The following is a 63,592-nucleotide window of genomic DNA, read 5'->3' as shown; positions in this document are numbered from 1 at the left end:
CATTAGTAAATACAGTGAGTACTATCTAATAAAACAGGGACATTGATCTGATTAACACCAGTAAATACAGTGAGTACTATCTAATAAAACAGGGACATTGATCTGATTAACACCAGTAAATACAGTGAGTACTATCTAATAAAACAGGGACATTGATCTGATTAACACCAGTAAATACAGTGAGTACTATCTAATAAAACAGGGACATTGATCTGATTAACACCAGTAAATACAGTGAGTACTATCTAATAAAACAGGGACACAAACTCTGCAGATGTTGAACTAATGTGTGATTTTTAAAAGGGCATTCTACACTCATATGTTTTTGTACTGTATGAATTGTTCACTTTTCCTGTTGAAAAGTGATATAAATACAGTAAAGTATAAACACACTAATGGGAAACAAATAAATGTTTTGAGCAAAATAGTGCTTTTTTAACAACTGCAAACTAGAAGGAGTGAGTGATGTCATAGTAAGGCCTTCAAGGAGTTGGCTTGATGGGAAGTCGTGATGTCATCCAATAGGAGACTGATCTTCATGTGAATATTCATTATTCTTTTTAAAATCCTTCATGTTCTGTCAAGTTGGTTGTTGATCATTGCTAGAAAGCCATTTTCAAGTCTTGCTATAGATTTTAAAGACGATTTAAGTCCAAACTGTAACTAGGCCACTCAGGAACATTCAATGTCATCTTGGTAAGCTCCTCCAGTGTAGATTTGGCCTTGTGGTTTAGGTTATTGTCCTGTTAGGACAGTTTTTTGTATTCAGATCTCTGAAATGCTCTCTACCTACGTAACATTTAGTGTCTCCTTATGTTACGCTGGGAAAACAGTTTTCATGGGCACAGAAATCCTAAATCATTTCAGAGTTTGCAAATCCAATGGTTCTAACCGAGTGTCACCTTAACTTTATTGACACCCAAATGGATACTGTCATTAACGCGGTTCTTCAATAATTACACATAATACTGTAGCTGTTTAGTTACAGTTACATGTTCAACTATCATCAGCTGATCCAGGAAATCATTTTCTGAATGACAGTCACATGACAAACATCACGACATGCAACAACAACCAAAGTGCTTCTTCATTCATTACTCTGGTAAAGACAGTTATGCCGTTCTCCACGTTGGATCCAACATCCCTAACAAATTCATGTTTATAATGTGCTATTGTCTGGTCGATGTACTGTAGGGTCTCGTTAGTCTGTCTGGACACAGAGATACTTAGCTCATAATGTGTAGAGAACTGTTCCTTGATGGATAGGCTACTGTACAACACACAGAGCTATTTTCCTATATTCAGGACATTTAGAATGACAACACATTACAGAGTAGCCTAGTGGGATTATTCACAAAATTATCTGGTGATCAGGTTATGAAATGTCATGACAAAGACATTTTAGTTTCCATGTTTCACCTGAAATATTGAATGATTTATAGTCCTACGTCTATGTTGTTGTTAGATAAAGTTATGGGTCCTACAGTAGGTCTATGTTATTGTTACGTGAAGTTATGGGTCCTACAGTAGGTCTATGTTGTTGTTAGGTGAAGTTATGGGTCCTACAGTAGGTCTATGTTATTGTTAGGTGAAGTTATGGGTCCTACAGTAGGTCTATGTTGTTGTTAGAAGTTATGGGTCCTACAGTAGGTCTATGTTATTGTTGTGTGAAGTTATGGGTCCTACAGTAGGTCTGTGTTGTTGTTAGGTGATGTTATGGGTCCTACAGTAGGTCTATGTTGTTGTTAGGTGAAGTTATGGGTCCTACAGTAGGTCTATGTTGTTGTTAGAAGTTATGGGTCCTACAGTAGGTCTATGTTGTTGTTAGGTGAAGTAATGGGTCCTACAGTAGGTCTATGTTGTTGTTAGGTGAAGTTATGGGTCCTACAGTAGGTCTATGTTATTGTTAGGTGAAGTTATGGGTCCTACAGTTATAATCCAAAGTAGTGTGAAATGCATTCATAAGCAACCTGGAAATGGAGGCTATATTTGCTGTCAACCTATGAGAACTCCCCTGAGTTTTCCCCCACGGTGGTGAATTAGTGAATAGACACAGAGCTTAATGTGAGTTTCCTTGAGTAGCACTCCTGATCTTGTCCTGACATTGAGCTGTAATATTCAGAAAACGTTGTGGAAAACTTAAATCTTCGCTCACCATTTTTGGTCCATGCAGATATACTACATCCATAACTAGTGGTTTCCTCATTACCAGATATACTACATCCATAACTAGTGGTTTCCTCATTAGCAGATATACTACATCCATAACTAGTGGTTTCCTCATTACCAGATATACTATATCCATAACTAGTGGTTTCCTCATTACCAGATATACTACATCCATAACTAGTGGTTTCCTCTTTACCAGATATACTACATCCATAACTAGTGGTTTCCTCATTACCAGATATACTACATCCATAACTAGTGGTTTCCTCATTACCAGATATACTACATCCATAACTAGTGGTTTCCTCATTACCAGATATACTACATCCATAACTAGTGGTTTCCTCATTAGCAGATATACTACATCCATGACTAGTGGTTTCCTCATTACCAGATATACTACATCCATAACTAGTGGTTTCCTCATTAGAATGGAGGAGTTTCTACAACCAAATTGCGTGTGCATCACTGCAATTTTAGCAAACACAGAAAGGGGCCTATATTGGAGGCCAAAGGTCATCTGGCACACTGCTTAGGTCTTGACTGTCTTGTCAAATGTTGTACAACTTCATGGGTACTCTCTGGTCATCCCTTTTTACCTCAAATAAACAGTGGATTTCTGCTGTTGTGGGCATTTAACCATCTGTATGACTTTGTTGTTCACACAGGAGAGATATGGGACTATCGTGGATCCTCTGGGGAGCCTCAACAACCTCATGATGCTGAAGAGGCAGAGAAGAGTCTCTCCACATTAGAACACCTCAATAAACACCTGCAGAGATCCACAAGGAAGAAAACTCACTGCTGCTCTGACTGTGGGAAGAGATTCACCTCATCAGGCATTAAAATTCATCAGAGAACACACACAGGAGAGAAACCTTATTGCTGTGGTGAATGTGGGAAGAGTTTTGGTCGATCTAGCCATCTGACTCAACACAAGAGAATACACACAGGAGAGAAATCTTATAGCTGTGGTCAATGTGGGAAGAGTTTTGCTACATCTAGCGCTCTGACTCTACACCAGAGAATACACACAGGAGAGAAACCTTATAGGTGCGGTCAATGTGGGAAGAGTTTTGGTCGATCTTGCCATCTGGTATCACACCAGAGAACACACACAGGAGAGAAACCTTATAGCTGTGGTCAATGTGGAACAGGTTTTGCTACATCTAAAGCTCTGACTCTACACCAGAGAACACACACAGGAGAGAAACCTTATAGCTGTGGTCAATGTGGGAAGAGGTTTACTGCATCTAGCACTCTGACTCAACACCAGAGAATACACACAGGAGAGAAATCTTATAGCTGTGATCAATGTGGGAAGAGTTTTGGTCGATCTGGAGCGCTGATAGTGCACCAGAGAATACACACAGGAGAAAAATCTTATAGCTGTGGTCAATGTGGGAAGAATTTTGCTGCATCTAGAACTCTGACACTACACCAGAGAACACACACAGGAGAGAAACCTTATAGCTGTGATCAATGTGGGAAGAGTTTTACTACATCTTGGTATCTGACTATACACCTACGAACACACACAGGAGAGAAACCTTATAGCTGTAATCAATGTGGGAAGAGTTTTACTACATCTGGCTCTCTGACTTCACACCAGAGAATACACACAGGAGAGAAACCTTATATCTGTGGTCAATGTGGGAAGAGTTTTGTTTCATCTAGCGGTCTGACAGTACACAAGAGAACACACACAGGAGAGAAATCTTATAGCTGTGACCAGAGATAATCTGATAAAAGACTTCTGATCAAATATCAGAAAATACATACATGAAGGAGTTGTTTCATGATATCAATGAATTAATGTCACAATGTAGAATGTTTAAACATTGTAGAAGGAGTATTTTAATGATGTCACAATGTAGAATGTTTTAACATTGTAGTAGGAGTATTTTAATGATGTCACAATGTAGAACCCTAAACGTTTGTCCCCTGTTCTATTGATTTCAACATGATATGGATATTAGCCTCAGGGGGAAAATCCAGGCTCTGAAATGGAAGAGTTACTATTTATGTGATTTAACAAAAAGTGATTAACAAAAAAAGAGTTGTGTTACACTTACCATGTTGGTGACCCACTGGAATCAAAATGCAACAGGCTGTTTTCTACAAATTGTCCTCTAACCAGGGATGTACACATTATTCCCAGATTCCGTGTGGTTTTTGAGCTGTTAGTTTTAACAGGACGTGCAACCTCATCTCCCTCCTCTCACACAATTGATTTCAACATGATATTAATGAGTGATGACAAATAAGTGTTGTGTTCCTTTGTTTAGCGACCCCTACATTTAAATGTATCACTCCAAAATGTAGTTGACTGTCTTCTGCAGGTTGTCCTCTAATCAGCGAGGTAAAATATATCTCCATTTCCATGTGTTTTTTAGTTGTGTTAGTTTCAACAGCATGTACAACCTGATTTCCCGCCTAATCAATATCATTGATTTATTGCTACTTGTCAAAACAACAGTGTTTTTGATTGTTGTGTCCATGACGAGGACAATTTGGTTTGTAACTGTCTCAAGATTGGGTAGTCAAAAAGTTTTGCGTTTAGCCAGTGAGTTGCCATGGATCTTTTTTTGACTGCACGTTTTTCCTTATTGGAGATGATTTTTGTTTGGGCTCGTTCCAAGGGGACGAGAGTTCTAGAAGCTAGTGGGGAAAAAAATACGTGTTTTTTCTTGTTTTTAATTGTTGACAGCCAGTAGACACCATGTTTATATTGGTGAAGGTGAAGCATTGTAGTTGATTATAATGAGAAATGGAAGTTGTTTTCTGTTGGTGGTAAGCATTCTCTTAAGGTGTTACAGTCTTTGGTTTTTCCATTTATGTTTTGAGGTTTGGATTTTTGCACGTCTAGCTCGTTAGCACGTCTAGCTCGTTAGCACGTCTAGCCTCTTACATCTAGACGTTCCGCTAGCGGAACACCTGCTCCAATATCCAATGATGGGCGTGGCGCGAAATACAAAGTCCTCGAAAATCCGAAAACTTCCATTTTTTCCATTTTTCAAACATATGACTATTTTACAGCATTTTAAAGACAAGACTCTCCTTTATCTAACTACACTGTCAGATTTCAAAAAGGCTTTACAACAAAGCAAAACATTAGATTATGTCAGGAGATTACCCAGCCAGAAATAATCAGACACCCACTTTTCAAGCTAGCATATAATGTCACAAAAACCAAAACCACAGCTAAATGCAGCACTAACCTTTGATGATCTTCATCAGATGACACTCCTAGGACATTATGTTATACAATACATGCATGTTTTGTTCAATCAAGTTCATATTTATATCAAAAACCAGCTTTTTACATTAGCATGTGACGTTCAGAACTAGCATTCCCACCGAACACTTCCGGTGAATTTACTAAATTACTCACGATAAACGTTCACAAAAAACATAACAATTATTTTAAGAATTATAGATACAGAACTCCTTTATGCAATCGCGGTGTCCGACTTTAAAATAGCTTTTCGGTGAAAGCACATTTTGCAATATTCTGAGTAGATAGCCCGGCCATCATGGCTAGCTATTTTGACAGCCACCAAGTTTGGCACTCACCAAACTCAGATTTACTATAAGAAAAATTGGATTACCTTTGCTGTTCTTCGTCAGAATGCACTCCCGGGACTTCTACTTCAATAACAAATGTTGGTTTGGTTCCAAATAATCCATAGTTATATCCAAATAACGGCGTTTTGTTTGTGCGTTCAAGACACTATCCGAAGTGCTTCTTTCACATGCTTTGCTTGCTGTTTGGGGTTTTAGGCTGGGTTTCTGTACAGCACTTTGAGAATATCAGCTGATGTACGAAGGGCTATATAAAAATAAATTTGATTTGATTTAAAGAAGGGTGACGCGCCCGGCGTGTTTCGTGACAAAAAATTTCAAAATATTCCATTACCGTACTTCAAAGCATGTCAAACACTGTTTAAAATAAATTTTTATGCAATTTTTTCTCGTAAAAAAGCGATAATATTCCGACTGGGAAAGACGAAAAAATTAAAACATGGTGTCGGCTCGTGCATCGCCCCAGTCTCATTGTTTTCAGATCGACCACTATCCAAATGCGCTACTGTTTTTCAGCCATGGCCTGCAAAGTTCAAAGTTCTGGCGCCTTCTGAGAGCCTATGGGAGCGTTAGAAAATGTCACGTTACAGCAGAGATCCCCTGTTTTGGATAGAGATGATCAAGATAGAAGGCCAAGAAATAGTCAGAGGGGGCGCTTCCTGTTTGGAATCTTCTCAGGTTTTGGCCTGCCAAATGAGTTCTGTTATACTCACAGACACCATTCAAACAGTTTTAGAAACTTTGGAGTGTTTTCTATCCAAAGCTAATAATTATATGCATATTCTAGTTTCTGGGCAGGAGTAATAATCAGATTAAATCGGGTACGTTTTTTATCCGGCCGTGAAAATACTGCCCCCTATCCATAACAAGCTAGCTCGTTAGCACGTAGGACGCACTGATTGGTGTCACCTCGTTAGTCAGTATGTGTTACACCTGTGCTGGCTTGTCCATCTCGTTAGTGGGAAGGTGTTTCACCTGAGCTGGTCCAGGTTCTATTTAAGAGTGTCTGGCCCAGTGCTCCAGTTATCTTGATACATGTGGAGAGTCAACACCTTTAGTTGCTCCACCTTTTTGGTTTGCTTCCTGTCTTTAAGTTTGGTGTGGGTTTTTCTTTTGTTTTCCTCTTCTTGGGCACATTTAGTGGGTCTCATGGTGGGTGTCTTTTAGGTCCCAGTTCTTGTTACTAGTCAACTTTCAGTGGACACTGAGAGAGCAAAACTGCAACTTTGTTATAATACTTTTATTGCATCAAATGGTTGTTTTATGCAACAGAATAGAGGGTTCTTAGAACTATTGTGTCTGTGTTCTACTGAGGATGGGCCTCTGGGAGAAAACACTGACAGGAGATTTACAATGTCTTTTGGGTGATAAAACCTAAAGAGACCGCATTCCAGAACATGAGTTAATGTTTCTGTTCTATATGGTACCAGGGAGAGATGACCTCAGGGCCAGACCCTGGTCTCTACACAAAGAGTACTGTTTTTACAGCAGATACTCTCTGCTGAGAATTATAAGTATCTTTCATACAAATCTTAACCTTGTGACCCGTTCTATACATCTGTTGTTGGTCATGTAGGTTGAAAGGGGTGTATCTTGGCTGTAAAAGACCTTTGTACTTTTGTCTCATGGCTCTCAACGAATCATCTGGGGGTGATTCATCTCTCAACGAATCATCTGGGGGTGATTCGTCGACCAGCCATCATTATCGTAGAGCACTCAATTGATTCACCCTATATTTGCGTGTTGTATTGACTTGCTCCCTTATTAATAAGTGAATAAAGATTTAGTTTAAGATTAACTCTGACTTGTGTGATAATTTTGTCTCTCCTCATTTGATATTAAAGAAATTAACCACCACATTTGGGGATGTGAATCTTCTCTTGGTGACCGCTCCTGGTGACCTGGGTAAATGGTGGTCCAGGGATCCCTCTAACTTGGGATCTCAGGGAGACCACACTTCAGGAACGGAGCAGATGGTCCCACCTTTGATCTGAGAGGCAGCGAGCCAAGTATAGCTAACCATGAGATAGAAATGTGAAAATATTCCTGCAGGTTAAAATATTGTTGGAAAAACAACTACTTGATTAGGTACGTTTGGGAATAGCATTGTGTGACTGAGTCTTAATCTGATGTTTGGATAGTAACAGATCTGTAGTTCCTCATATAGAAATATGCTTAATCAGATGACTGACATGTGGATACATTTTAGTCATTTAGCAGATGTTATTATCCAGAGTGACTTACAGTAGTGAATGCATACATTTCATACATTTTTTTTTTTTGTACCACCCCTCCGTGGGAATCGAACCCACAACCCTGGCGTTGCACACACCATGCTGGCGTTGCAAACACCATGCTCTACCAACTAACGTTATCTTGGGGTTCCGTTCCTTCACTGCCAACATAGAATATCACGGGGTGGTATTGAGAGGGGAATGATATTTTAGAAAGCAGAGGAAGGTCTATAGTTCCTGGGAGGCTTGATTTTGCCGTGGTCTCTGGGAGGTTAGAGAACCGTTGAGGATCCCATGGTCATTGTCTGGGAAACAAAAGTTTATTTTTGGTTCCGCTGGGAGGATGTTTGGAGAGATGCTTCGTAGCTATGGAGAGTCCCTGAAAAAGCAAATGGAATGGTTGTCGTGACTACCTGAGAATTTCTTACGTTTTATATGGGTTCTGTGAATATATGAAAATATGATGAATTGTATGTGTGTATAATCGATTACTAGAGATTTGATGAAGTAATACTGGGAATATAATTAGATACAATTTAAACAACCCATATGTAGACGAACGTAGGTTTTGAGTTGGTATCTTTAATGGATCATTTGATAAAGATGAGGTTTAAGCATTATTAAACAGTCTACAAAGTCTGGGCAATTGTCTCAGAAACTGATGGGAGTGTGTCCACTTTAGGGTAAGTTGCCCTAAGGATGAAACTATAAAACGTCCGGGTACCTTAATTGAAATAAACTGCCCTTAAGGCGTAGGGTTCTTCCCAGTATGAGAGGAGTTGCTAGATTTATTGAATAAACCTTTTTCCATAAAGTTAGAGTGAACCAAGGTGTCTGACTAGCTGTTGATGTTGAAGAAGCGTCCCGTAAAGGTTCCTGGAGTTTAGGGGTTCTTCAAATTGAACATTGAAACTGTGGGGGAACCCCTATAAGTTCCTCAAAGAACATTTTGGGGTTCATTATTTTAACTCTCGGTCCACCCTCCCTGCATTATAAAAAACATATTTTAATAACAACAATATTGACAATATTGATTTAAATAATTCATTGTTTATTTAGTGGCACCACAAATGTGAATTCATATTTACAAAACACATAAAAAAACATTTCTGCAGACGTCAGACCCTAATAAATAATACATTTACTTTGTATAGTGCTGTTCGTGACATTTAAAATATATAAATAATGATGTACAATAAAAATAACATTAAAAATGAATCATAGGTAAACTAACAATATTGTAGACTTGATGCTAAAAACAGATTTTTCAGCTTTAGTGTGTATATCGTATCCACTTAGTTATGTTAGGAAGTTTTCCATCTTTATGACCGGCCCTGGTAACTTCACCCCAACTTCTCTTATCCCCAGAACACAGTAACTTAACAACATAAGTGTTCTTCTGACATTTTGGGGAAATTTAAGGGAAAATAAAAATACGTCCTCGAGGGCCTGGATGTTCTCCCCATCAAAGGCCAACGGGATTTCACTCTCATGGTGAAATGGATTTCCGCCGATGTGCAGTAAAGGAGTGAAGAGCGGTGAAATCTGTGTCAACAAAAGTAAGAAAAGATTAATACACAAACAATTAACAAAGAACATAACAAATGTTCAGCTGTAGTTTTATATAAGCATGCACACCTATGTTTATGAAGAAACAGATGATTGGTGCATAGGCATACCTTGTCACGGACATAAAGGCCACTCGGGTCCTCATTGAAGAGGTAGGGCAAGAGCAGAATCACTGCTGTGGTCTCCAGTCCTAGTAAAGTAAAGCAATGATCTTACTACACTTGATAATTTTATTACAAAATACATTAGAGAAAGGGAAGGAATAAGAGCAAATCCCTCTTCTGTATTGTCCTTCAGGGACTGTCAAAATAGCAGGATGATGTCCTCACCCCTGCCTCGCCTCTCTACCTCTGATAGTCCTTGAATTATCTTTTTGTCTATATCCATTCCATGGACGTAATTAATTTCTGAGAAGATCTGAAAAGATCATTTGCACACATTTGTATGCTAATAGATTTCAGTTTGTATTGACTGCTATGTAGGTTAAATGTACACTTCAAATGCAGCTGTCCTACAACATATCTGTACCTTCTTCTTGATCCCAATTGCATTGTGTCCATGTTCTGTCCTATAAGAGTTTCAAAGGAAGAGAAAATGTGTCAAAGAATAGTCTTTAAAAAAACAAATATATATATTAAGTAAATATTGAAAGATAAATGACATCGACATACAATGTAATGTAAAATAGAAGAACATATTGGAGAAAGCACTAGCCAATACAGTACTGCCATACAGTAACAGTACTGCCATACAGGCATAATATCACATTTCAAGATATCTTTGTACACAAATTGTTCAATATTTTATCAGGCTGACTTGAAAGATTATACACAACATTTTACTGCGTGGCAATACTGTGTTTGGATTCTGAAGGGCATTTATACCAAAGAGGTAGTCTAGACACTGTATTAATACCATTATGCATTTGAATCCCATCTACAGCTACCATCAAGATATTAATTTCCCTCCACAAGGGGGCGGACATGTAACGTTTCCAAAATGGGATAGTATTGTACATGTAACGTTTCCCAAATGGGATAGTATTGTACATGTAACGTTTCCAAAATGGGGTAGTATTGGACATGTAACGTTTTCAAAATGGGATAGTATTGTACATGTAACGTTTCCAAAATAGGATAGTATTGTACATGTAACGTTTCCAAAATGGGATAGTATTGTCCATGTAACGTTTCCAAAATGGTATAGTATTGTACATGTAACGTTTCCAAAATGGGATAGTATTGTACATGTAACGTTTCCAAAATGGTATAGTATTGTACATGTAACGTTTCCAAAATGGGATAGTATTGTACATGTAACGTTTCCAAAATGGGATAGTATTGTACATGTAACGTTTCCAAAATGGGATAGTGTTGTACATGTAACGTTTCCAAAATGGGATAGTATTGTACATGTAACGTTTCCAAAATGGGATAGTATTGTCCATGTAACGTTTCCAAAATGGTATAGTATTGTACATGTAACGTTTCAAAAATGGGATAGTATTGTACATGTAATGTTTCCAAAATGGGATAGTATTGTACATGTAACGTTTCCAAAATGGGATAGTATTGTACATGTAATGTTTCCAAAATGGGATATTATTGTACATGTAACATTTCCAAAATGGGATAGTATTGTACATGTAACGTTTCCAAAATGGTATAGTATTGTACATGTAACGTTTCCAAAATGGGATAGTATTATCCATGTAACGTTTCCAAAATGGGATAGTATTGTACATGTAACGTTATGCCCCCTTGTGAGTTAATAGTATTGCATGCTGTAGCAGGCTATATAAAGAGGAAGACCTCCATTGACGATTCAGTTCGTTGTAACATCTCGTCTGGACAGGTCACCGTCCTTAGTTAGTTAGTTAACGAAGCTAACGTTAGTAGAAGCTGCTGCAGCTCCAATACAGTATGAGGTGAGACGGTGAACTGATGTTGAATTACACCTCTGTTGCTAGGCAGAACTTTAGTCACATGAGTTCTTCCTCACTTGACCTGACCTGACCTCAGCCTAAATTCCTCACTCCTCCCCACCTCACGGCTGTCCTGATGACTTGTTCCAGACTGTGGCCCTTCTCCTCCCCACCTCACGGCTGTCCTGTTGACTTGTTCCAGACTGTGGTCCTTCTCCTCCCCACCTCACGGCTGTCCTGTTGACTTGTTCCAGACTGTGGTCCTTCTCCTCCCCACCTCACGGCTGTCCTGTTGACTTGTTCCAGACTGTGGTCCTTCTCCTCCCCACCTCACGGCTGTCCTGTTGACTTGTTCCAGACTGTGGCCCTTCTCCTCCCCACCTCACGGCTGTCCTGTTGACTTGTTCCAGACTGTGGTCCTTCTCCTCCCCACCACCTCACGGCTGTCCTGTTGACTTGTTCCAGACTGTGGTCCTTCTCCTCCCCACCTCACGGCTGTCCTGTTGACTTGTTCCAGACTGTGGTCCTTCTCCTCCCCACCTCACGGCTGTCCTGATGACTTGTTCCAGACTGTGGTCCTTCTCCTCCCCACCTCACGGCTGTCCTGTTGACTTGTTCCAGACTGTGGCCCTTCTCCTCCCCACCTCACGGCTGTCCTGTTGACTTGTTCCAGACTGTGGTCCTTCTCCTCCCCACCTCACGGCTGTCCTGTTGACTTGTTCCAGACTGTGGCCCTTCTCCTCCCCACCTCACGGCTGTCCTGTTGACTTGTTCCAGACTGTGGTCCTTCTCCTTCCATAGGATCCCTGACGTCTAACAATAACACATTCTGACAGAATGTAAACGTTCTACATCCCCTTCTCTCAAACAGTGACATGAATAAGGATATTTCATATTTTCAAGTTCAGAACCCATCACCTGCTATGTAAAAGAGACAGAAGAATGCACAATGGTCAATGCTATCTGGGATCCTTGGGACATCCCTACCCTAAACCCTAACCTTAACCCCTACCTTAACCATTTAAAATGTCAACTTCAACGGGCTAGGGACGTCCCAAGGATGTATCTCTACCTGGAAATACATGGTCTAAGTGATTGATAGTTGGTATTCAGCAGTCATAAAGCCTTATTTACTTTAACGAACTACTAAAATAGTGATTTTGTCAGACAGCATAGACAGCAGCTCTACACATTATTGACTGACTGATCCATTCATCCTTCCATCCCTCCTCAGCCTTCCTCTCCTCTGAAGACCCAGTGAGGGTGGAGCTCAGTCAGAGAGCTGTTGAGGGACTGGTTAGGAAGAACACTTCTACAGCCAGAGAGGTGAGAGGTCACACATGGTTTAGATGGTAAATATTTATGTCCCCTTAGTGGTTCATCACGTCAGCAAAAGGGAATATGTTCCATCTATGTTCATTTACATTAGTGCAAATTGTCCACTGATATTGGTGTAATTTCTCACTCCTTTTGGCTGTATGAAAGTTAATTTCCCCTCAGACACACACATTTGTTCTTTGATATTATGAAGGTCATTTGTGTCAAATGTACTTTTCCCCTCATTCACCCCATCTCTTTACATTGCTTATGTATATTCAGTGGCCTGACTGTGTCAAAGGCCCATCCCGGTAGATCTGAACCTAATGCAGCTTGGAGTGATCGGATGACAGAAGTCACATGTAGGTGCCAGGTGTAACTGAGGCCATAGATGCTCCATATCCATTACTTTGAGTGTTTTATATAATATAACTAAATGTGTTTCTGTGTTGCAGGGACAGTCAAGAAATGGAACAGCAAGGCCACAGAACATGACATAAGCAGAGCTGTGGGAGACCACCTCAAGCCCCTGGTAGAGCCGGGGGTGGTGTTTACCACTCCACCACGCCTTCAGCAGGCTGGAAAAGTGGGATTGATCTGGTTGATCCATTTGTTTGTTTCAATGTTTAATAGTTGAATCCTTTGTTGATTTCAACACTATTTTTGATATACATCATTTATACTGTTTTTCATACTAAGATGGACCAAGATATATATTTTTTGTTTAAAAAAATTACATGTATTTAACTAGGCAAGAACAAATTCTTATTTACAATGACGGCCTACCGGGGAACAGTGAGTTAACTGCCTTGTTCAGGGGCATAACAGATTTTTACCTTGTCAGCTTGGGGATTCAATCAAGCAAATTTTCAGTTACTGGCCCTACGCTCTAACCACTAGGCTACCTGCTGCCCAAAATATGTGTTGCTTTTGCAAGAGTCTGTTGATTGGTCGGTCATTGGGTTGATTCATTTCGCAATATATTCAAATCAAGCTTTATTTATATAGCAAATTTCAGACATGGCTTCACGGAAAGAAAAAAATGAATAAAAACTCACATTTACTACATAACAAACTTAAGGATAAAAAACAAGATTAAATGGAAGACTAATGAACATTCTAAGGAAATGCCATTTGATTAAAATATTAACAATATGATGCAACGTCCAACCCAAAATAGAAGTTTGTTTGTTGTTACGTTCCCCAGCAGGAAACCAGAAATGTCCCTTAAACAGAAGAGGAACTAACAAAGAGTCACTGACAACAACCACAACTAAACAGGTGGGTTTTAGGAGGGGCTCTGAAAGACACTATGGGGGTGTCCACTGGAAGTTGACTAGTAACAACAACTGGGACCTAAAAGACACCCACCATGAGACCCACTAAATCTGCCCAAGAAGAGGAAAACAAAAGAAAAACCCACACCAAACTTAAAGACAGGAAGTAAACCAAAAAGGTGGAGCAACTAAAGGTGTTGACTCTCCACATGTATCAAGACAACTGGAGCACTGGGCCAGACACTCTTAAATAGAACCTGGACCAGCTCAGGTGAAACACCTTCCCACTAACGAGATGGACAAGCCAGCACAGGTGTAACACATACTGACTAACGAAGTGACACCAATCAGTGCGTCCTACGTGCTAACGAGCTAGACGGGCTAACGAGCTAGACGGGCTAACGAGCTAGACGTGCTAACGAGCTAGACGTGCTAACGAGCTAGACGTGCTAACGAGCTAGACGTGCTAAAGTCCAACCTCAAAACATAAATGGAAAAACCAAAGCCTGTAACACCTTCCCCCTTAAGACAACAAATATATCCTACATTTCTTTTGGACAAATTTGCTCACCACCAACAGAAAACAACTTCCATTTCACATTATAATCAACTACAATGATTCACCTTCACCAATATAAACATGGTGTCTACTGGATGTCAACAATTAAAAACAAGAAAAAAACACGTATTTCTAAATAATAATATACAATAGTATTATTTGTTTCTCCTTTTTCTTTCTATAGAATCCTAAAACTCACTAGCTTCTAGAACTCTCGTCTTCCTAAATCCCACTAGCTTCTAGAACACTCGTCTTCCTAAATCCCACTAGCTTCTAGAACTCTCGTCTTCCTAAAACTCACTAGCTTCTAGAACACTCGTCTTCCTAAATCCCACTAGCTTCTAGAACACTCGTCTTCCTAAAACTCACTAGATTCTAGAACTCTCCTCTTTCTAAATCCCACTAGCTTCTAGAACTCTCGTCTTCCTAAAACTCACTAGATTCTAGAACTCTCCTCTTCCTAAATCCCACTAGCTTCTAGAACTATCCTCTTTCTAAATCCCACTAGCTTCTAGAACTCTCGTCTCCTTGGAACGAGCCCAAACAAAACTCATCTCAATACGGAAAAACATGCAGTCAAAATAAATAAAGATCCATAGCAACGCACTAGCTAAACGCAAAACACAAATCTTATATCCATTTGGGGGGAAATCAGGTTGAACCTGCTCTTGAAACTAACACAACAAAACAAAAAACACATGGAAATGGAGATATATTTTACCTCACTGGTTAGAGGACAACCTGCAGAAGACAGTCAGCTACATTTTGGAGTGATGCATTTAAATGTAGGGGTCCCTAAACAAAGGAACACAACACCTATTTGTCATAACTCATCGATGTCATGTGGATTTTTTTTTCTTTTTACCGTTGTTTTACCAGTTAAGTTGACTGAGAACACATTCTCATTTACAGCAACAACCTGGGGAATAGTTACAGGGGAGAGGAGGGGGATGAATGAGCCAATTGTAAGCTGGGGATGATTAGGTGGCCGTGATGGTATGAGGGCCAGATTGGGAATTTAGCCAGGACACCGGGGTTAACACCCCTACTCTTACAATAAGTGCAATGGGATCTTTAATGACCTCAGAGAGTCAGGACACCCGTTTAACGTCCCATCCAAAAGACGGCACCCTACACAGGGCAGTCACTGCCCTGGGGCATTGGGATATTGTTTAGACCAGAGGAAAGAGTACCTCCGACTGGCCCTCCAGCAGCATCTGGTCTCCCATCCAGGGACTGACCAGGACCAACCCTGCTTAGCTTCAGAAGCAAGCCAGCAGTGGGATGCAGGGTGGTATGCTGCTGGCAATCAATTGTGCGAAAGGAGGAAGATGAGGTTACACGTCCTGTTAAAACGAACAGCTCAAAAACCACACGGAATCTGGGAGTAATGTGTACATCCCTGGTTAGAGGACAATTTGTAGAAAACAGCTCACTACATTTTGAAGTGTTGCGTTTTGATTCAAGTGGGTCACCAACATGGTAAGTGTAACACAACTCTTTTTTTGTCCGTTATTTTTTTGTTAGTCACTTTTTGTTAAATCTCATAAATAGTAACTCTACCATTTCAGAGCCTGGATTTTCCCCCTGAGGCTAATATCCATATCATGTTGAAATCAATAGAACAGGGGACAAACGTTTAGGGTTCTACATTGTGACATCATTAAAATACTCCTACTACAATGTTAAAACATTCTACATTGTGAGATTTCATTTCATTGATATCATGAAACAATTCCTTCATGTATGTATTTTCTGATGTTTGATCAGAGATCTTTTATCAGAGTATCTCTTGTCACACTGATCACAGCTATAAGGCTTCTCTCCTGTGTGTGTTCTCTGGTGAAGAGTCAGAGTGCTCAATGCAGCAAAACTCTTCCCACATTGACCACAGCTATAAGGTTTCTCTCCTGTGTGTGTTCTCTGGTGCACTGTCAGCACTCCAGATCGACCAAAACTCTTCCCACATTGATCACAGCTATAAGGTTTCTCTCCTGTGTGTATTCTCTGGTGTGATACCAGATGGCCAGATTGACCAAAACTCTTCCCACATTGACCACAGCTATAAGGTTTCTCTCCTGTGTGTATTCTCTGGTGTAGAGTCAGATTGCCAGATCCTGTAAAACTCTTCCCACATTGATCACACCTATAAGGTTTCTCTCCTGTGTGTATTCTCTGGTGTAGAGTCAGACTAAGAGATGCAGCAAAACTCTTCCCACATTGACCACAGATATAAGGTTTCTCTCCTGTGTGTGTTCTATGGTGCACTGTCAGCCCTCCAGATACACCAAAACTCTTCCCACATTTATCACAGCTATAAGGTTTCTCTCCTGTGTGTGTTCTCTGGTGTATTGTTAGATAGCTAGATGTAGTAAAACTCTTCCCACATTGATCACAGCCGTATGATTTCTCTCCTGTGTGAATTCTTTTATGTATTTTAAGGTTTGATGAAGAGTTGAATCTCTTCCCACAGTCAGAGCAGCAGTGAGTTCTCTTCCCTGTGTGTCTCTGCTGGTGTTTATTGAGGTGTTCTGATCTGGAGAGACTCTTCTCTGCCTCGTCAGCATCATGAGGTTGTTGAGGCTCCCCAGAGGATCCAAGATAGTGAAGTATCTCTCCTGTGTGAACAACAAAGTCAGACAGATGATTAAAGGCCCACAACAGCGGTAATCCACTGTAAAAGGTGATGCCAACAGCGGAGCCATGATGTTGGACAACAATTGACGTCTGTAATGAATGTTAGAATTATTTGATATTTGCCTTAAAATGAGCAAGAATAGTCATATTTGGTCTTGTTTTCACATTAGTAGTAACATCAATGATTGTAGGCTAGAAATAAGTTATTAAAGTTGATGAAACTCTAAGCAGTGTGCCAGACGACTTTTGGTCTCCAATATAGGCCCCTTTCTGTGTTTGCTAAAATTGTGGCATGAGGGCGATGCACATGCAATTTGATTGCAGAAACTCCTCCCTGCTAATGAGGAAACCGATAGTTATGGATGTACTATATCTGCCTGGAGCAAAAATGGTGAGCAAAGATTTTAGTTTTTCACAATGTATTCTGAATGTGAATGGGGGAAAACTCAGGGGAGTAACCTCCATTTCCAGGTTGCTTATGAGTTCATTTCACACTACTTCGGATTATAATTGTAAGGATATTTGAATGTCCTGTTTAATATAATGCTTGCTAAAGCATTAAGAATTATGTGTAATTATTGAAGAACCGCGTTAATGACAGTATCCATTTGGGTGTTGTCAATAAAGTTAAGATTTTATTTATTTATTTAACCAGGTAGGCCAGTTGAGAACAAGTTCTCATTTACAACTGTGACCTGGCCAAGATAAAGCAAAGCAGTGCGACAAAAAAACAACAGAGTTACACGTTGGATAAACAAACGTACAGTCAATAACACAATAGAAAAATCTACATACAATGTGTGCAAATGGAGTACGGAGGCAAGGCAATAAATAGACCATAGTAGTGAAGTAATTACAATTTAGCAAATTAACACTGGAGAGATAGATGTGCAGATGATGATGTGCAAGTAGAAATACTGGTGTGCAAAAGAGCAAAAAAGTAAATAAAAACATGGGGATGAGGTAGGCAGTTGGATGGGCTATTTACAGATGGGCTGTGTACAGCTGCAGCGATCGGTAAGCTGATCAGATAGCTGATGCTTAAAGTTAGTGAGGGAGATATATGTCTCCAACTTCAGCGATTTTTGCAATTCGTTCCAGTCATTGGCAGCAGAGAACTGGAAGGAAATGCGGCCAAAGTAGGTGTTGGCTTTGGGGATGACCAGTGAGATATACCTCCTGGAGCGCGTGCTATGGGTGGGTGTTGCTATGGTGACCAGTGAGCTGAGTTAAGGCGGAGCTTTACATAGCAAAGACTTATAGATGACCTGGAGCCAGTGGGTTTGGAGACGAATATGTAGCGAGGGCCAGCCGACGAGAGCGTACAGGTCGCAGTGGTGGGTGGTATATGGGGCATTGGTGACAAAACGGATGGCACTGTGATAGACTGCATCCAGTTTGCTGAGTAGAGTGTTGGAGGCTATTTTGAAAATGACATCGCCGAAGTTAACCTGTTAGGCTAGGGGGCAGTATTGACACGGCTGGATAAAAAAACATACCCGATTTAATCTGGTTACCACTCCTACCCAGTAACTAGAATATGCATATACTTATTACATATGGATAGAAAACACCCTACATTTTCTAAAACTGTTTGAATGGTGTCTGTGAGTATAACAGAACTCAAATGGCAGGTCAAAACCTGAGAGATTCCTTTACAGGAAGTGGCCTGTCTGACCATTTCTTGAACTTCTTTTCCATCTCTATCATTTACTAAGGATCTCTGCTCTAACGTGACACTTCCCACGTCGTCCATAGGCGCTCAGAGCCCGGGAAAAAACAGAATGTCGTCATTCCAGCCCCAGGCTGAAACACATTATCGCCTTTCTCAAGTGGCCGATCAAGGGACACTGGGCTTAGGCGCGTGACCCGACCGCCCCCGCCTTTGGGAATTTTTCCTCTGTTTGCCGAAAAGGAGATTCCCTGTCGGAATATTATCGCTTTTCTACGAGAAAAATGTCGTAAAAATTGATTTTAAACAGCGGTTGACATGCTTCGAAGTACGGTAATGGAATATTTAGAATTTTATTGTCACGAATTGCGCCATGCGCGCGACACTTCTTTACTATTTCGGATAGTGTCTGGAACGCACAAACAAAACGCCGCTATTCGGATATAACGATGGATTATTTTGGACCAAACCAACATTTGTTATTGAAGTAGCAGTCCTGGGTGTGCATTCTGACGAAGACAACAAAAGGTAATCAAACTTTTATAATAGTAAATATGATTATGGTGAGTGCTAAACTTGCCGGGTGTCTAAATAGCGAGCCCGTGATGCCTGGGCTATGTACTTAGAATATTGCAAAATGTGCTTTCACCAAAAAGCTATTTTAAAATCGGACATATCGAGTGCATAGAGGAGGTCTGTATCTATAATTCTTAAAATAATTGTTATGCTTTTTGTGAACGTTTATCGTGAGTAATTTAGTAAAATGTTAGCGAATTCCCCGGAAGTTTGCGGGGGGTATGCTAGTTCTGAACGTCACATGCTAATGTAAAAAGCTGGTTTTTGATATAAATATGAACTTGATTGAACAAAACATGCATGTATTGTATAACATATTGTCCTAGGGTTGTCATCTGATGAAGATCATCAAAGGTGAGTGCTGCATTTAGCTGTCTTCTGGGTTTTGGTGACATTATATGCTGGCTTGAAAAATGGGTGTCTGATTATTTCTGGCTTGGTACTCTGCTGACATAATCTAATGTTTTGCTTTCGTTGTAAAGCCTTTTTGAAATCGGACAGTGTGGTTAGATTAACGAGAGTCTTGTCTTTAAATAGCTGTAAAATAGTCATATGTTTGAGAAATTGAAGTAATAGGATTTTTAACGTTTTGAAAATCGCGCCACAGGCTGCCAGTGGCTGTTACGTAGGTGGGACGAATTCGTCCCACCTAGCCCATAGAGGTTAACCTCTATGGGCTTTTTACATGCTAATGTAAAAAGCTGGTTTTTGATATAAATATGAACTTGATTGAACAAAACATGCATGTATTGTATAACATAATGTCCTAGGAGTGTCATCTGATGAAGATTATCAAAGGTTAGTACTGCATTTAGCTGTGGTTTTGGTTTTTGTGACATATCAAACGCTGTTTAAAATCTATTTTTATGCTACTTTTCTCGTAAAATAGCGATAATATTACAACCGGGCAACGTTGTATTCATTCAAAGGCTGAAAGAAAAAAAAATTGAATTCTCGTGAACGCGCATCTCAGTCTCACTGTCCCCAGGCTGACTGATCACAAACAGAGCTGCTGTACTTTGCCCAGAGACAGCAGACACCCCATTCCACTTTCTGGTGGCTTTAGAGAGCAAATGGAAGCCTTAGAAAGTGTCACGTTACAGCACAGATGCTGTAATGTCGATAGAGATGCAGAAGGACAACAAATTATCAGACAGGGCCTTCCTGTATGGAATCTTCTCAGGTTTTTGCCTGCCATATGAGTTCTGTTATACTCACAGACACCATTCAAACAGTTTTAGAAACTTTAGAGTGTTTTCTATCCAAATCTACTAATTATATGCATATTCTAGTTTCTGGGCAGGAGTAGTAACCAGATTAAATCGGGTACGTTTTTTATCCGGACGCGAAAATACTGCCCCCTATCCCAAACAGGGTAAACTATCATTATAACATCATGGATGAATTCTAGAATATACTATATAGCCTAGAAACCTGGTTAAACTATCATTATGACCTCATGGATGGCCAGTCCTTGTATTCATAGTGTAGTGAATTCAGGGGGAGGCCCTGAGCTGAACTCAAACCTGGGTCCAGTGACTGTCAAGCCAACACCTTATAACTGTTACGCCATGATTATCTGAACTTCTTGACGAGGTCCCTATGAATTTGAGAGTGGTTACATTTCTCCTTCCCCCATCCCTCAGCTGTTTACCAAACCAAGTCTCTGGGCAGCCATTTTGTTTCTGTTTAAAAACTAGGTTGCCCCTTTAAAAAAGCCACACAATCAATCAACCAATCTGCAGTTCATACAATAACAAAGCTGTCATTCCACCACTGTTTTGGTAATAAGATGATTATGGGTCTGGAGAAATGTAACTACTTTCAAATTCATAGACTGACCTATGGATGCAAGGACTGACCATCCATGATATCAACATTATAGTTTTAACTATGTTGAGGCTATACAGTGTTGATTACATTTCTAAACATTGGAGTAAAAAAAGTTTCTTTGGGGGTTCTGATGGGGTACAACAGTTGAACTAAGCTCATGAGGCATGTTATATTCTTCAAGAATCAATGGCTATAAATTAATAATTATAAAGTCACAATATGGATGTAGCAATTGCAGATTTCCCCTTTAACACCACACATCAGTTCAACAACTGCAGAGTTTGTGCCTCTGTATTTAAGACAGTACTTACTAGTGTTTATCAGGGCCCGTTCATCGTTAAAACCATTGGATGCCTTAACATGCCTTTGGGAAACCGGGCCCAGATATCCAGATTCCTCCTCTTCTTCCTTTTTCGATGTGACAGTCATCTCCCCCTCCCCGTCTTCCACTCCATAAACTGCATCTTCCTCCTCTTCTTTCACAGTAACATCCTCCTCCTTCACTCTGAACGCATCTTCCTCTTCTTTTACTGCAACGTCTTTCAATTCTTCTTTCACTGTAACAGCCTCACCCTCCACTTGTTTTTGTATTGTAACATCTTTCTCCTCCTCTTTCACAAGAGCTTCTTTCTCCGTCCAGCAGACCTCTTCTTTAGCAGGAGAGTAGCTTAGTGAACGCATGGTCGGAGATGTTAGCTAGCTAGGCTAATGCTAACTTAACCAGCCCGCTAGCTGAATAATAACAACAACACCGTAAATATGAAATTAAATCGGATAACTAACTAGACGACAGAAGTGGGTTTAAAACACAGTGGCTAATATCCCCTAAAGCATCTAAAGAGCTTTATTGGTTCGGCTATTTTGTCTAGCAAGCTACCGAGGTGGCTGACTAACTGTTGTTGCTGTTGAACGAAGCGTTCCGTCCACTAGATTTTACGTCACACCAACAGCATTACCTTAAATTCCCACACCGCCATCTGCTGACTGGAGTGGGTAACGCAGTTGAGTAAAATGTATATTATAATGTTCAGACAAAAAGTTAAACGGTAGGAACTTCCTGAATTGGAATTATCCCTCTACACATGTACTGCACTGGAATTATCCCATTGGCTGGCAGAAACGTGCAGTTTCGTTTTTATTGGGCCATCAAAGCTGTGTCAGGGATTTTTGTGATTGGTTCCATTTCAGTCACATGTGCATAAGGGAGAGGTGGTGTCTGATGTCTGCAGGTCAATGCAACTGAGAAATATGATCCTTGTAACTATTCTCTGTGAATATCAGCAGTGGTAATGATTGTGAAATATGATCCTTGTAATTATTCTCTGTGAATATCAGCAGTGGGAATGATTGTGAAATATGATCCTTGTAATTATTCTCTGTGAATATCAGCAGTGGGAATGATTGTGAAATATGATCCTTGTAACTATTCTCTGTGAATATCAGCAGTGGTAATGATTGTGAAATATGATCCTTGTAACTATTCTCTGTGAATATCAGCAGTGGGAATGATTGTGAAATATGATCCTTGTAACTATTCTCTGTGAATATCAGCAGTGGTAATGATTGTGAAATATGATCCTTGTAACTATTCTCTGTGAATATCAGCAGTGGGAATGATTGTGAAATATGATCCTTGTAATTATTCTCTGTGAATATCAGCAGTGGGAACAGTGAGAGACTAGTTGATTATAGACTAACAGTCTGAAGGACACAATTTATGTTATTCTGGTTAAACAGTGGGAGACAAGTTTATTATGGACTAACAGTCTGAAGGACACAACTCATGTTATTCTGGTTAAACAGTGGGAGACTAGTTGGACTAACATTTTGGACACACTTATTCCATTTTTTACATATTTTTTTTTAACTATTTTCTACATTGTACAATAATAGTGACAACAATAACACTATTGGCATTCTCTCAACCTGCTTCATGAGGAATTCATCAGGAATGCTTTTCCAACAGTCTTGAAGGAGTTCCAACATATGCTGAGCACTTGTTGGCTGCTTTTCCTTCTTTTCCTTCTCTGCGGTCCAACTCATCCCAAACCATCTCAATTGGGTTGAGGTCGGGTGATTGTGGAGGCCAGGTCATCTGATGCTACATATCGCTGTCCTTCTTGGTCAAATAGCCCTTACACAGCCTGGAGGTGTGTTGGGTCATTGTCCTGTTGAAAAACAAATGATAGTCACACTAAGTGCAAACCAGATGTGATGGAGTATCACTGCAGAAAGATTACAGGTAACTTATTAAATATTTTGTAGTCATGTTGGGCGAGTTGGAACCGGTGTTTTTCTGGATCAAACGCGCCAAATAAATTGACATTTTGGAGATATAACGACGGAATTAGTCGAACAAAAGGACCATTTGTGATGCTTATGTGACAAATTGGAGTGCAAACAAAAGAAGATCTTCAAAGGTAAGGCATGAATTATATCGTTGTTTCTGAGTTTTGTGTCGCGCCGGGCGGTCTGAAATATGATTGTCTGTGTTTGTTTGATGGGGTGCTGTCCTCAGATAATCGCATGGTTTGCTTTCACCGTAAAGCCTTTTTTGAAATATGACACCGTGGCTGGATTAACAAGAAGTCAAGCTTAAATTTGACATATTGCATGTGTATTTTCAAGAATGTTAAATATTTACAATTCTGTAGTTTGAATTTGGTGCCCTGCACTTCACTGGATGTTGGCCAGGTGGGAGGCTACCGTCCCACGTACCCTAGAGAGGTTTAAATAGCCATCACGTCAGCAAAGGGAATATGTTCCATCATCCATGTTTATTAACATTAGTTCAAATTGTCCACTCATATTGGTGTAATTTCTCACCCCTTTTGGCTGTATGAAAGTTAATTTCCCCTCAGACACACACATTTGTTCTTTGTTATTACCCGAGCCACTGCCTGTTCAGCCTGCTATCATCCAGAAGGCGAGGTCAGTACAGGTGCATCAAAGCAGGGACCGAGAGACAGAAGCTGTTTTTCAATCTCAAGGCCATCAGACTGTTAAATAGCATCACTAACACAGAGGCTGCTGCCTACAAACACAGACTTGAAATCATTAGTCACTTTAATAATGTTTACATATCTGGCATTACTCATCTCATATGTATATACTGTATTCTACACTATTCTACTGTATCTGTCTATGTATTACTCATCTCATATGTATATACTGTATTCTATCCTATTCTACTGTATCTGTCTATGTATTACTCATCTCATATGTATATACTGTATTCTACACTATTCTACTGTATCTTAGTCCATGTATTACTCATCTCATATGTATATACTGTATTCTATTCTACTGTATCTGTCTATGCAGCTCTGACATTGCTCGTCCATATATTTATATATTCTTATTCCATTACTTAGATTTGTGTGTATTAGGTATTTGTTGTGAAATTGTTAGATATTGCTGCACTGTGGGAACTAGGACAAGCATTTCGCTACACCCACAATAACATCTGCTGAACCCCTGTATGTGACCAATAAGATTTGATTTGTTATGAAGGTAATTTGTGTAGAATGTATTTTCCCCACTCATTCACCCCATCTCTTTACATTGCTTATGCATATTCAGTGGTCTGACTGCGTCCAGACTATGTCAAAGGCCCTTCCTGGTAGATCTGAACCTAATGCAGCTTGGAGTGATCGGTTGACAGAAGTCACATTCAGGTGCCAGGTGTAACTGAGGCCATAGATGCTCCATATCCATTACTTTGAGTGTTTTATATAATATGACTAAATGTGTTTCTGTGTTGCAGGGACAGTAAATAAATGGAACAGCAAGACCACAGAACATGACATAAGCAGAGCTGTGGGAGACCACCTCAAGCCCCTGGTAGAGCCGGGGGTGGTGTTTACCACTCCACCACGCCTTCAGCAGGCTGGAAAAGTGGGATTGATCTGGTTGATCCATTTGTTTGTTTCAGTTTGCAGTAGTTGAATCCTTTGACGTATTGTTGAATTAAACATTTATCTTCAACAAATGCACTGGGTTGGTTGAAAAGTGATACTAAACGTACATACCAGCACTATTTTGACATAGTGGGAGATATACTGAATTTATACTTTTTTCATAATAAGATGGACCAAGATACGTATTGGTTTAGCAAGAGTCTGTTGATTGTCAGTCATTGGGTTAATTTCTTTTGCAATATGTTCAAATCAAGCTTTATTTATACAGCACATTCCAGACATGGATGCTTCACAGGAAAAAATAATAAAACAATGAAAATAAACAGAAATATTTACCACAACAAACATAAGATTAACAACTGAAAGACGAATTAGCATTCTAAGGAAAATCCATTGATTAAAATATTAATTGGATGCAACATCCAACCCAAAATATAAGCATGTTTTTAGGAGGGGTTCTGAAAGACACTATGGGGGTGTCCACTAAAAGTTGACTAGTAACAACAACTGGGACCTAAAAGACACCCACCATGAGACCCACTAAATCTGCCCAAGAAGAGGAAAACAAAAGAAAAACCCACACCAAACTTAAAGACAGGAAGCAAACCAAAAAGGTGGAGCAACTAAAGGTGTTGACTCTCCACATGTATCAAGACAACTGGAGCACTGGGCCAGACACTCTTAAATAGAACCTGGACCAGCTCAGGTGAAACACCTTCCTACCAACGAGATGGACAAGCCAGCACAGGTGAAACACCTTCCCATATATTCCTTCCCTATATACACAATATACACAAACATCTCCCACAATAATCATATTACTTGTAATTTTTTAAACAAGCTCCTTAAACTGCACAAGCAGCAATAAATCACTGATATCGATTAGGGGGGAAATCAGGTTGTACGTGCTGTTGAAACTAACACAACTAAAAAACACATGGAAATGGGAGATATATTTTACCTCACTGGTTAGAGGACAACCAGCAGAAGACAGTCAGCTACATTTTGGAGTGATACATTTAAATGTAGGGGTCGCTAAACAAAGGAACACAACATTTATGTCATCACTCATCGATATCATGTTGAAATCAATTGTGTGAGAGGAGGGAGATGAGGTTGCACGTCCTGTTAAACTAACAGCTCAAAATCCACATGGAATATGGGAGTAATGTGTACATCCCTGGTTAGAGGACAATTTGTAGAAAACAGCTAGCTACATTTTGAAGTGTTGCATTTTGATTCCAGTGGGTCACCAACATGGTAAGTGTAACAGCTCTTTTTGTGTTAGTCACTTTTTGTTAAATCTCATAAATAGTAACTATTCCATTTCAGAGCCTGGATTTTCCCCCTGAGGCTAATATCCATATCATGTTGAAATCAATAGAACAGGGGACAAACGCTCAGGGTTCTACATTGTGACATCATTAAAATACTCCTTCTACAATGTTTAAACATTCTACATTGTGAGATTATATCATTGATATCATGAAACAACTCATTCATGAATTTTCTGATGTTTGATCAGATGTCTTTTATCAGAGTATCTCTTGTTACATTGATCACAGCTATAAGGTTTCTCTCCTGTGTGTGTTCTCTGGTGTAGAGTCAGAGTGCTAGATGTAGTAAAACTCTTCCCACATTGATCACAGCTATAAGGTTTCTCTCCTGTGTGTGTTCTCTGGTGTTGAGTCAGAGTGCTAGATGCAGCAAACCTCTTCCCACATTGACCACAGCTATAAGGTTTTTCTCCCGTGTGTGTTCTTTGGTGTATCTTCAGTTCGCCAGATTGAACAAAACTCTTGCCACATCGAGTACAGCTATAGGGTTTCTCTCCTGTGTGTCTTCTCTGGTGCATCTTCAGTTCTCCAGATTGAACAAAACTCTTCCCACATTGAGTACAGCTATAGGGTTTCTCTCCTGTGTGTCTTCTTTGGTGTATCGTCAGATGGTTAGATTTTAAAAAAAACTTCCCACATCGAGTACAGCTATAGGGTTTCTCTCCTGTGTGTGTTCTCTGGTGAAGAGTCAGATTGCGCAAGCAAGTAAAACTCTTCCCACACTCATCACAGATATACGGTTTCTCTCCTGTGTGTATTCTCTGGTGTGATATCAGGCTGCTTCGATGAGTAAAACACTTCCCACATTGATCACAGCTAAAAGGTTTCTCTCCTGTGTGTGTTCTCTGGTGTAATTTCAGGCTGGTTGAACGAGTAAAACTCTTCCCACATTCATCACAGCTAGAAAGTTTCTCTCCTGTGTGTATTCTCTGGTGTGATATCAGGCTGCTTCGATGAGTAAAACTCTTCCCACATTGATCACAGCTAAAAGGTTTCTCTCCTGTGCGTGTTCTCTGGTGGAATTTCAGGCTGGTTGATTGAGTAAAACTCTTCCCACATTCATCACAGCTATATGGTTTCTCTCCTGTGTGTGTTCTCTGGTGTGTTATCAGGTTGCCTAGCTGAGTAAAACTCTTCCCACATTGATCACAGCTAAAAGATTTCTCTCCTGTGTGTGTTCTCTGGTGTAATTTCAGGCTGGTTGAACGAGTAAAACTCTTCCCACATTCATCACAGCTATAAGATTTCTCTCCTGTGTGTGTTCTTTGGTGTACAATAAGATGGCTAGATGTATCAAAACTCTTCCCACATTGAGTACAGCAATAAGCTTTCTCTACTGTGTGGCTTCTCCGATGAATTTTAATGCCTGATGAGGTGAATCTCTTCCCACAGTCAGAGAGGTTAATTATCTTCCCTGTGGGTCTCTGCTGGTGTTTCTTGAGGAGTTCTGATCTGGAGAGACTCTTCTCTGCCTCGTCAGCATCATGAGGTTGTTGAGGCTCCCCAGAGGATCCACGATAGTCACGTCTCTCTCCTGTGTGAACAACAAAGTCAGACAGATGATTAAAGGCCCACAACAGCGGTAATCCACTGTAAAAGGTGATGCTAACAGCAGAGCCATGATGTTGGACAACAATTGACGTCTGTAATGAATGTTAAAATTATTTGATATTTGCCTTAAAATGAGCAAGAAAAGTTATATTTTGTCTTGTTTTCACATTCGTAGTGACATTGATGATTGTAGGCTAGAAATAAGTTATTCATGTTGTTGAACCTCTAAGCAGTGTGCCAGACGACTTTTGGTCTCCAATATAGGCCCCTTTCTGTGTTTAATAAAATTGCGACACGAGGGCAATTTGATTGCAGAAACACCTCCCTGCTAATGAGGAAATCACTAGTTATGGATGTAGTATATCTGGTAATGAGGAAACCACTAGTTACGGATGTAGTATATCTGCCTGGAGCAAAAATGGTGAGCAAAGATTTTAGTTTTTCACGATGTATTCTGAATGTGAATGGGGGAAACTCAGGGGAGTAACCTCCATTTCCAGGTTGATGATGAGTTCATTTCACACTACTTTGAATTATAATTGTAAGACTCATTTGAATCTCCTGCTTAATATGTTTGTGTTATTGTCGCAAATCAACTGCTTTATACTTAAAAAAACACTTCAACCAGTAAAATGCTCTTTGGCTTTTCCATCAGCCTGACAATGAGGGTTTGTACACTCTTTGCCAAATTGGCCCATAACTTCACCTAACAACAATCATACCTATGTAATGAACGAAGAAGCACTTTGGTTGTTGTTGCATGACACACATAGTGTCCTCTAGGACCCATAACAATAACATAGACCTACTGTAGGACCCATAACAACAACATAGACCTACTGTAGGACCCATAACTTCACCTAAAAACATAGACCTACTGTAGGACCCATAACTTCACCTAACAATAACATAGACCTACTGTAGGACCCATAACTTCACCTAAAAACATAGACCTACTGTAGGACCCATAACTTCACCTATTAACAACATAGACCTACTGTAGGACCCATAACTTCACCTAACAACATAGACCTACTGTAGGACCCATAACTTCACCTAACAACATAGACCTACTGTAGGACCCATAACTTCACCTAACAACATAGACCTACTGTAGGACCCATAACTTCACCTAACAACATAGACCTACTGTAGGACCCATAACTTCACCTAACAACATAGACCTACTGTAGGACCCATAACTTCACCTAACAACATAGACCTACTGTAGGACCCATAACTTCACCTAACAACATATACCTACTGTAGGACCCATAACTTCACCTAACAACATATACCTACTGTAGGACCCATAACTTCACCTAACAATAACATAGACCTACTGTAGGACCCATAACTTCACCTAACAATAACATAGACCTACTGTAGGACCCATAACTTCACCTAACAATAACATAGACCTACTGTAGGACCCATAACTTCACCTAACAACATATACCTACTGTAGGACCCATAACTTCACCTAACAACAACATAGACCTACTGTAGGACCCATAGCTTCACCTAACAACATAGACCTACTGTAGGACCCATAACATCACCTAACAATAACATAGACCTACCGTAGGACCCATAACTTCACCTAACAATAACATAGACCTACTGTAGGACCCATAACTTCACCTAATAACAACATAGACCTACTGTAGGACCCATAACTTCACCTAACAATAACATAGACCTACTGTAGGACCCATAACTTCACCTAACAACAACAGACCTACTGTAGGACCCATAACTTCACCTAACAATAACATAGACCTACTGTAGGACCCATAACTTCACCTAACAACAACATAGACCTACTGTAGGACCCATAACTTCACCTAACAATAACATAGACCTACTGTAGGACCCATAACTACACCTAACAACATATACCTACTGTAGGACCCATAACTTCACCTAACAATAACATAGACCTACTGTAGGACCCATAACTTCACCTAACAATAACATAGACCTACTGTAGGACCCATCATTTATTTTTTTATTTCACCAGGTAGGCTAGTTGAGAACAAGTTCTCATTTGCAACTGCGACCTGGCCAAGATAAAGCATAGCAATTCGACCCATACAACAACACAGAGTTACACATGGAATAAACAAAACATACAGTCAATAATACAGTAGAACAAAAGAAAACAAAAAGTCTATATACAGTGAGTGCAAATGAGGTAAGTTAAGACAATAAATAGACCATGGTGGTCAAATAATTACAATAAAGCAATTAAACACTGGAATGGTAGATGTGCAGAAGATTAATGTGCAAGTAGAGATACTGGGGTGCAAAGGAGCAAGATAAATAAATAAACACAGTATGGGGATGAGGTAGGTAGATAGATGGGCTGTTTACAGATGGGCTATGTACAGGTGCAGTGATCTGTGAGCTGCTCTGACAGCTGGTGCTTAAAGCTAGTGAGGGAGATATGAGTCTCCAGCTTCAGAGATTTTTGCAGTTCGTTCAAGTCATTGGCAGCAGAGAACTGTAAGGAAAGACGACCAAAGGAGGAATTGGCTTTGGGGGTGACCAGTGAGATATACCTGCTGGAGCGCATGCTACGAGTGGGTGCTGCTATGGTGACCAGTGAGCTGAGATAAGGCGGGGCTTTACCTAGCAGAGACTTGTAGATAACCTGTAGCCAGTGGGTTTGGCAACGAGTATTAAGCGAAGGCCAGCCAACGAGAGCGTACAGGTCGCAGTGGTGGGTAGTATATGGGGCTTTGGTGACAAAACGGATGGCACTGTGATAGACTGCATCCAGTTTGTTGAGTAGAGTGTTGGAGGCTATTTTATAGATGACATCGCCGAAGTCGAGGATCGGTAGGATGGTCAGTTTTACGAGGGTGTGTTTGGCAGCGTGAGTGAAGGATGCTTTGTTGCGATATAGGACGCCGATTCTAGATTTAATTTTGGATTGGAGATGCTTAATGTGAGTCTGGAAGGAGAGTTTACAGTCTAACCAGACACCCAGGTATTTGTAGTTGTTCACGTATTCTAAGTCAGAGCCGTCCAGAGTAGTGATGCTGGACGGGCGGGCAGGTGCAGGCAGCGATCGGTTGAATAGCATGCATTTAGTTTTACTTGCGTTTTTTTTTACATAGATGGCAATAAAAGTTACTTTTAGATTTGTATAATTTTCATTTAGATAGAATGTAGATTAATCACAGGCAATGATTTTGAGATACTATTATAAATGAAATGAAACTGTTCCAGTAAAATGTACATATGAAAATCACAACTGGCACACAGATTGGTAGAAATGGTCAGATAACTTGCCACTCAGCTGATGTAAGAAGGGCTATATAAATACATTTGATTTGATGATGGAATATTTGATTATTTTGACTGCCAGAGCGAGTCTACCTCTGAAAATAACATACAGTCCTTGGACCTTGAGGAGTAACGGGGGCAGCAATCAGCAGTAGAAACAATAACAAAGCGTACTCCCTGCCCGTTTCAGTAAAAAGCTGAGGGATGGAGCTGGAGAAATGTAACCATCCATGATATCAACATTATAGTTTTAACCATGTTTTGAGGATATACAGTGTTTGTTAATATTTCCTGACAAACATTGGAGTAAAAAAATGCTTATATTTTGGGTTCTGATGGGGTACGACAGTTGAACTAAGCTCATGAGGCATTTATAAGTGAATTCTTCAAGAAACAGATGGGTACATATCATTAATGTATAAGTCCCAAAATGGATGTAACAACTGCTGATTGCCCCTTTAAGAGAACATCTTGGGCTAATCTAATAGGAGATATTGAGGACTACAGTATTTCAGGCATTGTCATTGGATGCATTTGATCAATTGTTAACGTTTTGTTGATGGTCCACTCTTGATGTTCTACACGTTACAGTGTAGCTTCAGCCATTCCTACAGAACAACATTAAAGTGTAGAACCCCTTTACTGCATATTGGTTCAACGACTGCAGAGACGGTACTTACTGGTGTTAAACAGATCTCCAACCTCCTCTTCTTCCTCCAATGTGACAGTCATCTCCCCCTCCTCCCCTTTCACTCCAAAAACTGAATCCTCCTCTTTCTCTGCCGCCTCTTCTTTTACAGTAACATCCTCCTCCTCTTTCACTCTGAACGCGTCTTCCTCTTCTTTCACTGTAACGTCTTTCTCTTCTTCTTTCACTGTAACAGCTTCACCCTCTACTTGTTTTTGTATTGTAACATCCTTCTCTTCCTCCTCCTCTTTCACAAGAGTTTCTTCCTCCGTCCAGCAGACCCCCGCTTCTTTAGCAGGAGGAGAGTAGCTTAGTGAACTCATGGTCGGTATGTTAGCTAGTTAGCATTAGCGACTAGCTTAGTTCTAAGCTAACTTAGCAAACCAGCTAGCTGACAAACAACGTAAATATATCATTAAATGGGCCAACAAGTACATACGACAGAAGTGTGTTTAATACACAGCGACTAATATACACCAAACCAGTGTAAAGAGCGTGAATGTTGTAGCTATGTTTGCTAGAAAGCTACCGAGGTGTCTGACTAGTTGTTGTTGTTGAAGGAGCGTCCCGTCCACTAGATTATACGTCACACTGGCAGCATCGCCTGAACCTAAAAGACGCACATCGCCATCTGCTGACTGTACTGGGCAACGCAGTTGAGGAACCAAACGTTTATTTTTAATTTATTTCATAAACGTTAAATATTATACTAAGTCGTTCAAAGAGAAGCATGTGTTGATTGTTTTAAATTCTCACTCATTAAAAACGAATCAAACTTTACACCCACTACATATTTGCATTGAACCATACTTCTGACATGGATCATTTTGACCCCAGAGGCATATCTTTTATCATAGCCAAAATGTAGTTTATTCAATTCTTAATGACTTTGTCAATCAACTTGTTCTTAATAAATCTAAATCATGGTTTAGTGTTTCTGTATCAATATGGACTTTTAACAAATTCAAATCCTTTGGAGTCATTTTGACCCCAGCCAAAAGCACCTTTGATAAATAGGACGTTTATTTCAAATCAAAATCACATTTTATTGGTCACATCACATGTTGAGCAGATGTTATTGCAGGTGTAGCAAAATGCTTGTGTTTCTAGCTCCGACAGTGCAGTAATATCTAACAAATAATATCTAACAATTTGACAACATATACCCAATACACAAATCTAAGTATTTGAATCTAGGTTTCTCTGTAGATATGACAAATCTGTTGTTCTGCCCCTGAACAAGGCAGTTCTGTTCATAGGCTGTCATTGAAAATAAGAATTTGTTCTTAACTGACTTGCCTAGTTAAATAAAGGTTAACATGTTTTGTTGTTGAAAACTCTACACAATCCCAAAGCAGGTTTTTAGACATTTTTACAAATGTACTTAAGTATTCAGACCCTTTGCTATGAGACTCAAAATTGAGTTCAGATGCATCCTGATTCCATTAATCATCCTTGAGATGTTTCTACAACTTGATTGGAGTCCACCTGTGGTAAATTAAATTGGTTGGACATGATTTAGAAAGGCACACACCTCTCTATATAAGGTTCACAGTGCATGTCAGAGCAAAAACCAAGCCATGAGGTCAAAGGAATTGTCCATAGAGCTCTGAGACAGGATTGTGTCAAGGCACAGATCTGGGGAAAGGTACCAAAAAATGTCTGCAAGAACACAGTGGCCTCCATCATTCTGAAATGGAAGAAGTTTGGAACCACCAAGACTCTTCCTAGAGCTGGCCGCCCGGCCAAACTGAGCAATCGGGGGAGAAGGGCCTTGGTCAGGGAGGGGACCAAGAATCCGATGGTCACTCTGACAGAGCTCCAGAGTTACTCTGTGGAGATGGGAGAACCTTCCAGAAGGACCATCATCTCTGCAGCACTCCACCAATCAGGCCTTTATGGTAGAGAGGACAGACAGAAGCCACTCCTCAGTAAAAGGCACATGACAGCCCACTTGGAGTTTGCCAAAAGGCACCTAAAGGACTCTGAGACCATGAGAAACAAGATTCTCTGGTCTGATTAAACCAAGATTGAACTCTTTGGCCTGAATGCCATGTGTCACGTCTGGAGGAAAATTGGCACCATCCCTACGGTGAAGCATGGTGGTGGCAGCATCATGCTGTGGGGATGTGTTTCAGCAGCAGTGCAAATTGTCCACTGATATTGGTATAACTTCTCACCCCTTTTGGCTGTATGAAAGTTAATTTCCCCTCAGACACACATTTGTTCTTTGATATTATGAAGGTCATTTGTGTAGAATGTACTTTTCCCCACCTCTTTATTTTTTTTTCAAGAGAAAAACTGCTGATGCACATTTCTAAATGACACCTTGTCTATTCTTCTATTCTAACTCTCAACAGTAAGTTTAGACCCCGACTGATTTAAATATATATATATATATTATTTATTACAAACAACACAAGGAAGGGGTAACATTAAAGTATTAGAACATGAAGGACAAACAATACAGCATCAAGACACTATCAAACATGTATCAGTCTGTCCACAACAGAGCCATCCTTATGTGTGAGGGTGCATGTGCATGATAGTGATATATACAGCAGAGCCATCCTTATGTGTGAGGGTGCGTGTGCATGATAGTGATATATACAACAGAGCCATCCTTATGTGTGAGGGTGCGTGTGCATGATAGTGATATATACAACAGAGCCATCCTTATGTGTGAGGGTGTGTGTGCATGATAGTGATATATACAACAGAGCCATCCTTATGTGTGAGGGTGCGTGTGCATGATAGTGATATATACAACAGAGCCATCCTTATGTGTGAGGGTGCGTGTGCATGATAGTGGTATATACAGCAGAGCCATCCTTATGTGTGAGGGTGCGTGGGCATGATAGTGATATATACAACAGAGCCATCCTTATGTGTGAGGATGCGTGTGCATGATAGTGATATATACAACAGAGCCATCCTTATGTGTGAGGGTGCGTGTGCATGATAGTGATATATACAACAGAGCCATCCTTATGTGTGAGGGTGCGTGTGCATGATAGTGATATATACAACAGAGCCATCCTTATGTGTGAGGGTGCGTGTGCATGATAGTGATATATACAACAGAGCCATCCTTATGTGTGAGGGTGCGTGTGCATGATAGTGATATATACAACAGAGCCATCCTTATGTGTGAGGGTGCGTGGGCATGATAGTGATATATACAACAGAGCCATCCTTATGTGTGAGGGTGCGTGGGCATGATAGTGATATATACAACAGAGCCATCCTTATGTGTGAGGGTGCGTGTGCATGATAGTGATATATACAACAGAGCCATCCTTATGTGTGAGGGTGCGTGTGCGTCCCCACAGTTCCCCAATAGCTGTCCCTCAACCTTCCAAGATCCCCCCACAGTTCCCCAATAGCTGTCCCTCAACCCTCCAATATCTCCCCACAGTTCCCCAATAGCTGTCCCTCAACCCTCCAAGATCCCCCCACAGTTCCCCAATAGCTGTCCCTCAACCCTCCAAGATCCCCCCACAGTTCCCCAATAGCTGTTCCTCAACCCTCCATGATCCCCCCACAGTTCCCCAATAGCTGTTCCTCAACCCTCCAAGATCCCCCCACAGCTCCCCAATAGCTGTCCCTCAAACCTCCAAGATCCCCCCACAGTTCCCCAATAGCTGTCCCTCAACTCTCCAAGATCCCCCCACAGTTCCCCAATAGCTGTTCCTCAACCCTCCATGATCCCCCCCACAGTTCCCCAATAGCTGTTCCTCAACCCTCCAAGATCCCCCCACAGTTCCCCAATAGCTGTTCCTCAACCCTCCAAGATCCCCCCACAGTTCCCCAATAGCTGTTCCTCAACCCTCCAAGATCCCCCCACAGTTCCCCAATAGCTGTTCCTCAACCCTCCAAGATCCCCCCACAGTTCCCCAATAGCTGTCCCTCAACCCTCCAAGATCCCCCCACAGTTCCCCAATAGCTGTCCCTCTACCCACCAAGATCCCCCCCACAGTTCCCCAATAGCTGTTCCTTAACCCTCCAAGATCCCCCCACAGTTCCCCAATAGCTGTCCCTCAACCCTCCAAGATCCCCCCACAGTTCACCAATAGCTGTTCCTCAACCCTCCAAGATCCCCCCCACAGTTCCACAATAGCTGTCCCTCAACCCTCCAAGATCCCCCCACAGTTCCCCAATAGCTGTTCCTCAACCCTCCATGATCCCCCCACAGTTCCCCAATAGCTGTCCCTCAACCATTCGAGACCCCTCCCACAGTCCCCCAATAGCTGTCCCTCTACCCACCAAGATCCCCCCCACAGTTCCCCAATAGCTGTTCCTTAACCCTCCAAGATCCCCCCACAGTTCCCCAATAGCTGTCCCTCAACCCTCCAAGATCCCCCCACAGTTCACCAATAGCTGTTCCTCAACCCTCCAAGATCCCCCCACAGTTCCCCAATAGCTGTTCCTCAACCCTCCAAGATCCCCCCCACAGTTCCACAATAGCTGTCCCTCAACCCTCCAAGATCCCCCCACAGTTCCCCAATAGCTGTTCCTCAACCCTCCATGATCCCCCCACAGTTCCCCAATAGCTGTCCCTCAACCATTCGAGACCCCTCCCACAGTCCCCCCTAATAAAAAGACAATTGATTCCATTCCCCACCTCCAAGAACCCCCACAATGCACCAACAACCAAGAGAATGAACTAAAGAGAGAAAAGGAAAAGATAGAAGAAAACAGCAAACAACACAATGCAACAACAATAAAAAGTATATTTAAACAAAGGACATCAAGGACAACTGAAATCATAACAGCAATGCCAACTGTATATGTTTTTGTGCATGTCTGGCTCTATTACATGTATGTGTGTGTTCTTGTATGTGTTTATTTGAATGGGAGTGTGTGTATATGCATGTGTTCCAACACCTGCACGGCATCAGCCTCAGGCAAACCGGCATTAGTTGTAAAAACACTGCCACTTAGTGTCATTCAAATGTACTTTTTATTATGTTTTATTTTGACTTAAAAAAATCAAATAAACTTGTATCTTTTGACCATCATTCTATCTCCTATCATCTATCTACCATGAGGTAGTCACCTGGAATGCATTTCCATTTACAGGTGTGCCTTGTTAAATGTTCATTTGTGGAATTTCTTTCTTTCTTAATGCATTTGAGCCAATCAGTTGTGTTGTGACAAGGTAGGGGTGCTATACAGAAGATAGCCCTATTTGCTGAAAGACCAAGTCTATATTATGGCAAGAACAGCTCAAATAAGCAAAAAGAAATGACAGTCCATCATTACTTTAACACATGAAGGTCAGTCAATACGGAAACTTTCAAAAACTTTGAATGAATCTTCAAGTGCAGTCACAAAAACCATCCATCGCTATGATGAAGCTGGCTCTCATGAGGATTGCCACAGGAAAGGAAGACCCAGAGTTACTTCTGCTGCAGAAGATAAGTTCATTAGAGTTAACTGTGAAGACAACAACTATGCCTATGAGATGGTTTGGGATGAATCGGACCGCAGAGTGAAGGAAATGCAGCCAACAATTGCTCAGCATATGTGGGAACTCCTTCAAGACTGTTGGAAAAGCATTCCAGGTGAAGCTGGTTGAGAGAATGCAAAGAGTGTGCAAAGCTGTAATCAAGGCAAAGGGTGGCTACTTTGAAGAATTTCAAATATATTTTGATTTGTTTAACACTATTTTGGTTACTACATGATTCCATGTGAGTTACTTCATAGTTGTGTTGTCTTCACTATTATTGTACATTTTTTACATTTACATTTTAGTTATTTAGCAGAAGCTCTTATCCAGAGCAACTTACAGTAGTGAATGCATTTTTTTTTGTACTGGCCCCCCCGTGGGAATCTAACCCACAACCCTGGCGTTGCACACACCATGCTCTACCAACTGAGCCACAGGGAAGGCCAACTTAGACAACAGTTAAAATAAAGAAAAAACATTGAATTTGTAGGTGTGTCCAAACAATTGACCGGTACTGAATATGCATTGTGGAGGAGAACTGATCTTAGATCTGTACAAAGGCATAACATCTACAGCAGGAACAACTGTCTGTGTTAAAAAGGCCCAGCTGGATTGAATTGAGCTATTTAAAATGACATATTTGAATGTCAAATGATTTGTTCTGTTTGTCAATACAAGACAGGGCCTGTGGAGGCTTGGCCTATTAGTGGTAGATTTGGGGGAGAATTTGAGTTGGAATAGTGATAGATTTTTGGAGGGACCCTTGTCACTACAGCCAATCAGTGAGCAGCGTCCCTTCCCCCACACCGTAGGCAGTTCTGTTACTCACAACACTTCCCCTGCTTTCCTCAACAATGGAAAATCCCACTGAACTAAAGCCTTGCCATTTCACATCTTTTTTAAAAGATTGGGGAATTTTTTACAATTAGGAAATAATATTTCATGTTTTACTCGTACCTCAGCCAGCATTGTGAATGGTTAGGAAATAATATGTCATGTTTTACTAGTACCTCAGCCAGCATTGTGAATGGTTAGGAAATAATATGTCATGTTTTACTAGTACCTCAGCCAGCATTGTGAATGGTTAGGAAATAATATGTCATGTTTTACTCGTACCTCAGCCAGCATTGTGAATGGTTAGGAAATAATATGTCATGTTTTACTAGTACCTCAGCCAGCATTGTGAATGGTTAGGAAATAATATGTCATGTTTTACTTGTACCTCAGCCAGCATTGTGAATGGTTAGGAAATAATATGTCATGTTTTACTCGTACCTCAGCCAGCATTGTGACTGGTGTCTGATGCGGTGACATACTAGACCATGGCAGTAAATCTAATACTTAGGTGTTTTTAGTCATGCATGAAAGGTCTGGGGTGGTTCTGTGGTTATAAGTTACTGACCTTGGAATACATTTCTGGCCATGCTGGCAGGGTCTGAATCAAACCCATGTCCACCTGGTACACTGACAGGGTCTGAATCAAACCCAATGTCCACCTGGTACACTGACAGGGTCTGAATCAAACCCAATGTCCACCTGGTACACTGACAGGGTCTGAATCAACCCAATGTCCACCTGGTACACTGACAGGGTCTGAATCAACCCAATGTCCACCTGGTACACTGGCAGGGTCTGAATCAAACCCAATGTCCACCTGGTACACTGACAGGGTCTGAATCAAACCCAATGTCCACCTGGTACACTGACAGGGTCTGAATCAACCCAATGTCACACTGGTACACTGACAGGGTCTGAATCAAACCCAATGTCCACCTGGTACACTGGCAGGGTCTGAATCAAACCCAATGTCCACCTGGTACACTGGCAGGGTCTGAATCAAACCCAATGTCCACCTGGTACACTGACAGGGTCTGAATCAAACCCAATGTCCACCTGGTACACTGACAGGGTCTGAATCAAACCCAATGTCCACCTGGTACACTGACAGGGTCTGAATCAAACCCAATGTCCACCTGGTACACTGACAGGGTCTGAATCAAACTAATGTCCACCTGGTACACTGACAGGGTCTGAATCAACCCAATGTCCACCTGGTACACTGACAGGGTCTGAATCAAACCCAATGTCCACCTGGTACACTGACAGGGTCTGAATCAACCCAATGTCCACCTGGTACACTGACAGGGTCTGAATCAACCCAATGTCCACCTGGTACACTGACAGGGTCTGAATCAACCCAATGTCCACCTGGTACACTGGCAGGGTCTGAATCAACCCAATGTCCACCTGGTACACTGACAGGGTCTGAATCAACCCAATGTCCACCTGGTACACTGACAGGGTCTGAATCAACCCAATGTCCACCTGGTACACTGACAGGGTCTGAATCAACCCAATGTCCACCTGGTACACTGGCAGGGTCTGAATCAACCCAATGTCCACCTGGTACACTGCCAGGGTCTGAATCAACCCAATGTCCACCTGGTACACAGACAGGGTCTGAATCAACCCAATGTCCACCTGGTACACTGACAGGGTCTGAATCAACCCAATGTCCACCTGGTACACTGACAGGGTCTGAATCAACCCAATGTCCACCTGGTACACTGACAGGGTCTGAATTAAACCCAATGTCCACCTGGTACACTGACAGGGTCTGAATCAACCCAATGTCCACCTGGTACACTGACAGGGTCTGAATCAACCCAATGTCCACCTGGTACACTGACAGGGTCTGAATCAACCCAATGTCCACCTGGTACACTGACAGGGTCTGAATCAACCCAATGTCCACCTGGTACACTGGCAGGGCCTGAATCAAACCCAATGTCCACCTGGTACACTGACAGGGTCTGAATCAAACCCAATGTCCACCTGGTACACTGGCAGGGTCTGAATCAACCCAATGTCCACCTGGTACACTGGCAGGGTCTGAATCAACCCAATGTTAAGGGGAGGGAAGATTGGTCAAGAGGGTGATGATTATTGTTGTTCTACTGCCTGATTGTTATGCAACAACACTGTTTACAAAAGCTTTGTTAAATCAGCACAACAGTTTTCAGCTGTGCTAACATAATTGCAAAAGGGTTTTTCTAATGATCAATTAGCCTTTTAAAATGATAAACTTGGATTAGCTAACACAACGTGGCATTGGAACACAGGAGTGATGGTTGCTGATAATGGGCCTCTGTACGCCTATGTAGATGTTCCATAAACAATCAGCTGTTTCCAGCTACAATAGTCATTTACAACATTAACAATGTCTACACTGTATTTCAGATCAATTTGATGTTATTTTAATGGACAAAAAAAGTGTTTTTCTTTCAAAAACAAGAACATTTCTAAGTGACTCCAACCTTTTGAACGGAGTGTTAATCATTTTAGAATAAGGCTGTAATGTAACAAAATGTGGAAAAAGTGAAGGGGTCTGAATACTTTCCGAATGCACTGTATTGTTACACCATGTAGGAGCAGTATAGACCTAGTCTGTTCATTATATACATCTACATGATGTATTGTTACACCATGTAGCAGCAGTATGGAGGTACAGTGGGGGACAAAATTGTTGACACCCTTGATAAAGATGAGCAAAAACAACTCTATAAAATAAAGAATTCAAATACTTCTATGTAAAAAAAAGGGTGAATTATATTATTGTATGCTGAAACAATTGCTCAGAGAAAGAGATTTAGTTGAACATGTTATTCTCAAAAGGTAAGGGTCTGAATTACTGCCACCCATGTTTTCAATACTCCAGCACCCTCCCCTTGGGAGGAAAACGACACTGAAATGTTTTATGAGATTAGAGTACACATTGGGTGGGATCTTAGACCCTTCCTCCATACAGAATCTCTCCAGGTCTTTGATTTATTTTGTCTGCGCTTATGGACTGCCCTGTTCAATTCAAACCACAGGTTTTCAATGGAGTTCAAGTCCGAAGACTGAGATGGCCATTGAAAATGTTGATTTTGTGCTCAATTAACCATTTCTTCTTGGATGTTGATGTGTCTTGCTGGAAGATCCACTTATGGCCAAGTTTCAGCCTCCTAGCAGAGAGGTAACCAGGTTTTGGGCTAAAATATCCTGGTAGTGGGTAAAGTTTATTTATTTATTTTATACAGTAATTTTTTCTCATCTTTATCAAGGGTATCAATAACTAGGTGCTTATTTTGATATGTAGTTATTTGACTGAATCAGAAATACAGATGTGGAGTAGATGTAGAGTTTGTTTAAAATTCTCATAAAAAAATCTTAACTAATCAAACAACACTTGTTGCTCTTTGTACGTGTTGATATAATATTAATATTTAATGGAGAGGAAAAAAACGTTTCCCTAAACTGCTTTATAATATTATAATTCAATGAAGAATAAAAATAGTTTTCCATCCTCAACTGCGTTTCCTCCCTCCAGACAGCAGATGGCGATATGTGTCTTTCAGGCGATGTTTCTAGTGTGACGTATAATCTAGTGGACGGAACGCTTCTTCAACAACTGCAGCCACCTCGGTAGCTCGCTAGCCGACAAAGTCTGAACATTCAAGTTCTTTAGACACTTTCCCGGTTTAACTGTAACTGTGATTTAAACATACTTATGTGTAAACAACTAGCTACCCCATTTAATGTAATATTTACGTTGTAAGTCAACTAGCTGGCTGGTTAAGTTAGCACTAGCCTAGCTAGCTAACATCCCCGACCATGCGCTCACTAAGCTACTCTCCTCCTGCTAAAGAAGAGGTCTGCTGGACGGAGAAAGAAGCTCTCGTGAAAGAGGAGGAGGAAGAGGAGGCTGTTACAATACAAAAACAAGTAGAGGGTGAGGCTGTTACCGTGAAAGAAGAAGAGAAAGACGTTTCAGTGAAAGAAGAGGAAGACGCCTTCAGAGTGAAAGAGGAGGAGGATGTTACTGTGAAAGAAAAGGAGGAAGATGCAGTTTTTGGAGTGAAAGATGAAGAGGGGGAGATTACTGTCACATTAGAGGAGGACGAAGAAGAGAAGACTGGAGAACTGATTAACACTAGTAAATACAGTGAGTACTATCTAATAAAACAGGGACATTGATCTGATTAACACCAGTAAATACAGTGAGTACTATCTAATAAAACAGGGACATTGATCTGGTTAACACCAGTAAATACAGTGAGTACTATCTAATAAAACAGGGACATTGATCTGATTAACACCAGTAAATACAGTGAGTACTATCTAATAAAACAGGGACATTGATCTGATTAACACCAGTAAATACAGTGATTACTATCTAATAAAACAGGGACATTGATCTGATTAACACCAGTAAATACAGTGAGTACTATCTAATAAAACAGGGACATTGATCTGGTTAACACCAGTAAATACAGTGAGTACTATCTAATAAAACAGGGACATTGATCTGATTAACACCAGTAAATACAGTGAGTACTATCTTATAAAACAGGGACACAAACTCTGCAGTTGTTGAACTAATGTGTGATTTTTAAAAGGGCATTCTACACTTGAATATATTTTTGTACAGTATGAATTGTCCATGAAGTCCTCCAGGGATTTTTAAACTTTTCCTGTTGAAAAGTGATATATAAATACAGTAAAGTATAAACACACTAATGGGAAACAAATAAATGTTTTGAGCAAAATAGTGTTTTTTTTAACAACTGCAAACTAGAAGGAGTGAGTGATGTCATAGTAAGGCCTTCAAGGAGTTGGCTTGATGGGAAGTCGTGATGTCATCCAATAGGAGGCTGATCTTCATGTGAATATTCATTATTCTTTTTAAAATCCTTCCTGTTCTGTCAAGTTGGTTGTTGATCATTGCTAGAAAGCCATTTTCAAGTCTTGCCATAGACTTTCAAGACGATTTAAGTCCAAACTGTAACTAGGCCACTCAGGAACATTCAATGTCATCTTGGTAAGCTCCTCCAGTGTAGATTTGGCCTTGTGGTTTAGGTTATTGTCCTGTTAGGACAGTTTTTTGTATTCAGATCTCTGAAATGCTCTCTACCTACGTAACATTTAGTGTCTCCTTATGTTACGCTGGCAAAACAGTTTTTATGGGCACAGAAATCCTAAATAATTTCAGAGTTTGCTAAATCCAATGGTTCTAACCGAGAGTCACCTTAACTTTATTGACAACACCCAAATAGATACTGTCATTAACATCGTTCTTCAATAATTACACATAATACTTAATACTGTAGCTGTTTAGTTACAGTCACATGTTCAACTATCATCAGCTGATCCAGGAAATCATTTTCTGAATGGCAGTCACATGACAAACATCAGGACATGCAACAACAACCAAAGTGCTTCTTCATTCATTACTCTGGTAAAGACAGTTATGCCGTTCTCCATGTTGGATCCAACATCCCTAACAAATCGATATTTATAATGTGTTATTGTCTGCTTGATTTACAGTAGGGTCTTGTTAGTCTGTTTGGACACAGAGATACTTCGCTCATAATGTGTAGAGAACTGTTCCTTGATGGATAGGCTATTGTACAACACACAGAGCTATTTTCCTTTATTCAGGACATTTAGAATGACAACACATTACAGAGTAGCCTAGTGGGATTATTCACAAAATTATCTGGTGATCAGGTTATGAATTGTCATGACAAAAACATTTTAGTTTCCATGTTTTACCTGAAATATTAAATGATTTATAGTCCTAGGTCTATGTTATTGTTAGGTGAAGTTATGGGTCTTACAGTAGGTCTACGTTATTGTTAGGTGAAGTTATGGGTCCTACAGTAGGTCTATGTTATTGTTAGGTGAAGTTATGGGTCCTACAGTAGGTCTATGTTATTGTTAGGTGAAGTTATGGGTCCTACAGTAGGTCTATGTTGTTGTTAGGTGAAGTTATGGGTCCTACAGTAGGTCTGTGTTGTTGTTAGGTGAAGTTATGGGTCCTACAGTAGGTCTATGTTATTGTTAGGTGAAGTTATGGGTCCTACAGTAGGTCTATGTTATTGTTAGGTGAAGTTATGGGCCAATTTGGCAAACAGTGTACAAACCCTCATTGTCAGGCTGATGGCAAAGCCAAAGAGCATTTTACTGGTTGAAGTGTTTTTTAAGTATAAAGCAGTTGATAACACAAACATATTAAGCAGGTGATTCAAGCGAGTCTTACAATTATAATCCATATTTAATGTGAAATGCACTCATAAGCAAACTGTAAATGGAGGCTATTTTTGCTGTCAGTCTATGAGAACTCCCCTGAGTTTTCCCCCACGGTGGTGAATTAGTGAATAGACACAGAGCTTAATGTGAGTTTCCTTGAGTAGCACTCCTGATCTTGTGCTGTAATATTCAGAATACATTGTGAAAACTAAAATCTTTGCTCACTATTTTTTGCTCCAGGCATATATACTATATCCATAACTAGTGGTTTCCTCATTACCAGATATACTACATCCATAACTAGTGGTTTCCTCATTACCAGATATACTACATCCATAACTAGTGGTTTCCTCATTACCAGATATACTACATCCATAACTAGTGGTTTCCTCATTACCAGATATACTACATCCATAACTAGTGGTTTCCTCATTACCAGATATACTACATCCATAACTAGTGGTTTCCTCATTAGCAGATATACTACATCCATAACTAGTGGTTTCCTCATTACCAGATATACTACATCCATAACTAGTGGTTTCCTCATTACCAGATATACTACATCCATAACTAGTGGTTTCCTCATTAGCAGATATACTACATCCATAACTAGTGGTTTCCTCATTACCAGATATACTACATCCATAACTAGTGGTTTCCTCGTTACCAGATATACTACATCCATAACTAGTGGTTTCCTCGTTAGCAGGGAGGAGTTTCTGCAATCAATTTATGTGTGCATCACCCTCGTGCTGCAATTTTATTAAACACAGAAAGGGGCCTATATTGGAGACCAATAGTTGTCTGGCACACTGCTTAGAGTTTCAACAACTTTAATAACTTATTTCTAGTTACCACTATTGTGAAAACAAGACAAAATATGATTGTTGCTAACTTGACTATCTTAATGGTCAAATAATTTAACAGACATCAATTGTTGTACAACTTCATGGGTATAATCTGGGCATCACCTTTTACCTCAAATAAACAGTGGATTTCTGCTGTTGTGGGACTTTAACCGTCTGTCTGACTTTGTTGTTCACACAGGAAAGATACTGAACTATCGTGGATCCTCTGGGGAGTCTCAACAACCTCATGATGCTGACGAGGCAGAGAAGAGTCTCTCCAGATCAGAACACCTCAAGAAACACCAGCAGAGACCCACAGGGAAGAGAACTCACTGCTGCTCTGACTGTGGGAAGAGATTCACCTCATCAGCAAGCTTTAAAATTCATCAGAGAACACACACAGGAGAGAAATCTTATAGCTGTGGTCAATGTGGGAAGAGTTTTGATCAAACTGGAGAGCTGACGATTCACCAGAGAACACACACTGGAGAGAAACCTTTTAGCTGTGATCAATGTGGGAAGAGTTTCACTACATCAAGCATTCTGACTGTACACCAGAGAACACACACAGGAGAGAAATCTTTTGGCTGTGGTCAATGTGACCAGAGATACTCTGATAAAAGATCTCTGATTAAACATCAGAAAATACATGGAGTTGTTTCATGATATCAATGAAATAATGTCACAATGTAGAATGTTTTAACATTGTAGAAGGAGTATTTTAATGATGTCACAATGTAGAACCCTAAACGTTTGTCCCCTGTTCTATTGATTTCAGCATGATATGGATATTAGCCTCAGGGGGAAAATCCAGGCTCTGAAATGGAAGAGTTACTATTTATGTGATTTAACAAAAAGTGACTAACACAAAAAGAGCTCTGTTACACTTACCACGTTGGTGACCCACTTGAATCAAAATGCAACACTTCAAAATGTAGCTAGCTGTTTTCTACAAGTTGTCCTCTAACCGGGGATGTACACATTATTCCCAGATTCCGTGTGGTTTTTGAGCTGTTAGTTTTAACAGGACGTGCAACTTCATCTCCCTCCTCTCGCACAATTGATTTTAGCATGATATCGATGAGTTATGACAAATAAGTGTTGTGTTCCTTTGTTTAGCGACCCCTACATTTAAATGCATCACTCCATAATGTAGCTGACTGTCTTCTGCAGGTTGTCCTCTAACCAGTGAGGTAAAATATATCTCCCATTTCCATATGTTTATTTTTTAGTTGTGTTAGTTTCAACATCATGTACAACCTGATTTCCCCCCTAATCGATATCAGTGATTTATAGCTACTTGTCAAAACAACAGCGTTTTTGGTGCTTGTGCATTTTATAAGGTGCTTGTTTTAAAAAATACAAGTAATATGATTATTGTGGCAGATGTTTGTGTATGTAGCACATTTTATGTTTTCAATTTATCACAAACTGTTTCCGCATATTGGTTAATGATTTGGACACGTTTAAACTGTGTTTTGACATTGGGGATATCCCACCTAGCAACATGTCATTGAAAATAAGACAATCAAATATTTCATATTTACATGTAACATTTAGTACTGATAATTATTTATGCAACCAACTGACAATTTTGGGGTTTTTGGTACAATTATATTGACATTGTTGCCCTGCTTTTAGAATATCAGGGTTCATTCTCAGATGTGCCAACCCAAATGTACTGGAGCATGACATTGGGGACTGGACCCCGATCCAACAACATGCCTATCTAGTGAACCCTGAAAAGGGAGAGAAGCTCCGCAGTGAGGTGGAAAGTTACTACGGATATTGCAGGAGTTTCCTCTTGAAATCAGACATGTCTGTGATAAGGACAACTTGGTTTCTGATTGTCTCAAGGGTGGGCAGTCAAAAAGATTTGTGTTTTCCTCTTTTGGACGACTTGGTTCCTGATTGGGGTGATGAGAGTTCTAGAAGCTAGTGAGTTTTTCAAAAAATAAGGTTGTAGAAAAATATATATTTAGAAATATGTTTATAGGGGGGGGGTCATAAACCTCTATATTTAACACAGTCTATTCAGGTCCTTCAGTAGATTCAGAGAGGGGAAGAGAGAAAGGTATTTATGGGGGGGGGGGGGGGGTCATAAACCTTACCCACAGGCCAACGTCATGACAGTGTTGTGTGTGGGTATTATCAAACCCTAAAGTAAAAACAAACAAAATATGTCCAGGCCTTTTCCATTTTGGTAGTTTACAGCCTCAATCTCACTCACCCAAGATTATAGCCCCAGGAAACATTCCAAAGAGAGACAATGAAATCCCCATTTTCCCAAAGACAAACACAAAACACTTCGTTAGCATTCATTATACAACTGATTCAGAAACCCAAAAGTTAACTACAAACAAAACCTAATGATAATTCCACTGTACTCCCTCATCATTAATTATTAGTTTTAATCTGCATCAATTGTATATGCATGCTTAATTGACCCTTAGACACAATTATCCTGGTATCATTACTAGACCAATGTCCAACAAATATGTGATAGCTTTTTCACCTTTGGATTGTTCAGCAATATTTAATCCCAGGCATTTAATAAAATGTAGTTTGAGACGTGTTCTCTCATGTCGCCTTTAACATACATACTTCAGTTGACTTTCATCCGTCCTGGAGGAAAGAATCCTACTCAAACACATCAGATAATACAATGTTTAATTAAGTGAAAACAACACCAAAAATAAACAGTAAACAAACCCATAACCTCTTTCCAGCAATCAAATCATTTCAACCTGTAGCATAAATTTAGTACAACAATCCTTGTTTAACAAATCTAAAACCTTTCAAAAAATGTGTGCTGTCTCATCAGCGTAAGAATCAAAACAAACTTTTTTCCATTCATAATATACAATCTTTTAATTCCCCAAAGGTCAATACTGTTCAGCTCATACATGAATGATCTTCCTTCTGTCTGTACAGGGTCTGAAGTTCCAATGTATGCAGATGATACAGTGATAAATGCATGCAATTAACAAACAACCTACACAAAAACTCACTACTGTAACGGTTCAGATGACAAAGTTGCTAAGAGACTCATGTTTGCATCTCAATAAAATTAAAAAACACCAAACACAGTCTGCATGTTCCTTACAAGGAAAACAACTGATGCCCCTGAGACAGATGTCTATTGTATCAGGGGAAAAGTTCCAGGTGGTATCTGATTTTAAGTTCCACGGCATCATACTTGATTCCAACCTCTCTTTTAAAAGCAAATGAAAAAAATGTCTTCAAATAACCATATGCAACCTAGCTAATTTCCAAAACATATGAAATTGTTTTACTACAGAAGTAACTAAACTATGCTTCAAGGTCTCAGAGCGAGTAACGCTATTCGCGCGCACCACCGCTAACTAACTAGCCATTTCACATCGGTTACACTCACCCCCTCACAAAGCTCGTCCTCGCGCTATCTTACGTCTTACAGGAACGCGCATACCGGCCAAGCACACGCACAACTGTGATGAATTTGCCCTGTCCCTGTAAATATAAAATTAACTCCACCTGTAATTCACTGTACTGTCCTGACATTGTTCCACGTAATGGAAACAGAGTATAATGTTTAAATACATAAACTTCCTTTTGTAATTCACTGGTGTTACCTAAACATTCAAACCAAGAATCAATAACCAGCTTCACATCACAAAATGCTTCCTTCCAGCCAAACATAGCCCAAGCATAGCTCAGCGCACATAACCAATTCTCTTCTCATCTTTTGTTTTACCCGTAAGCAAAAATATAACCCACTACTCAACCAACGTTCTGCCTTACCTCTATAGTAAGATTAAAACCAATGTTCCAACTGTATCTCTTTCGGCTTCACATTTTTGAAATGTCTATGACTTTATATGTACCATGTAAATCGCCAAATTTATATAATACTTAATACAATTTATTACTACTCCCTATCCGCTCATTATAATTCATTAGATTTCGGTAACCTTCTCTTCATTTTAAACTAAACAAGCCATCAAAACGTTCGGTTTATATCTTAAACAACCACCATCAACCTTATGGTTCCATTCAAAACATAACAATAAAATTTTAGTCCCATAGTGCATGGGCTGGGATCCGAACCCAGGCCTCCCGCGTGGCAGGCGAAAATTCTACCACTGAACCACCAATGCTATTGCTTGGAGGTGCAATTTCGGTGGTTATGTCCAACTCCGTCACAATGTTTACAGGGTGTATAACAGTTTCTTGCGAGATGTCCCGTCCTATCGCAGTTAAAACACCGCTTCACTCCGTCTTTGTCAGCGTATCTCCCTGTTTTTCCCCTTCTGTCTACGGAGTCTCTGCTCCTCCCCGCTATTTCTCCTAGGTTTGTTATCAGGTACTCTGTTACCCCGACAGTTACGGTTAGTTGCTCTATCTCAACCGATTCACTCTTTTTGCAGTTTCGACCTATTTTATTGCAGTGTTTACACAGAACCTCACATTCTCTAGCAAAATGACCCGGTTTGTGACAGTTAAAGCATCCATCTCCCCCTTTCTTTTGTCTATTCCCATCCGGACTTTGGTTATGGTAAACGGGTCTACCGGGGGCTCTGGGTGGTGCAGCACCACTTACACGCTCTCGACCCCACGTTCTTATCATTATATCTCCCTTTGTTTCTATCCACTTTTTTAATAAAGTGGCTACATCCTGTCCTCCTCCCTGTGTCTCTTCCTCTTTACCTCCCTCGGCTCCCTGAGGACTAGCATATGGGGGAGGGGGTAAAGTTACGGGCGGCACTTGATATAGTTGCCTCCGTCCCACTACCACCACCTCGCTATCTGGTTTCTCCCGCCACCCCTGGTCAGCCAGGGAGGGGTATAATATGGTTTTAGATGTTGTCTCTGTGTGAGCCGTGGGAGTCCTCTCTGTCTTTTCCTGTTCCTCCTCGTTACTTTGTTTTTCTTTCCCCATTTACTTAAGCTTCTCTATCATTATCAGTCCTATTCTCTCCTTCTGTCTGGCTTTCTCCATTGCTTCCATAAATTTACCTTCTCCGGGTTATCCCGCTTTCTTCCATTTCCCCTCTGCTTTCTGAATTTTCCGCTTCAATGCTCCCAGTATTCTACCTGGCTCACCTTCTGTGGGAACTCCATCAGGAGACAATACCCAACCATCCTCTATCCAATCCATATAGAGTTTCTCTCCTCGTCTCTTCTATTCTTTCCCTCCGTTGATTTCCAGCGTGGATTTTAGAGCCTGTAATACTCTCTCCGCTTCTTCACTGATAGTCATATTTTAGTTTTACTGCATTATTTTCATTTTTATTTCTGACCAATTCGATAATTAGTCCCTTATTTAAAGCACGTTAACTATTTATTTAAATCCACTTATTTCAACCTATTTAGTTAAACTCGGTTCTTATTTTAACCTAATTATATGGAACCGGAGTTATTCAATACAATTCAAATATCACTCCATAACATTTCAAACCAATTATTTAAACCCGTGTTTTACAGTGTCAAGCTTCAAACATCAACTAATTTGATAACTCTCCAGTCGAGTCAACAATATCTCTCATTTAAACCATATATTCTTCAGACCCAACCACTCCCGCAGTATGGGCCTTGCCAATAGCCACAATTATCGTCCTATCTAAAATATTCCTCCCGTCTTTTATTGCTTTTTCGTTAATAATTTCAAACAGTAAACTATTCCCTATTATTCCACGCCTAAATGTATCATATTATTTTATTTCCAATCCTTTTATTATACCATTATTCTCTTATCTTTAAATCCTCAATTCAGTATTCCTCTTTTATTTCGCCTTATAACCTCACCTCCTTTCCCAAGAATTACTCTACCGAACCCAACCGCACCTTTATATGAACGAATCTTGCCTGTCATCCAGTATTCTTATCTAAAATTTCACGATCATTGTCGGGGTAATTCCTTGAACCTAACCGCACTTTTATATGTACGAATCATTACCGATACCAATTACAAACCCAATTATTCTCTATCTAAAATTTCCCGATCGAACCTAACCGCATTTCTATATGTACGAATCATTGCCGATACCAATTACAAACCCAATTATTCCCTATATCATCGAACCTAATCGTATCCTTCCTTACGAATCTCGCCGATAGATTTCAGTATTCTCCCTGAACCTAACCGCACCTTTTATATTTTACGGATCTCGCCAGGTGCAAAATACTCAAAGGTACCATTAATAACAACACATCTACCACAGGTTTGCATTTCACAATGGTGACTATCAAATTTCTTATCTACTCATAATAATTCATAATTTTGTTCACTTACATCGAACAGGTGCTTCACAAAATTAATTTGGTTAAAGCCAATATGCAGATCTTTAGTTATTATAACAATAGGTGTCTGCTTACCTGTTTTTAGTAGCCCGGACAATTTGTAAAGTACACCGTTTCCCCGAAAGCGAAGTCCAATTGGCTGATTAAATGCTCAGCGTAAACGTCCTATATACCAGACCGTCGGGGTTCACCATGTTAATGTTGCGACAGTTCGTTTCTGGTAACAGAACAAAATAGTCAGCACATAGTAACTTCTGATTTAGCTGTACTTTAATTAATGCAAACACGTGCGTGGTATATGTGTGGTTCGTGTATATATACGGTCTCACTGTTTTACCTCGCAGGGCAAAACAGAGAAGAGGACGACACATCCTATTGTTCTGTCTTTTACACTGACAGAGATAGTTCCTGCTCAATGCTGGCCTGTCCGAGGGAGGAGGAGCGTGGTTTAAACTTGCTCCTCCTGTCGTCGGCGTGTAGGCTGATAACCAGCGTCGTGACGCACTTCCTGTTGCCGGTTGTAGTTCTTCTTGTCTTCAGTTGATTTACTCGCAGTTCATATACTTAATATTGTAGCATAGCTTCCCCAGTATATTATAAAGGTTATGCATACAAATAGCCAGTTCAACCCTAACAATTGTTACACCATGTAGGAGCAGTATAGACCTAGTCTGTTCATTATATACATCTATATGATGTATTGTTACACCATGTAGCAGCAGTATAGACCTAGTCTGTTCATTATATACATCTACATGATGTATTGTTACACCATGTAGGAGCAGTATAGACCTACAGCAGCTGGCTACTTATTTATATGTTGTTTGACTGAATGAAACTGCCTTAAATGTGCTGTAGTAAACATTTTTTATTCTCACTAATCAATCACCACATTCCTGTCTTTGTATGTCTCAATAGTATTATTTAATTAAATCCATGTAAAATAATCTTTGACTGAATATAAAATGTGATCCTCAACTGCGTTTCCCTCCAGTCAGCAGACGGCGATGTGCGTCTTTCAGGCGATGCTGCCAGCGTGACGTATAATCTAGTGGACGGTTCTTCATAAACAGCTCGTCAACCACCTCGGTAGCTTGCTAGCCAACATAGCCGAAAGATTCAAGCTATTTATACGCTTTCGGTCTATATTAGCTACTGTGTTTTAGACACACTTCTGTCGTATCTACTTGTTAACCTATTTAATTTAATATTACGTTATTTTTTATTAGTCAGCTATAGTAGCTGGCTGGTTAAGTTAGCATTAGCCTAGTCGCTAATGATAGCTAGCTAGCTAACATCCCCGAACATGAGCTCCCTAAACTACTCCCCTCCTGTTAAAGAAGAGGAGGTCTGCTGGACGGAGACAGAAGCTCTGGGGCTGAACATTGTCGTGAAAGAGGAGAAGGAAGAGGAGGATGTTACAGTAAAACAAGAAGTAGAGGGTGAGGCTGTTACAGTGAAAGATGAAGAGAAAGACGTTTCAGTTAAACAAGAGGAAGAAGAGGATGATGCTGTTTTTGGAGTGAAGAAGGAAGGGGAGATTACTGTCACATTGAAAGATGAAGAGGAGGAGATAGGAGATCTGATTAACACCAGTAAGTACCGCCTTCAATTAGTTTTTAACTTTGGATATTCGGAGTTGGCTCGTCAATACCTCTTCAACGGAGGGTCCTGGGATGATGACTGATATGTCCAGAATCAGACGACGTAGAGACAAGCTACCCCTTGTTTTCTCCGTTCCGTTTCCAAAAAGTGACTTAACATATATATTTGAGGAGGGTCTATCTGCTGACTGCAGACTGGGGGGCCACGGCATGTAGTGATTTTAATGTAGTGATGTTTTACTACACACCGTGACCCCCAATAGAGCCATGTGAGAGTTGGGTTGGCTACACCAAAGATTATGGATATACTGACAAGATGTCTCTCCGTCCTGACAAGGGGAGTCGTTGTCCACAAAGCTGCACTGTGGGTTGTCTATCTCCCGCCTATCCTGTCTTTGGATTGGTGGATACATCTTATTATTGTAATCTATTGTTTATATTCTATGAGGGTTGTTGTCGTCAACCGCCTGTATTCAATGGAGAGAGATGCTAAGCTACTAGCATGAATATGCATAGCAATCTGGAGACAACTCCAATAGTGTTTTTATCAAAGTTGTCGGTATGTCACGTGTCCACGTAACAACTTAATCATTACGAAACTTCTGTTAGATCAAGTAAACCTCACGTAGCAAATAAGCCATTCATTTTGTTGTTGACCAAATTCAACACTTTCCACATTGGGTTGATAATTGTTTCCACTTGGATACAACCAACTGTAACCTACTGGCATGACCTAGAGAGATACAACCTACTGTAACCTACTGGCATGACCTAGAGAGATACAACCTACTGTAACCTACTGGCATGACCTAGAGAGATACAACCTACTGTAACCTACTGGCATGACCTAGAGAGATACAACCTACTGTAACCTACTGGCATGACCTAGAGAGATACAACCTACTGTAACCTACTGGCATGACCTAGAGAGATACAACCTACTGTAACCTACTGGCATGACCTAGAGAGGTACAACCTACTGTAACCTACTGGCATGACCTAGAGAGTTACAACCTACTGTAACCTACTGGCATGACCTAGAGAGTTACAACCTACTGTAGCCTATTGGCATGACCTAGAGAGGTACAACCTACTGTAGTCTACTGACATGACCTAGAGAGATACAACCTACTGTAACCTATTGGCATGACCTAGAGAGTTACAACCTACTGTAGCCTACTGGCATGACCTAGAGAGTTACAACCTACTGTAACCTACTGGCATGACCTAGAGAGATACAACCTACTGTAGCCTACTGGCATGTCCTAGAGAGTTACAACCTACTGTAACCTACTGGCATGACCTAGAGAGTTACAACCTACTGTAGCCTACTGGCATGTCCTAGAGAGTTATAACCTACTGTAACCTACTGGCATGACCTAGAGAGTTACAACCTACTGTAACCTACTGGCATGACCTAGAGAGGTACAACCTACTGTAACCTACTGGCATGACCTAGAGAGGTACAACCTACTGTAACCTACTGGCATGACCTAGAGAGATACAACCTACTGTAGTCTACTGGCATGACCTACAGAGTTACAACCTACTGTAACCTACTGGCATGACCTAGAGAGTTACAACCTACTGTAACCTACTGGCATGACCTAGAGAGGTACAACCTACTGTAACCTACTGGCATGACCTAGAGAGTTACAACCTACTGTAACCTACTGGCATGATCTAGAGAGATACAACCTACTGTAACCTACTGGCATGACCTAGAGAGATACAACCTACTGTAACCTACTGGCATGACCTAGAGAGATACAACCTACTGTAACCTACTGGCATGACCTAGAGAGTTACAACCTACTGTAACCTACTGGCATGACCTAGAGAGATACAACCTACTGTAACCTACTGGCATGACCTAGAGAGGTTCAACCTACTGTAACCTACTGGCATGACCTAGAGAGATACAACCTACTGTAGCCTACTGGCATGACCTAGAGAGTTACAACCTACTGTAACCTACTGGCATGACCTAGAGAGATACAACCTACTGTAGCCTACTGGCATGACCTAGAGAGTTACAACCTACTGTAACCTACTGGCATGACCTAGAGCGTTACAACCTACTGTAATCTACTGGCATGACCTAGAGTTACAACCTACTGTAACCTACTGGCATGACCTAGAGAGTTACAACCTACTGTAACCTACTGGCATGACCTAGAGAGATACAACCTACTGTAACCTACTGGCATGACCTAGAGAGATACAACCTACTGTATTCTTTCTACCAATTGATTGGTTGAAATTTTATGACGTGTATTTGTTCATATAGACACACCCCATGTGTTTAATAAAATCAACTGTATGTGCAGAACTTGAATTGAACTGATGCTTCAAGCATTTGATTAAATAATTAACACAAACAAATTACTTGAGGAAGCCAGAGGTCAATATAACCAGAAGAAAATAACCAATTCCCCACCTGCTGCTGGCCTTCGTTAATTCTGACGTTATGCTCCTGAAGTTTCCGGTAAAATAGGCAAACTTTTTCCATTTCCGTTTGAAGTGCCAATTTATCTTACCATTTCTACGATCTGCGTGCCAGTTATGAACGAGTTACAACACCTGTTTGGCTCCTCCACTTCCTGGGTCGGTGAAGTGAGGTATTACATTTAAGGATTAAATCATTTAACCTCTATGGGCTAGGTGGGACGCTACGTAACAGCCACTGGCAGCCTGTGGCGCGATTTTCAAAACCTTAAAAATCCTATTACTTCAATTTCTCAAACATATGACTATTTTACAGCTATTTAAAGACAAGACTCTCGTTAATCTAACCACACTGTCCGATTTCAAAAAGGCTTTACAACGAAAGCAAAACATTAGATTATGTCAGCAGAGTACCAAGCCAGAAATAATCAGACACCCATTTTTCAAGCCAGCATATAATGTCACCAAAACCCAGAAGACAGCTAAATGCAGCACTCACCTTTGATGATCTTCATCAGATGACAACCCTAGGACATTATGTTATACAATACATGCATGTTTTGTTCAATCAAGTTCATATTTATATCAAAAACCAGCTTTTTACATTAGCATGTGATGTTCAGAACTAGCATACCCCCCGCAAACTTCCGGGGAATTCGCTAACATTTTACTAAATTACTCACGATAAACGTTCACAAAAAGCATAACAATTATTTTAATAATTATAGATACAGACCTCCTCTATGCACTCGATATGTCCGATTTTAAAATAGCTTTTTGGTGAAAGCACATTTTGCAATATTCTAAGTACATAGCCCAGGCATCACGGGCTCGCTATTTAGACACCCGGCAAGTTTAGCACTCACCATAATCATATTTACTATTATAAAAGTTTGATTACCTTTTGTTGTCTTCGTCAGAATGCACACCCAGGACTGCTACTTCAATAACAAATGTTGGTTTGGTCCAAAATAATCCATCGTTATATCCGAATAGCGGCGTTTTGTTTGTGCATTCCAGACACTATCCGAAATAGTAAAGAAGTGTCGCGCGCATGGCGCAATTCGTGACAATAAAATTCTAAATATTCCATTACCGTACTTCGAAGCATGTCAACCGCTGTTTAACCTCTTGGGGCTAGGTGGGACGCTAGCGTGCCACCCGTGGTGCACTCCATCAACAGCAGGTGCATTTCAAGAGCGGCAAATTTGAATCCAAATAAATGTCAAAATTCAAATTTTTCAAAAATACAACTATGTTACACCATTTGAAAGATAAACATCTCCTTAATCTAACCACGTTTTACGATTTCAAAAAGGTTTTACGGCGAAAGCATAAATTTAGAGTATGTTAGGACAGTACATTTACAAGAGTTGTGTGTAATGTTTTGTCAAGTCAAAGACAGGGTCACCAAAACCATAAAACCAGCTAAAATGATGCACTAACCTTTTACAATCTCCATCAGATGACACTCCTAGGACATTATGTTAGACAATGCATGCATTTTTAGTTCTATCAAGTTCATATTTATATCAAAAAACAGCGTTTTACTATGGCATTGATGTTGAGGAAATCGTTTCCCTCCAATAACCGGCAGTCAAGTCAGCGTCACAAATTAAATAATTAAAATTAGAAAACATTGGTAAAATATTATATTGTCATTTAAAGAATTATAGATTTACATCTTTTGAACGCAATCAACTTGCCAGATTTAAAAATAACCTTACTGGGAAATCACACTTTGCAATAATCTGAGCACTGCGCCCAGAAAAATACGCGTTGCGATACAGACTAGACGTCATGTTGGGGAGATCTAAAATCGAAAATACTATGTAAATAATCCATTACCTTTGATTCTCTTCATCAGATGTCACTTCCAGGTATCACAGGTCCATAACGAATGTAGTTTTGTTCAAAAAAGCTCATCATTTATGTCCAAAAATCTCCGTCTCGTTAGCACATGATGTAAGCCAGCCGGACTTCTCGTCATGAACGAGGGGAAAAAATATATTTCCGTTCGTTCAAACATGTCAAACGTTGTATAGCATAAATCATTAGGGCCTTTTTTAACCAGAACATGAATAATATTCAAGGTGGACGAATGCATACTCTTTTATAACGTATTGGAACGAGGGTACCCAACATGAACTAGCGCGCCAGGTGTCTAATGGGACATCACCGTTCCATGGCTCTTGTTCGGTCAGATCTCCCTCCAGAAGACTCAAAACACTTTGTAAAGGCTGGTGACATCTAGTGGAAGCAATAGGAAGTGCCAAAATATTCCTAAACCCCTGTGTTTTTCAATGGGATAGGTTTAAAGTCAATACAACACATCAGGTATCCACTTCCTGTCAGAAAATGTCTCAGGGTTTTGCCTGCCAAATGAGTTCTGTTATACTCACAGACACCATTCAAACAGTTTTGGAAACTTTAGAGTGTTTTCTATCCATATATAATAAGTATATGCATATTGTAGTTACTGGGTAGGATTAGTAACCAGATTAAATCGGGTACATTTTTTTTATCCAGACGTGCAAATGCTGCCCCCTAGACCCAACAGGTTAAAATCAATTTTTACGCCATTTTTCTCGTAGAAAAGCGATAATATTCCGACAGGGAATCTCCTTTTCGGCAAACAGAGGAAAAAATCCCAAAGGCGGGGGCGGTCGGGTCACGCGCATAAGCCCAGTGTCCCTTGATCGGCCACTTGAGAAAGGCGATAATGTGTTTCAGCCTGGGGCTGGAATGACGACATTCTGTTTTTTCCCGGGCTCTGAGCGCCTATGGACGACGTGGGAAGTGTCACGTTAGAGCAGAGATCCTTAGTAAATGATAGAGATGGAAAAGAAGTTCAAGAAATGGTCAGACAGGCCACTTCCTGTAAAGGAATCTCTCAGGTTTTGACCTGCCATTTGAGTTCTGTTATACTCACAGACACCATTCAAACAGTTTTAGAAAATTTAGGGTGTTTTCTATCCATATGTAATAAGTATATGCATATTGTAGTTACTGGGTAGGAGTGGTAACCAGATTAAATCGGGTATGTTTTTTATCCAGCCGTGTCAATACTGCCCCCTAGCCCTAACAGGTTAAGGAATATATCCGAGTCTCACGCTCATCACCTGTGGAATGCGGGGCTTCCAGCGAGGTGTGGATTTAATAGTATGTTGTACCTAGTTTCCCTCCTTCAGGGAACAGTAATTATAGTCACAAATCAAATCAAATGTATTTCTTACATCAGCTGATATCACAAAGTGCTGTACAGAAACCCAGCCTAAAACCTCAAACAGCAAGCAATGCAGGTGTAGAAGCACGGTGGCTAGCAAAAACTCCAGAGAAAGGCCAAAACCTAGGAAGAAACCTAGAGAGGAACCAGGCTATGAGGGGTGGCCAGTCCTCTTCTGGCTGTGCCGGGTGGAGATTATAACAGCACATGGCCAAGATGTTCAAATGTTCATAAATGACCAGCATGGTCAAATAATAATAATCATAGTAGTTGTCGAGGGTGCAACAAGTCAGTAACACAAGAGTAAGTGTCAGTTGGCTTTTTCATAGCCGATCTTTGAGAGTATCTCTACCGCTCCTGCTCTCTAGAGTGTTGAAAACAACAGGTCTTTGACAGGTAGCACCTCCGGTGAACAGGTCAGGGTTCCATAGCTGCAGGCAGAATAGTTTGAACTGGAGCAGCAGCACGGCCAGGTGAACTGGGGACAGCAAGGAGTCATCAAGCCAGGTAGTCCTGAGGCATGGTCCTAGGGCTCAGGTCCTCCGAGAATTAGAGAGAGCATATTTAAATTCACACAGGACACCGGAAAAGACAAGAGAAATACTCCAGATGTGACAGACTGACCCTAGCCCCCCCGACACATAAACTACTGCAGCATAAATACTGGAGGCTGAGACAGGAGGGGTCAGGAGACACTGTGGCCCCATCTGATGAAACCCCCGGACAGGGCCAAACAGGTAGGATATTACCCCACCCACTTTGCCAAAGCGCAGCCTCCACACCACTGGAGGGATATCTCCAACCACCAACATACCATCCCGGGACAAGGCCGAGTATAGCCCACAAAGATCTCCGCCACGGCACAGCCCAAGGGGGGGCGCCAACCCAGACAGGAAGACAACGTCAGTGACTCAACCCACTCAAGTGACGCACCCCTCCCATGGACGGCATGGAAGAACACCAGTAAGCCAGTGGATTTAATAGTATGTTGTACCTAGTTTCCCTCCTTCAGGGAACAGTAGTTATAGTCATAACGTGTGGATTTAATAGTATGTTGTACCTAGTTTCCCTCCTTCAGGGAACAGTAGTTATAGTCATAACGTGTGGATTTAATAGTATGTTCTACCTAGTTTCCCTCCTTCAGGGAACAGTAGTTATAGTCATAACGTTATGCTTGTCATATGATGAACTTTAACTTAAATACTGGATCTTGCTGTCGGACAGTTGTTTTGTATATTCAGATCTCCGAAATGCTCTCTAACTACGTAACATTTAGTGTCTCCTTTTGTTACGCTGGGAAAACAGTTTTCATGGGCACAGAAATCCTAAATCATTTCAGTTTACTAAATCCAATGGTTCTAACCGAGAGTCACCTTAACTTTATTGACAACTCCCAAATGGATACTGTCATTAATGCGGTTCTTCAATAATTACACATAATACTTAATACTGTAGCTGTTTAGTTACAGTCACATGTTCAACTATCATCAGCTGATCCAGGAAATCATTTTCTGCATGCCAGTCAAACGTAGTTCTTCATTCATTACACCGGTAAAGACAGTTATGCCGTGCTCCACGTTGGATCCAACATCCCAAACAAATCGATATTTATAATGTGTTATTGTCTACTTGATTTACAGTAGGGTCTCGTTAGTCCGTTTGGAAACGGAGATACTTAGCTCATAATGTGTAGAGAACTGTTCCTTGATGGATAGGCTATTGTACAACACACAGAGCTATTTTCCTTTATTCAGGACATTTAGAATGACAACACATTACAGAGTAGCCTAGTGGGATTATTCACAAAATTATCTGGTGATCAGGTTATGAATTGTCATGACAAAGACATTTTAGTCTCCTTGTTTCACCTAAAATATTAAATGATTTATAGTCCTAGGTCTATGTTGTTGTTAGGTGAAGTTATGGGTCCTACAGTAGGTCTATGTTATTGTTAGGTGAGATTATAGACCATTTTGGCATACACTTAGTGGACAAAACCTCATTGTCAGGCTGATGTCAGGCTGATGGAAAACTAGCCAATGAGCATTTTACTGGTTGAAGTCGTTTTTAAATATAAAGTAGTACATTTGACAATAACACAAATATTATATTAAATCAGGACATTCAAACGAGCCTTACAATTATAATCCAAAGTAGTGTCAAATGATGATAATAATCATAATCAACCTGGAAATGGAGGCTATTTTTGCTGTCAGCCTATGAGAACTCCCCTGAGTTTCCCCCACGGTGGTGAATTAGTGAATAGACACAGAGCTTAATGTGAGTTTCCTTGAGTAACACTCCTGATCTAGTGCTGTAATATTCAGAATACATTGTGAAAACTAATCTTTGCTCACCATTTGTTAAATATATATTTTTTTTCACCCCTTTTTTCTCCCCAATTGGTACTTACAGTCTTGTCTCATTGCTGCAACTCCCATACGGACTCTGGAGAGGCGAAGGTCGAGAGCCATGCGTCCTCTGAAACACAACCCAACCTAGCCGCGCTGCTTCTTGACACAATGCCCATCCAACCCGGAAGCCAGCAGCACCAATGTGTCGGAGGAAACACTGTACACCTGGCGACCTGGTCAGCGTGCACTGCGCCCGGCCCGCCACAGGAGTCGCCAGTGCGCGATGAAACAAGGATATCCCTGCCGGCCAAACCCTCCCCTAACCCGGACGACGCTGGGCCAATTGTGCGTCGCCCCATGGGCCTCCCGGTCGCGGCCGGCTGCAACAGAGCTTGGACTCGAACCCAGAATCTCTAATGGCACAGCTTAGGCCACTTGCTCACCATTTTTGCTCCAGGCAGATATACTACATCCATAACTAGCGGTTTCTGCATTAGCAGGGAGGTGTTTCTGCAATCAAATTGTGTGCGCATCGCCCTTGTCGCAATTTTAGCAAACACAGAAAGGTGCCTATATTTGAGAACAAAAGTCGCCTGGCACACTGCTTAGGAGTTCAACACCTTTTACTTATTTCTAGTTACTACTAATGTGAAAACAAGACTAAATATGACTATTGTTGCTCACTTGACTGTCTTAAGACAATTGTCAAGTCATTTTAACATTCATTACAGACGTCAATTGTTGTACAGTATCATGGCTACGCTGTTGGCATCACCTTTTTCAGTGGATTTCTGCTGTTGTGAGCCTTTAACTATCTGTCTGACTTGTTCACACAGGTGAGAGACGTGACTATCATGGATCCTCTGGGGAGCCTCAACATCATGATGCTGACGAGTCAGAGAAGAGTCTGTCCAGATTCTATCACCTCAAGAAACACCAGCAGAGACCCACAGGGAAGAAATCTATCTGCTGCTCTGACTGTGGAAAACATTGCAAATCTTCATCAGAACTTAAAATACACCAGCGAACACACACAGGAGAGAAATCTCACCACTGTTTTGATTGTGGGAAGAGTTACTCAAGTTTAAAAGCACTAAAAGTACACCTGAGAATTCACACTGGAGAGAAACCGTACAGCTGTACTCAATGTGGGAAGAGTTTTACTCAGTCAAGCAACCTGTTATCACACCAGAGAACACACACAGGAGAGAAACCTTATAGCTGTGATCAATGTGGGAAGACTTATATTTCATCTTGCCATCTGAGTAGACACCAGCGAGTACACACAGGAGAGAAACCTTATAGCTGTAATCAATGTGGGAAGAGTTTTACTCGGCCAGACAGCCTGATAATACACCAGAGAACACACACAGGAGAGAAACCTTATAGCTGTGATCAATGTGGGAAGACTTATATTTCATCTTGCCATCTGACTAAACACCAGCGAGTACACACAGGAGAGAAACCTTATAGCTGTAATCAATGTGGGAAGAGTTTTACTCGGCCAGACAGCCTGATATTACACCAGAAAACACACACAGGAGAGAAACAATATAGCTGTGATCAATGTGGGAAGAGTTTTGCTGCATCTGGCTCTCTGACTCTACACCAGAAAACACACACAGGAGAGAAATCTTTCCACTGTTCAGATTGTGGAAAAATATTCTCAACTTCACAGAATATGAAGAAGCACCAGAAAACACACACAGGAGAGAAACCTTATAGCTGTAATCAATGTGGGAAGAGTTTTACTCGGTCAGACGGCCTGATATTACACCAGAGAACACACACAGGAGAGAAACCTTATAGCTGTAACCAATGTGGGAATAGTTTTTCTACATCTAGCTATCTCACTATACACCAGAGAACACACACAGGAGAGAAACCTTTTAGCTGTAACCAATGTGGGAATAGTTTTTCTACATCTAGCTATCTCACTAAACACCAGAGAACTCATACAGGAGAAAAACCATATAGCTGTACTCAATGTGGGAAGAGTTTTTCTACGTCTAGCTATCTCACTATACACCAGAGAACACACACAGGAGAGAAACCATATAGCTGTACTCAATGTGGGAAGAGTTTTTCTACGTCTAGCTATCTCACTATACACCAGAGAACACACACAGGAGAGAAACAATATAGCTGTAGTCAATGTG

The 63,592-nt window shown here is 40.6% G+C and overlaps 4 protein-coding genes across 4 annotated transcripts in view; 2 read left to right on the top strand and 2 right to left on the bottom strand.

Annotated features, from left to right (window-relative positions):
* The first annotated feature begins 1,164 nt into the window (after window positions 1-1,164).
* On the top strand, window positions 1,165-7,552 carry LOC145865999 (uncharacterized). Its single transcript, XM_082970883.1, has 2 exons — window positions 1,165-1,185; window positions 2,600-7,552. Exons 1-2 carry the CDS (start codon window positions 1,165-1,167, stop codon window positions 3,908-3,910), a joined length of 1,332 nt encoding a protein of 443 aa, XP_082827009.1. The 3' UTR covers window positions 3,911-7,552.
* Window positions 7,553-15,025: 7,473 nt separating this feature from the next.
* On the bottom strand, window positions 15,026-24,160 carry LOC145865998 (uncharacterized). The gene is made up of 2 exons (XM_082970882.1): window positions 24,157-24,160; window positions 15,026-17,252 (listed from the first exon to the last, which is right to left on the bottom strand). Exons 1-2 carry the CDS (start codon window positions 24,158-24,160, stop codon window positions 16,375-16,377), a joined length of 882 nt encoding a protein of 293 aa, XP_082827008.1. The 3' UTR covers window positions 15,026-16,374.
* A 2,440-nt stretch (window positions 24,161-26,600) lies between these two features.
* Window positions 26,601-50,440, bottom strand: LOC145865996 (uncharacterized). Its single transcript, XM_082970881.1, has 2 exons — window positions 50,209-50,440; window positions 26,601-28,143 (listed from the first exon to the last, which is right to left on the bottom strand). The coding sequence occupies exons 1-2, from the start codon at window positions 50,438-50,440 to the stop codon at window positions 26,768-26,770; spliced, it is 1,608 nt and encodes a 535-aa protein (XP_082827007.1). The 3' UTR covers window positions 26,601-26,767.
* Window positions 50,441-52,861: 2,421 nt separating this feature from the next.
* Window positions 52,862-63,592, top strand: part of LOC145866021 (uncharacterized) — a 13,077-nt gene continuing 2,346 nt past the window's right edge. The window contains exons 1-2 of the mRNA XM_082970902.1: window positions 52,862-53,396; window positions 62,270-63,592. The exon at window positions 62,270-63,592 is cut by the window's right edge and continues 2,346 nt beyond it. Coding sequence (XP_082827028.1) covers window positions 53,108-53,396; window positions 62,270-63,592 — 1,612 coding nt within the window. The 5' untranslated portion in view covers window positions 52,862-53,107. The remainder of the gene's footprint in view (window positions 53,397-62,269) is intronic.

The sequence above is a fragment of the Salmo salar genome, unplaced genomic scaffold (assembly GCF_965601325.2).
Source record: "Salmo salar unplaced genomic scaffold, fSalSal1 ptg000117l, whole genome shotgun sequence".
Classification (NCBI taxonomy): domain Eukaryota; kingdom Metazoa; phylum Chordata; class Actinopteri; order Salmoniformes; family Salmonidae; genus Salmo; species Salmo salar.
Note: the sequence above shows the minus strand (reverse complement) of the source record. Positions and strands in the feature narration are given on the sequence as shown.

What these genes read in the sequence shown, in the direction of transcription:
- LOC145865999 (XM_082970883.1), top strand. Translation starts at nt 1,165, where the DNA reads ATGTGCTATTGTCTGGTCGAT. An exon ending in TGTGCTATTGTCTGGTCGAT is followed by an intron (nt 1,186 to 2,599) that starts GTACTGTAGGGT and finishes TTTCCTCATTAG; the next exon opens with AATGGAGGAGTTTCTACAAC.
- LOC145865996 (XM_082970881.1), bottom strand. Translation starts at nt 50,440, where the DNA reads ATGGGGAAAGAAAAACAAAGTAACGAGGAGGAACAGGAAAAGACAGAG. An exon ending in TCCTCAGGGAGCCGAGGGAG is followed by an intron (nt 28,144 to 50,208) that starts GTAAAGAGGAAG and finishes TTGTTCACACAG; the next exon opens with GAGAGAGACGTGACTATCGT.